Here is a 72,089-nt window from a genome sequence, read left to right on the forward strand (position 1 = left end):
CATATTCAGTCTCACGCATACTCATCCACTTAACTAACTCTCACCTTCACTCACTCACTCTCACACACTCACTTACCCTAACTGACTTTTAAACTCCAACCTAAAAAATTCACAATGAAGCCAGACTAGTCAAGTAGAGCATGGCATGCCCTTTTCCAATGAGCCCTGGATTGCATTAACCTTCAGCAAACCGGAGGTATGACCCTGAAAACACCACGCTTCTCAAGACTTTCTTTTTTGTTAGTGTCATATTCTCATGACCAGTAGCAGTAAAATCAACTAGTTGACTATTTTGTGTAACCCCTAACTCACACTCCAACACACACACACACATACTCACTGTTTAGCAGGCTAAATCCACAAGGAGTGCTGATGCTTTGCTTTGCTTTAATAACATGTGTCATTGTTAGTTAAAACAATGTTTTTTTTATGCAAGGAACAGACCAGGTCATTCAAGGCTGGATGATTAGTCTTGAGGGTCATGTCATTTGTGAGGGCATCCTACCTGCATTCTTGACTGGGCTTGCAACTTTGTTTGCAATGTACTACGTGTTCAACTTGCAGTACCAGGAGGAGGCATCTTGTACTTTGGAGTTCATTCAGAGGTAAGACATTTTGTGTCTTATATCTGTATTTGTGCGTGCTTCATTTCCCAAATCACTCTGAAAGTCACCAACCAATTATTATTTTTATACTGTTGTCTCTCCAGGCGCTTTGTTGGATAAATCCAGAGAGGGGTTCAAAGACTAGCCGGGGCAAGGTGGTCTCAAAGAGGACCGGTAGACTTGTGAACAAGAAATCTTTCACAGTAAATCCTCGTGTCTCCACACTCCTAAAGAATCTCATGGACTTTCAGTGGGACTTCATTTAGGCAAGCAATTTTTCACACTCGCACTAATGCATTCACTAGTAGTGTGTGCAGATAGAGGAAATTTTACCAGTTTTGGGCTGTTTAATTTAATTTTGTTTTGTTTTTAAATTTATTTTATTATTAGCACATTTAATTTTTTAAAGGAACATTTTAGTTTAATTTTACTGGCCTCTCCCAGAAAAATAAGTCCTTTAATCATTGTTTTTTTTTTTTTTTTGAGTTTGAAAATGAGACGGGATCGATTGCCAGATTATTCAGACAATTCACTGAATTGAGTTTGAATTCACAGAATTTGTTCTGAGGTTGTGATTGTTATCATTTTGTTTAATAAATAATATACTTGAACATTTTTATGCTGGACTTATTTTTGGTCAGTTTAGTTTATTTTTTAGAAATCTAATTTGTATGTCAGTGAAGTAATTTCACAGATTACTTACTTAAATTGGACAGCTGTCATGGGGAAAATTTTTATTTATTCAGAATACAGTATACAGACACTAAAATGACAGTCAATTTCATGGTATGTTAATACAATGGTAAAAATCTGTAATTCAGAATATAGTATAGAAACTGTAAAATTACAGTAAAGAGCTGGAAACCCTGCTGCCAGTATTTTACTGTATTTACTGAAATTCACGGTATTTTAATGTATTTTATACAACAGTAAGAAACTGTAATTTAAAATACAGTACAGAAGCTGTAAAAATTACAGTATAGAGCTGGAAACACAGCTGCCAGTATTTTACCGTATTTACAGAAATTCACGGTATTTTAATGTATTTTCATACAACAGTAAGAAACTGTAATTTAAAATACAGTACAGAAGCTGTAAAAATTACAGTAAATAGCTGGAAACCCTGCTGCCAGTATTTTACTGTAATATTACGGGTAAATTTTTTACAGTGTGTATAGTGGTGGATGGAAGCAGACATTTGGCCTGAAGTTTTAGGTAAAACTGGGCTAGACATCTCAAGAACAGAGGTTCATCAATGATTTCTGGGCAGACCTCTTCAGTACTTTCCTCAAAATGAGGAGGAGCACCTATCTGCATATCAGACTGTTCTGCAACAAAGGGGCAGTCAGGGTTTACAATGGAGTTAACAAGGTTTTGTTCCCCATGATCTTTGTGCTTCCTAGATATGTGAGAAGTAAAGGTAGACACAACTGCAAACTTTCTGTTACACTGTTGAAATGGACAAGACACTTCTTTTCCCTCCCTAATGTGCGTTTTCAAATGAGCAAAAAAGCTCTTCAAATTTTCACACCTGATATCACATAAATCAACATGACAAGTCAAGTCTAATATGGCAAATAGCCTAGATGTAATTCCAGAGTTTCGTTTATGTCGATATGTGTGAGTTTTAAATGCTGAAAATTTTTGGAAGGTTCTTTTACAATCTGAAAAACCACACTTAAAGGCTATATTGGCTACATGCCTGTGAATTCGCATGTGCCGAACATGTGCAACAACCGTTCTAGCTTCATGTCCACAAACCTGGCAAATCATTTTAAAATTCGGATGTCATGCATCCAAATAAAAACTCCAAGAATGCTTTAGAAGTAGAAGACATGAATAATTACTACATTAATATTAGTTTGTGTCACTATTAGCAGCAATTAATTATGTGGGCTAACATTTAAGACCAACCTGTTCTACTTGTGCAATTAAAAAAAAATTCTTTCAATGATTAATGACTCCCACAAGGCCAAACAAAAGCAATTTATCAAAGTGAGCAACCCTTCTGGTTGCACTTGCACTATCAAGCTACTAGGGAGCAAATAAAAATTCTCGCAATATGGTAAAAATTACCTTCATAATAATAAACCACAGGGGAATAAATACAAAGGCAGCTTCAAATGATAGTTAAGCAATTAATGAAAAAAAAAATTGTACTAACTAAGTTAACATATAGGCTAACATGTTGATTTAGGTTACTAAATAAATATTAGCTGTAGCGAACCAGACAGCTCTCACATTCAATGCTAGCTAAAACTTAATGGTGTAGAGTTAGACATCTAATCTGTTAATCAATCTGAAAGTCCACAGAACAAAACACCACTTTGTTTGACTGAGGCAGCTTACCTTGTTAATGATACACCCGGGAAGAGTAATCCTCAGGGCTTTTTTACAACGGCAGCATCTGAATGTGGGCGGAGCTGAAGGCGGCTTTGAGAAAATACTGTTCTGTACCGTAAAATGATTTACTTCTTTTTAGCATACGGTAATACTGTAAATAACTATTTCCTTTTCACAGTATTACCGTATTTTACAAAAAACAGCATTTTACTGTTGTAATTTAGCTGTTTTTTTACAGTATTAACATATTTTACAAAAAACAGCATTTTACTGTTGTAATTTAGCTGTTTTTTTACAGGAATTTTTTACAGTGCAAACAATTGTTGAACATCTGCAAGAAATACATGATATAAGCCAGTCACATTTACTTTTCAAACTGAAAGAGAGGCTGGCTACACTTGGGGTTCATGAAGCAGACATAAGTGCCGTTATTGATGTATTAAAAAATGAAGATCTCTTTCGAAGATGCAATTCTCACACCCTGAAAACTAACCAGAGAAGGAAAACAGTTTTCAAAAATAATTTCAATTACATTGAACCAATTCCAATTTGTCTGGGGCAGAATAAGGCAGGCAAAGAATGTTTTGCACAGTATGTTCCAATTAAAGAAACGATCAAGTCTCTATTTCAGATTGACTCAATTAGGGAACATCATAAACAAGTGTCCACATCATTCCAAGCTAAAGATATCCTTCAGGATGTTTGGGATGGAAAACACTTGTCAGAAAATGTGTTGTTTCATGCAGAGAATTCATTTGGATTGATCCTATATCAGGATGCCTTAGAAGTAGCCAACCCTCTGGGATCTGGGAAGAAGAAACACAAAATACTTTGTGTGTATGCTACTCTTGCAGATATTGCACCACATCATAGATCAAGCATTGACCAACTGCAGCTTGTTCTACTTTGCAGAGAGCAGGATTTCAAGCATTTTGGTCAAGAGAAAGTCTTGGGTCCCTTGATAAAAGGTCTTAAAGATCTAGAGATGGGTGGCATTGCTTTTCCTGATGGACAGGTTTGCAAGGGAATATTGTGTTCCATTGTTGGGGACAATCCAGGTGCACATAATATAGGAGGATTCATAGAAAATTTTAGTAAGAGTGAATACTTCTGTAGGTATTGTACCATTGACAGAGCAACTTTTCAAGCAGATCCCCTTTTCAAAGGCGTTAAGCGAACAGTGCAGTTACATAGAGACCACCTCCAGTCTCTGAGTGATAATGCAGCTTTGAGTTCCAGTGGTGGTGTCAAATTTGATTCTGTGTTTAATCAACTAAGCTATTTTCATGTCTGTCAGCCAGGGTTACCTCCATGTCTTGGTCACGACCTTTTTGAAGGGGTTGTATCTTCTGATTTGTCATTATACATTCGTTATCTTGTAACAGTGGACAAGCAATTCACATATAGGGAACTGAATCAACGGATAAATCAATTCAAGTACTTGGGTAATGATGGTAACAACAAACCCAGTGAGGTTAGTGCAGGGGGAGAAAAGCTATCTGGCCATGCTGCACAAAACTGGTGTTTACTCAGGATGCTGCCAGTCTTAATCAGAGACAAAATCAGTAATCCAAGTGAGAGTGAAATATGGAGGCTGATTTTGCAGCTAAGAGAGATTGTTGAGCTCATATGTGCACCAGCTATTTTTACTGGTCAAGTAGCCTATTTAGGAGTTCTAATGGAGGAATATCTGTATTCTCGAAGGCAAGCCTTTCCTACTCAACCACTAAAACCCAAGCATCATTACCTTAGTCATTATCCTGAGCTGATCATTCACTTTGGGCCTCTCATACGTCTATGGACTCTAAGATTTGAGAGCAAACATACATATTTTAAGCAATGTGCCAGAAAATTGCACAACTTTAAAAATCTTTGTGGAACCCTAGCAGAGAGACATCAGCTGTTGCAGGCATTTCTTTATGCTGGAAATTTTTTTCCAGCAGATGTTGCTGTGGTCAAAAGCGCAGAGTTTTTTTTAGGTGACTATAATGATGAGATTAGACAAGCAGTTTCGCATCTCAACTTTGAGTCTCTCAACACTGAGATAGCACATGAAGTTACAGTGAAGGGCACAAAATACAAAAAGAACATGTACATCTTGATTGGTGAACAAGAAGACCTTGTAGTGGGAAAAATTAAAGTAATTCTCGTTCATGAGGGTTTAGAAATACATTTTATTACAGAGGAGCGTCAGGCTGTGCGTCTTCCTGACATGGGTGCTTATAGTCTTAAACCATTAGGGAAAATGTGCTGTGTTAACCACAAGAATCTGCTAGATTACTACCCCTTGCCTGAGTACATGGTGTGGGGCATGCCATTACTAATTCTTCACCATACCTTTCTGTCCTTGTACAAAGATGTCCCTCTTGATTGAAGACATAAAGGCCATCATTCTCAAGGCTTTGCCCAATATTTCTGAAGAAACTTGTGGACAGCTGATCTCTATACTTCAGAATTGTGGAGTAGAAAATAAAGACGACCTACGATATGTACAACAAGAAGATATTTGTGAAGTCTTGCCAGTAATTCAACTCAGGAAACTACTAGAGGCCTTCAAATTGGGTAATGTAGACCTTAATATATCATAAGGGTGGATCAGTGGTTTTCAGTTCTGTTCTAGACTACACTGACTACAAAGATGGTTCCTGAATTGTTCTGTAATAAAATGAATGGTTCTATGTAGAACATTTCATGCTTAAATTGTTGTTTGCATTACAAAATGGTTCTTCATATTGATGGGGAATGTGTTTTATGTAGTTCCACCTTTTGAAAATGGCTCCGAATATAGCACCAAACAGTTATCATCTATGCACTGGCTTGCACATTTTGGAGATTCCTCTGCTTGAACCACAAATTATTTAACTAATTACCATATTAACATGCTGTTTGACTTTAAATGGGTGTGATCAAGCAAGCAAAAATACTTTTAACTATTAAATACTATAAAAACTACTTCAACCACGATTGACAACCACATAATTTATGTCTTTTTGCTTATTGTTTATCTAATGACATATTTGTAGTAAAGAAAATTTTAATTAAATGTAAATTAAACTTCTACCTTTATTTATTTTGTTGCCTTTCAGAGGCAGAGACCCTCACTTTGAATATGGAAGTAATATCAAGCCATTCACCACTCTCCAGCCCAACAGCATGTTCTAATCCATCACTGCATTCAGATTCTTTTCTTTCGCATGGATATGAAGAGTCAAGCTCACCCTCCACATCACTGTCTTCAGAAACAGACAGCAGAAGCCCAAATACCAGACCATTACACATTGCAAAGACATGGCCTGAAAGATTTCAAGTCCCATGGGAGAAAATGCCGCCAGAAATACAAACAGCAATTTCCTCTGGTAAGAGACCTAAACCTCCAGAACGCCGTCAGATGGTCAGAATTCTTGTAAGTGAGATGCGCAAGTTTGAGTTGTGCCCTACACGAGCACAGTGTCTCACTGTCTGTAGAAACATTATTAGGCAGTATCCTAATAGTTTTGCAGACATGTTTCCTGATGGTTCAGTAATGGCTGGAGGTTATACATCACTGCTTATACAAGTCAAGACACGTATTGAGAATCTGAACCGTGAGAGTAACATACGCCATAGAGCCTCAGCATCAAACACTGGAGGTAAGATGAGGCCGACTGACACTTATGGTTGTGTGAGATTTCAGCCTCAATTCCCGCCTGAAGAAACAGAGGAAACAGTGGAGGCAAAACGTCAAAGATTACAGGAGATTTATAGTCAGGAGGGAATGGGTGGAGTAGAGAAATCTGAAGTAAAAAATCTAATGGAGACTACATTCTGTCTTCTGCGTCAGCATCTAAATACAGCACCACCACCTTCAGTCCAAGACTTGAGAAGCCAGTGGCCTTACCTCTTTAATCAGAAGTCAATCTTCTGCCATTTTCAGATGCTCACTGAGATTAATGTGTTGCGAGCTTTGGAGATTTCCATGGCAGAATGTGGAGGACCGATTACAGAATACTTTAAATCAAAATCTAAAGATGCAAATGTAAAAGCTGTCCTCTCGAAAACTGAAGATGTCGAGGAACCAATCCGTGTTGTACAGCTACTTATGACACACTTTCAAGAGAATACCAGTGGGCTCATTTTTCATGCAGATGTGAGTTTACTTTTTGTTTTCTTTTGTTAGAATTTGTGTTTAATCTCGGTGTTATACTTAGGATATGAATCTTTTCATTTTCTTCAGACCAGTGCCACTGCAGCAGATGTTGAGAGGACTCTAACACTCCCTGCAAGTCCTCGTCTGATACTTCTTGGTATGTATATCTGTGTATGACTTTTGCATATTACTTTTATTCAGCAAAGCAATGTTATCAATACTTTAGTCAAATTAAGTAATTGGAGAAAAATTATATTTTTAATGCAAAATACTTCGTCAAGTAACTTTTGCACAGTCAGACTCACTCAGAGTCACAATCTCTCACTTAACTTACTCTCACTTGCACTCACACACACTCATTCTCACTCATATTCAGTCTCACGCATACTCATCCACTTAACTAACTCTCACCTTCACTCACTCACTCTCACACACTCACTTACCCTAACTGACTTTTAAACTCCAACCTAAAAAATTCACAATGAAGCCAGACTAGTCAAGTAGAGCATGGCATGCCCTTTTCCAATGAGCCCTGGATTGCATTAACCTTCAGCAAACCGGAGGTATGACCCTGAAAACACCACGCTTCTCAAGACTTTCTTTTTTGTTAGTGTCATATTCTCATGACCAGTAGCAGTAAAATCAACTAGTTGACTATTTTGTGTAACCCCTAACTCACACTCCAACACACACACACACATACTCACTGTTTAGCAGGCTAAATCCACAAGGAGTGCTGATGCTTTGCTTTGCTTTAATAACATGTGTCATTGTTAGTTAAAACAATGTTTTTTTTATGCAAGGAACAGACCAGGTCATTCAAGGCTGGATGATTAGTCTTGAGGGTCATGTCATTTGTGAGGGCATCCTACCTGCATTCTTGACTGGGCTTGCAACTTTGTTTGCAATGTACTACGTGTTCAACTTGCAGTACCAGGAGGAGGCATCTTGTACTTTGGAGTTCATTCAGAGGTAAGACATTTTGTGTCTTATATCTGTATTTGTGCGTGCTTCATTTCCCAAATCACTCTGAAAGTCACCAACCAATTATTATTTTTATACTGTTGTCTCTCCAGGCGCTTTGTTGGGATAAATCCAGAGAGGGGTTCAAAGACTAGCCGGGGCAAGGTGGTCTCAAAGAGGACCGGTAGACTTGTGAACAAGAAATCTTTCACAGTAAATCCTCGTGTCTCCACACTCCTAAAGAATCTCATGGACTTTCAGTGGGACTTCATTTAGGCAAGCAATTTTTCACACTCGCACTAATGCATTCACTAGTAGTGTGTGCAGATAGAGGAAATTTTACCAGTTTTGGGCTGTTTAATTTAATTTTGTTTTGTTTTTAAATTTATTTTATTATTAGCACATTTAATTTTTTAAAGGAACATTTTAGTTTAATTTTACTGGCCTCTCCCAGAAAAATAAGTCCTTTAATCATTGTTTTTTTTTTTTTTTTGAGTTTGAAAATGAGACGGGATCGATTGCCAGATTATTCAGACAATTCACTGAATTGAGTTTGAATTCACAGAATTTGTTCTGAGGTTGTGATTGTTATCATTTTGTTTAATAAATAATATACTTGAACATTTTTATGCTGGACTTATTTTTGGTCAGTTTAGTTTATTTTTTAGAAATCTAATTTGTATGTCAGTGAAGTAATTTCACAGATTACTTACTTAAATTGGACAGCTGTCATGGGGAAAATTTTTATTTATTCAGAATACAGTATACAGACACTAAAATGACAGTCAATTTCATGGTATGTTAATACAATGGTAAAAATCTGTAATTCAGAATATAGTATAGAAACTGTAAAATTACAGTAAAGAGCTGGAAACCCTGCTGCCAGTATTTTACTGTATTTACTGAAATTCACGGTATTTTAATGTATTTTATACAACAGTAAGAAACTGTAATTTAAAATACAGTACAGAAGCTGTAAAAATTACAGTATAGAGCTGGAAACACAGCTGCCAGTATTTTACCGTATTTACAGAAATTCACGGTATTTTAATGTATTTTCATACAACAGTAAGAAACTGTAATTTAAAATACAGTACAGAAGCTGTAAAAATTACAGTAAATAGCTGGAAACCCTGCTGCCAGTATTTTACTGTAATATTACGGGTAAATTTTTTACAGTGTGTATAGTGGTGGATGGAAGCAGACATTTGGCCTGAAGTTTTAGGTAAAACTGGGCTAGACATCTCAAGAACAGAGGTTCATCAATGATTTCTGGGCAGACCTCTTCAGTACTTTCCTCAAAATGAGGAGGAGCACCTATCTGCATATCAGACTGTTCTGCAACAAAGGGGCAGTCAGGGTTTACAATGGAGTTAACAAGGTTTTGTTCCCCATGATCTTTGTGCTTCCTAGATATGTGAGAAGTAAAGGTAGACACAACTGCAAACTTTCTGTTACACTGTTGAAATGGACAAGACACTTCTTTTCCCTCCCTAATGTGCGTTTTCAAATGAGCAAAAAAGCTCTTCAAATTTTCACACCTGATATCACATAAATCAACATGACAAGTCAAGTCTAATATGGCAAATAGCCTAGATGTAATTCCAGAGTTTCGTTTATGTCGATATGTGTGAGTTTTAAATGCTGAAAATTTTTGGAAGGTTCTTTTACAATCTGAAAAACCACACTTAAAGGCTATATTGGCTACATGCCTGTGAATTCGCATGTGCCGAACATGTGCAACAACCGTTCTAGCTTCATGTCCACAAACCTGGCAAATCATTTTAAAATTCGGATGTCATGCATCCAAATAAAAACTCCAAGAATGCTTTAGAAGTAGAAGACATGAATAATTACTACATTAATATTAGTTTGTGTCACTATTAGCAGCAATTAATTATGTGGGCTAACATTTAAGACCAACCTGTTCTACTTGTGCAATTAAAAAAAAATTCTTTCAATGATTAATGACTCCCACAAGGCCAAACAAAAGCAATTTATCAAAGTGAGCAACCCTTCTGGTTGCACTTGCACTATCAAGCTACTAGGGAGCAAATAAAAATTCTCGCAATATGGTAAAAATTACCTTCATAATAATAAACCACAGGGGAATAAATACAAAGGCAGCTTCAAATGATAGTTAAGCAATTAATGAAAAAAAAAATTGTACTAAGTTAACATATAGGCTAACATGTTGATTTAGGTTACTAAATAAATATTAGCTGTAGCGAACCAGACAGCTCTCACATTCAATGCTAGCTAAAACTTAATGGTGTAGAGTTAGACATCTAATCTGTTAATCAATCTGAAAGTCCACAGAACAAAACACCACTTTGTTTGACTGAGGCAGCTTACCTTGTTAATGATACACCCGGGAAGAGTAATCCTCAGGGCTTTTTTACAACGGCAGCATCTGAATGTGGGCGGAGCTGAAGGCGGCTTTGAGAAAATACTGTTCTGTACCGTAAAATGATTTACTTCTTTTTAGCATACGGTAATACTGTAAATAACTATTTCCTTTTCACAGTATTACCGTATTTTACAAAAAACAGCATTTTACTGTTGTAATTTAGCTGTTTTTTTACAGTATTAACATATTTTACAAAAAACAGCATTTTACTGTTGTAATTTAGCTGTTTTTTTACAGGAATTTTTTACAGTGCAAACAATTGTTGAACATCTGCAAGAAATACATGATATAAGCCAGTCACATTTACTTTTCAAACTGAAAGAGAGGCTGGCTACACTTGGGGTTCATGAAGCAGACATAAGTGCCGTTATTGATGTATTAAAAAATGAAGATCTCTTTCGAAGATGCAATTCTCACACCCTGAAAACTAACCAGAGAAGGAAAACAGTTTTCAAAAATAATTTCAATTACATTGAACCAATTCCAATTTGTCTGGGGCAGAATAAGGCAGGCAAAGAATGTTTTGCACAGTATGTTCCAATTAAAGAAACGATCAAGTCTCTATTTCAGATTGACTCAATTAGGGAACATCATAAACAAGTGTCCACATCATTCCAAGCTAAAGATATCCTTCAGGATGTTTGGGATGGAAAACACTTGTCAGAAAATGTGTTGTTTCATGCAGAGAATTCATTTGGATTGATCCTATATCAGGATGCCTTAGAAGTAGCCAACCCTCTGGGATCTGGGAAGAAGAAACACAAAATACTTTGTGTGTATGCTACTCTTGCAGATATTGCACCACATCATAGATCAAGCATTGACCAACTGCAGCTTGTTCTACTTTGCAGAGAGCAGGATTTCAAGCATTTTGGTCAAGAGAAAGTCTTGGGTCCCTTGATAAAAGGTCTTAAAGATCTAGAGATGGGTGGCATTGCTTTTCCTGATGGACAGGTTTGCAAGGGAATATTGTGTTCCATTGTTGGGGACAATCCAGGTGCACATAATATAGGAGGATTCATAGAAAATTTTAGTAAGAGTGAATACTTCTGTAGGTATTGTACCATTGACAGAGCAACTTTTCAAGCAGATCCCCTTTTCAAAGGCGTTAAGCGAACAGTGCAGTTACATAGAGACCACCTCCAGTCTCTGAGTGATAATGCAGCTTTGAGTTCCAGTGGTGGTGTCAAATTTGATTCTGTGTTTAATCAACTAAGCTATTTTCATGTCTGTCAGCCAGGGTTACCTCCATGTCTTGGTCACGACCTTTTTGAAGGGGTTGTATCTTCTGATTTGTCATTATACATTCGTTATCTTGTAACAGTGGACAAGCAATTCACATATAGGGAACTGAATCAACGGATAAATCAATTCAAGTACTTGGGTAATGATGGTAACAACAAACCCAGTGAGGTTAGTGCAGGGGGAGAAAAGCTATCTGGCCATGCTGCACAAAACTGGTGTTTACTCAGGATGCTGCCAGTCTTAATCAGAGACAAAATCAGTAATCCAAGTGAGAGTGAAATATGGAGGCTGATTTTGCAGCTAAGAGAGATTGTTGAGCTCATATGTGCACCAGCTATTTTTACTGGTCAAGTAGCCTATTTAGGAGTTCTAATGGAGGAATATCTGTATTCTCGAAGGCAAGCCTTTCCTACTCAACCACTAAAACCCAAGCATCATTACCTTAGTCATTATCCTGAGCTGATCATTCACTTTGGGCCTCTCATACGTCTATGGACTCTAAGATTTGAGAGCAAACATACATATTTTAAGCAATGTGCCAGAAAATTGCACAACTTTAAAAATCTTTGTGGAACCCTAGCAGAGAGACATCAGCTGTTGCAGGCATTTCTTTATGCTGGAAATTTTTTTCCAGCAGATGTTGCTGTGGTCAAAAGCGCAGAGTTTTTTTTAGGTGACTATAATGATGAGATTAGACAAGCAGTTTCGCATCTCAACTTTGAGTCTCTCAACACTGAGATAGCACATGAAGTTACAGTGAAGGGCACAAAATACAAAAAGAACATGTACATCTTGATTGGTGAACAAGAAGACCTTGTAGTGGGAAAAATTAAAGTAATTCTCGTTCATGAGGGTTTAGAAATACATTTTATTACAGAGGAGCGTCAGGCTGTGCGTCTTCCTGACATGGGTGCTTATAGTCTTAAACCATTAGGGAAAATGTGCTGTGTTAACCACAAGAATCTGCTAGATTACTACCCCTTGCCTGAGTACATGGTGTGGGGCATGCCATTACTAATTCTTCACCATACCTTTCTGTCCTTGTACAAAGATGTCCCTCTTGATTGAAGACATAAAGGCCATCATTCTCAAGGCTTTGCCCAATATTTCTGAAGAAACTTGTGGACAGCTGATCTCTATACTTCAGAATTGTGGAGTAGAAAATAAAGACGACCTACGATATGTACAACAAGAAGATATTTGTGAAGTCTTGCCAGTAATTCAACTCAGGAAACTACTAGAGGCCTTCAAATTGGGTAATGTAGACCTTAATATATCATAAGGGTGGATCAGTGGTTTTCAGTTCTGTTCTAGACTACACTGACTACAAAGATGGTTCCTGAATTGTTCTGTAATAAAATGAATGGTTCTATGTAGAACATTTCATGCTTAAATTGTTGTTTGCATTACAAAATGGTTCTTCATATTGATGGGGAATGTGTTTTATGTAGTTCCACCTTTTGAAAATGGCTCCGAATATAGCACCAAACAGTTATCATCTATGCACTGGCTTGCACATTTTGGAGATTCCTCTGCTTGAACCACAAATTATTTAACTAATTACCATATTAACATGCTGTTTGACTTTAAATGGGTGTGATCAAGCAAGCAAAAATACTTTTAACTATTAAATACTATAAAAACTACTTCAACCACGATTGACAACCACATAATTTATGTCTTTTTGCTTATTGTTTATCTAATGACATATTTGTAGTAAAGAAAATTTTAATTAAATGTAAATTAAACTTCTACCTTTATTTATTTTGTTGCCTTTCAGAGGCAGAGACCCTCACTTTGAATATGGAAGTAATATCAAGCCATTCACCACTCTCCAGCCCAACAGCATGTTCTAATCCATCACTGCATTCAGATTCTTTTCTTTCGCATGGATATGAAGAGTCAAGCTCACCCTCCACATCACTGTCTTCAGAAACAGACAGCAGAAGCCCAAATACCAGACCATTACACATTGCAAAGACATGGCCTGAAAGATTTCAAGTCCCATGGGAGAAAATGCCGCCAGAAATACAAACAGCAATTTCCTCTGGTAAGAGACCTAAACCTCCAGAACGCCGTCAGATGGTCAGAATTCTTGTAAGTGAGATGCGCAAGTTTGAGTTGTGCCCTACACGAGCACAGTGTCTCACTGTCTGTAGAAACATTATTAGGCAGTATCCTAATAGTTTTGCAGACATGTTTCCTGATGGTTCAGTAATGGCTGGAGGTTATACATCACTGCTTATACAAGTCAAGACACGTATTGAGAATCTGAACCGTGAGAGTAACATACGCCATAGAGCCTCAGCATCAAACACTGGAGGTAAGATGAGGCCGACTGACACTTATGGTTGTGTGAGATTTCAGCCTCAATTCCCGCCTGAAGAAACAGAGGAAACAGTGGAGGCAAAACGTCAAAGATTACAGGAGATTTATAGTCAGGAGGGAATGGGTGGAGTAGAGAAATCTGAAGTAAAAAATCTAATGGAGACTACATTCTGTCTTCTGCGTCAGCATCTAAATACAGCACCACCACCTTCAGTCCAAGACTTGAGAAGCCAGTGGCCTTACCTCTTTAATCAGAAGTCAATCTTCTGCCATTTTCAGATGCTCACTGAGATTAATGTGTTGCGAGCTTTGGAGATTTCCATGGCAGAATGTGGAGGACCGATTACAGAATACTTTAAATCAAAATCTAAAGATGCAAATGTAAAAGCTGTCCTCTCGAAAACTGAAGATGTCGAGGAACCAATCCGTGTTGTACAGCTACTTATGACACACTTTCAAGAGAATACCAGTGGGCTCATTTTTCATGCAGATGTGAGTTTACTTTTTGTTTTCTTTTGTTAGAATTTGTGTTTAATCTCGGTGTTATACTTAGGATATGAATCTTTTCATTTTCTTCAGACCAGTGCCACTGCAGCAGATGTTGAGAGGACTCTAACACTCCCTGCAAGTCCTCGTCTGATACTTCTTGGTATGTATATCTGTGTATGACTTTTGCATATTACTTTTATTCAGCAAAGCAATGTTATCAATACTTTAGTCAAATTAAGTAATTGGAGAAAAATTATATTTTTAATGCAAAATACTTCGTCAAGTAACTTTTGCACAGTCAGACTCACTCAGAGTCACAATCTCTCACTTAACTTACTCTCACTTGCACTCACACACACTCATTCTCACTCATATTCAGTCTCACGCATACTCATCCACTTAACTAACTCTCACCTTCACTCACTCACTCTCACACACTCACTTACCCTAACTGACTTTTAAACTCCAACCTAAAAAATTCACAATGAAGCCAGACTAGTCAAGTAGAGCATGGCATGCCCTTTTCCAATGAGCCCTGGATTGCATTAACCTTCAGCAAACCGGAGGTATGACCCTGAAAACACCACGCTTCTCAAGACTTTCTTTTTTGTTAGTGTCATATTCTCATGACCAGTAGCAGTAAAATCAACTAGTTGACTATTTTGTGTAACCCCTAACTCACACTCCAACACACACACACACATACTCACTGTTTAGCAGGCTAAATCCACAAGGAGTGCTGATGCTTTGCTTTGCTTTAATAACATGTGTCATTGTTAGTTAAAACAATGTTTTTTTTATGCAAGGAACAGACCAGGTCATTCAAGGCTGGATGATTAGTCTTGAGGGTCATGTCATTTGTGAGGGCATCCTACCTGCATTCTTGACTGGGCTTGCAACTTTGTTTGCAATGTACTACGTGTTCAACTTGCAGTACCAGGAGGAGGCATCTTGTACTTTGGAGTTCATTCAGAGGTAAGACATTTTGTGTCTTATATCTGTATTTGTGCGTGCTTCATTTCCCAAATCACTCTGAAAGTCACCAACCAATTATTATTTTTATACTGTTGTCTCTCCAGGCGCTTTGTTGGGATAAATCCAGAGAGGGGTTCAAAGACTAGCCGGGGCAAGGTGGTCTCAAAGAGGACCGGTAGACTTGTGAACAAGAAATCTTTCACAGTAAATCCTCGTGTCTCCACACTCCTAAAGAATCTCATGGACTTTCAGTGGGACTTCATTTAGGCAAGCAATTTTTCACACTCGCACTAATGCATTCACTAGTAGTGTGTGCAGATAGAGGAAATTTTACCAGTTTTGGGCTGTTTAATTTAATTTTGTTTTGTTTTTAAATTTATTTTATTATTAGCACATTTAATTTTTTAAAGGAACATTTTAGTTTAATTTTACTGGCCTCTCCCAGAAAAATAAGTCCTTTAATCATTGTTTTTTTTTTTTTTTTGAGTTTGAAAATGAGACGGGATCGATTGCCAGATTATTCAGACAATTCACTGAATTGAGTTTGAATTCACAGAATTTGTTCTGAGGTTGTGATTGTTATCATTTTGTTTAATAAATAATATACTTGAACATTTTTATGCTGGACTTATTTTTGGTCAGTTTAGTTTATTTTTTAGAAATCTAATTTGTATGTCAGTGAAGTAATTTCACAGATTACTTACTTAAATTGGACAGCTGTCATGGGGAAAATTTTTATTTATTCAGAATACAGTATACAGACACTAAAATGACAGTCAATTTCATGGTATGTTAATACAATGGTAAAAATCTGTAATTCAGAATATAGTATAGAAACTGTAAAATTACAGTAAAGAGCTGGAAACCCTGCTGCCAGTATTTTACTGTATTTACTGAAATTCACGGTATTTTAATGTATTTTATACAACAGTAAGAAACTGTAATTTAAAATACAGTACAGAAGCTGTAAAAATTACAGTATAGAGCTGGAAACACAGCTGCCAGTATTTTACCGTATTTACAGAAATTCACGGTATTTTAATGTATTTTCATACAACAGTAAGAAACTGTAATTTAAAATACAGTACAGAAGCTGTAAAAATTACAGTAAATAGCTGGAAACCCTGCTGCCAGTATTTTACTGTAATATTACGGGTAAATTTTTTACAGTGTGTATAGTGGTGGATGGAAGCAGACATTTGGCCTGAAGTTTTAGGTAAAACTGGGCTAGACATCTCAAGAACAGAGGTTCATCAATGATTTCTGGGCAGACCTCTTCAGTACTTTCCTCAAAATGAGGAGGAGCACCTATCTGCATATCAGACTGTTCTGCAACAAAGGGGCAGTCAGGGTTTACAATGGAGTTAACAAGGTTTTGTTCCCCATGATCTTTGTGCTTCCTAGATATGTGAGAAGTAAAGGTAGACACAACTGCAAACTTTCTGTTACACTGTTGAAATGGACAAGACACTTCTTTTCCCTCCCTAATGTGCGTTTTCAAATGAGCAAAAAAGCTCTTCAAATTTTCACACCTGATATCACATAAATCAACATGACAAGTCAAGTCTAATATGGCAAATAGCCTAGATGTAATTCCAGAGTTTCGTTTATGTCGATATGTGTGAGTTTTAAATGCTGAAAATTTTTGGAAGGTTCTTTTACAATCTGAAAAACCACACTTAAAGGCTATATTGGCTACATGCCTGTGAATTCGCATGTGCCGAACATGTGCAACAACCGTTCTAGCTTCATGTCCACAAACCTGGCAAATCATTTTAAAATTCGGATGTCATGCATCCAAATAAAAACTCCAAGAATGCTTTAGAAGTAGAAGACATGAATAATTACTACATTAATATTAGTTTGTGTCACTATTAGCAGCAATTAATTATGTGGGCTAACATTTAAGACCAACCTGTTCTACTTGTGCAATTAAAAAAAAATTCTTTCAATGATTAATGACTCCCACAAGGCCAAACAAAAGCAATTTATCAAAGTGAGCAACCCTTCTGGTTGCACTTGCACTATCAAGCTACTAGGGAGCAAATAAAAATTCTCGCAATATGGTAAAAATTACCTTCATAATAATAAACCACAGGGGAATAAATACAAAGGCAGCTTCAAATGATAGTTAAGCAATTAATGAAAAAAAAATTGTACTAAGTTAACATATAGGCTAACATGTTGATTTAGGTTACTAAATAAATATTAGCTGTAGCGAACCAGACAGCTCTCACATTCAATGCTAGCTAAAACTTAATGGTGTAGAGTTAGACATCTAATCTGTTAATCAATCTGAAAGTCCACAGAACAAAACACCACTTTGTTTGACTGAGGCAGCTTACCTTGTTAATGATACACCCGGGAAGAGTAATCCTCAGGGCTTTTTTACAACGGCAGCATCTGAATGTGGGCGGAGCTGAAGGCGGCTTTGAGAAAATACTGTTCTGTACCGTAAAATGATTTACTTCTTTTTAGCATACGGTAATACTGTAAATAACTATTTCCTTTTCACAGTATTACCGTATTTTACAAAAAACAGCATTTTACTGTTGTAATTTAGCTGTTTTTTTACAGTATTAACATATTTTACAAAAAACAGCATTTTACTGTTGTAATTTAGCTGTTTTTTTACAGGAATTTTTTACAGTGCAAACAATTGTTGAACATCTGCAAGAAATACATGATATAAGCCAGTCACATTTACTTTTCAAACTGAAAGAGAGGCTGGCTACACTTGGGGTTCATGAAGCAGACATAAGTGCCGTTATTGATGTATTAAAAAATGAAGATCTCTTTCGAAGATGCAATTCTCACACCCTGAAAACTAACCAGAGAAGGAAAACAGTTTTCAAAAATAATTTCAATTACATTGAACCAATTCCAATTTGTCTGGGGCAGAATAAGGCAGGCAAAGAATGTTTTGCACAGTATGTTCCAATTAAAGAAACGATCAAGTCTCTATTTCAGATTGACTCAATTAGGGAACATCATAAACAAGTGTCCACATCATTCCAAGCTAAAGATATCCTTCAGGATGTTTGGGATGGAAAACACTTGTCAGAAAATGTGTTGTTTCATGCAGAGAATTCATTTGGATTGATCCTATATCAGGATGCCTTAGAAGTAGCCAACCCTCTGGGATCTGGGAAGAAGAAACACAAAATACTTTGTGTGTATGCTACTCTTGCAGATATTGCACCACATCATAGATCAAGCATTGACCAACTGCAGCTTGTTCTACTTTGCAGAGAGCAGGATTTCAAGCATTTTGGTCAAGAGAAAGTCTTGGGTCCCTTGATAAAAGGTCTTAAAGATCTAGAGATGGGTGGCATTGCTTTTCCTGATGGACAGGTTTGCAAGGGAATATTGTGTTCCATTGTTGGGGACAATCCAGGTGCACATAATATAGGAGGATTCATAGAAAATTTTAGTAAGAGTGAATACTTCTGTAGGTATTGTACCATTGACAGAGCAACTTTTCAAGCAGATCCCCTTTTCAAAGGCGTTAAGCGAACAGTGCAGTTACATAGAGACCACCTCCAGTCTCTGAGTGATAATGCAGCTTTGAGTTCCAGTGGTGGTGTCAAATTTGATTCTGTGTTTAATCAACTAAGCTATTTTCATGTCTGTCAGCCAGGGTTACCTCCATGTCTTGGTCACGACCTTTTTGAAGGGGTTGTATCTTCTGATTTGTCATTATACATTCGTTATCTTGTAACAGTGGACAAGCAATTCACATATAGGGAACTGAATCAACGGATAAATCAATTCAAGTACTTGGGTAATGATGGTAACAACAAACCCAGTGAGGTTAGTGCAGGGGGAGAAAAGCTATCTGGCCATGCTGCACAAAACTGGTGTTTACTCAGGATGCTGCCAGTCTTAATCAGAGACAAAATCAGTAATCCAAGTGAGAGTGAAATATGGAGGCTGATTTTGCAGCTAAGAGAGATTGTTGAGCTCATATGTGCACCAGCTATTTTTACTGGTCAAGTAGCCTATTTAGGAGTTCTAATGGAGGAATATCTGTATTCTCGAAGGCAAGCCTTTCCTACTCAACCACTAAAACCCAAGCATCATTACCTTAGTCATTATCCTGAGCTGATCATTCACTTTGGGCCTCTCATACGTCTATGGACTCTAAGATTTGAGAGCAAACATACATATTTTAAGCAATGTGCCAGAAAATTGCACAACTTTAAAAATCTTTGTGGAACCCTAGCAGAGAGACATCAGCTGTTGCAGGCATTTCTTTATGCTGGAAATTTTTTTCCAGCAGATGTTGCTGTGGTCAAAAGCGCAGAGTTTTTTTTAGGTGACTATAATGATGAGATTAGACAAGCAGTTTCGCATCTCAACTTTGAGTCTCTCAACACTGAGATAGCACATGAAGTTACAGTGAAGGGCACAAAATACAAAAAGAACATGTACATCTTGATTGGTGAACAAGAAGACCTTGTAGTGGGAAAAATTAAAGTAATTCTCGTTCATGAGGGTTTAGAAATACATTTTATTACAGAGGAGCGTCAGGCTGTGCGTCTTCCTGACATGGGTGCTTATAGTCTTAAACCATTAGGGAAAATGTGCTGTGTTAACCACAAGAATCTGCTAGATTACTACCCCTTGCCTGAGTACATGGTGTGGGGCATGCCATTACTAATTCTTCACCATACCTTTCTGTCCTTGTACAAAGATGTCCCTCTTGATTGAAGACATAAAGGCCATCATTCTCAAGGCTTTGCCCAATATTTCTGAAGAAACTTGTGGACAGCTGATCTCTATACTTCAGAATTGTGGAGTAGAAAATAAAGACGACCTACGATATGTACAATAAGAAGATATTTGTGAAGTCTTGCCAGTAATTCAACTCAGGAAACTACTAGAGGCCTTCAAATTGGGTAATGTAGACCTTAATATATCATAAGGGTGGATCAGTGGTTTTCAGTTCTGTTCTAGACTACACTGACTACAAAGATGGTTCCTGAATTGTTCTGTAATAAAATGAATGGTTCTATGTAGAACATTTCATGCTTAAATTGTTGTTTGCATTACAAAATGGTTCTTCATATTGATGGGGAATGTGTTTTATGTAGTTCCACCTTTTGAAAATGGCTCCGAATATAGCACCAAACAGTTATCATCTATGCACTGGCTTGCACATTTTGGAGATTCCTCTGCTTGAACCACAAATTATTTAACTAATTACCATATTAACATGCTGTTTGACTTTAAATGGGTGTGATCAAGCAAGCAAAAATACTTTTAACTATTAAATACTATAAAAACTACTTCAACCACGATTGACAACCACATAATTTATGTCTTTTTGCTTATTGTTTATCTAATGACATATTTGTAGTAAAGAAAATTTTAATTAAATGTAAATTAAACTTCTACCTTTATTTATTTTGTTGCCTTTCAGAGGCAGAGACCCTCACTTTGAATATGGAAGTAATATCAAGCCATTCACCACTCTCCAGCCCAACAGCATGTTCTAATCCATCACTGCATTCAGATTCTTTTCTTTCGCATGGATATGAAGAGTCAAGCTCACCCTCCACATCACTGTCTTCAGAAACAGACAGCAGAAGCCCAAATACCAGACCATTACACATTGCAAAGACATGGCCTGAAAGATTTCAAGTCCCATGGGAGAAAATGCCGCCAGAAATACAAACAGCAATTTCCTCTGGTAAGAGACCTAAACCTCCAGAACGCCGTCAGATGGTCAGAATTCTTGTAAGTGAGATGCGCAAGTTTGAGTTGTGCCCTACACGAGCACAGTGTCTCACTGTCTGTAGAAACATTATTAGGCAGTATCCTAATAGTTTTGCAGACATGTTTCCTGATGGTTCAGTAATGGCTGGAGGTTATACATCACTGCTTATACAAGTCAAGACACGTATTGAGAATCTGAACCGTGAGAGTAACATACGCCATAGAGCCTCAGCATCAAACACTGGAGGTAAGATGAGGCCGACTGACACTTATGGTTGTGTGAGATTTCAGCCTCAATTCCCGCCTGAAGAAACAGAGGAAACAGTGGAGGCAAAACGTCAAAGATTACAGGAGATTTATAGTCAGGAGGGAATGGGTGGAGTAGAGAAATCTGAAGTAAAAAATCTAATGGAGACTACATTCTGTCTTCTGCGTCAGCATCTAAATACAGCACCACCACCTTCAGTCCAAGACTTGAGAAGCCAGTGGCCTTACCTCTTTAATCAGAAGTCAATCTTCTGCCATTTTCAGATGCTCACTGAGATTAATGTGTTGCGAGCTTTGGAGATTTCCATGGCAGAATGTGGAGGACCGATTACAGAATACTTTAAATCAAAATCTAAAGATGCAAATGTAAAAGCTGTCCTCTCGAAAACTGAAGATGTCGAGGAACCAATCCGTGTTGTACAGCTACTTATGACACACTTTCAAGAGAATACCAGTGGGCTCATTTTTCATGCAGATGTGAGTTTACTTTTTGTTTTCTTTTGTTAGAATTTGTGTTTAATCTCGGTGTTATACTTAGGATATGAATCTTTTCATTTTCTTCAGACCAGTGCCACTGCAGCAGATGTTGAGAGGACTCTAACACTCCCTGCAAGTCCTCGTCTGATACTTCTTGGTATGTATATCTGTGTATGACTTTTGCATATTACTTTTATTCAGCAAAGCAATGTTATCAATACTTTAGTCAAATTAAGTAATTGGAGAAAAATTATATTTTTAATGCAAAATACTTCGTCAAGTAACTTTTGCACAGTCAGACTCACTCAGAGTCACAATCTCTCACTTAACTTACGCTCACTTGCACTCACACACACTCATTCTCACTCATATTCAGTCTCACGCATACTCATCCACTTAACTAACTCTCACCTTCACTCACTCACTCTCACACACTCACTTACCCTAACTGACTTTTAAACTCCAACCTAAAAAATTCACAATGAAGCCAGACTAGTCAAGTAGAGCATGGCATGCCCTTTTCCAATGAGCCCTGGATTGCATTAACCTTCAGCAAACCGGAGGTATGACCCTGAAAACACCACGCTTCTCAAGACTTTCTTTTTTGTTAGTGTCATATTCTCATGACCAGTAGCAGTAAAATCAACTAGTTGACTATTTTGTGTAACCCCTAACTCACACTCCAACACACACACACACATACTCACTGTTTAGCAGGCTAAATCCACAAGGAGTGCTGATGCTTTGCTTTGCTTTAATAACATGTGTCATTGTTAGTTAAAACAATGTTTTTTTTATGCAAGGAACAGACCAGGTCATTCAAGGCTGGATGATTAGTCTTGAGGGTCATGTCATTTGTGAGGGCATCCTACCTGCATTCTTGACTGGGCTTGCAACTTTGTTTGCAATGTACTACGTGTTCAACTTGCAGTACCAGGAGGAGGCATCTTGTACTTTGGAGTTCATTCAGAGGTAAGACATTTTGTGTCTTATATCTGTATTTGTGCGTGCTTCATTTCCCAAATCACTCTGAAAGTCACCAACCAATTATTATTTTTATACTGTTGTCTCTCCAGGCGCTTTGTTGGGATAAATCCAGAGAGGGGTTCAAAGACTAGCCGGGGCAAGGTGGTCTCAAAGAGGACCGGTAGACTTGTGAACAAGAAATCTTTCACAGTAAATCCTCGTGTCTCCACACTCCTAAAGAATCTCATGGACTTTCAGTGGGACTTCATTTAGGCAAGCAATTTTTCACACTCGCACTAATGCATTCACTAGTAGTGTGTGCAGATAGAGGAAATTTTACCAGTTTTGGGCTGTTTAATTTAATTTTGTTTTGTTTTTAAATTTATTTTATTATTAGCACATTTAATTTTTTAAAGGAACATTTTAGTTTAATTTTACTGGCCTCTCCCAGAAAAATAAGTCCTTTAATCATTGTTTTTTTTTTTTTTTTGAGTTTGAAAATGAGACGGGATCGATTGCCAGATTATTCAGACAATTCACTGAATTGAGTTTGAATTCACAGAATTTGTTCTGAGGTTGTGATTGTTATCATTTTGTTTAATAAATAATATACTTGAACATTTTTATGCTGGACTTATTTTTGGTCAGTTTAGTTTATTTTTTAGAAATCTAATTTGTATGTCAGTGAAGTAATTTCACAGATTACTTACTTAAATTGGACAGCTGTCATGGGGAAAATTTTTATTTATTCAGAATACAGTATACAGACACTAAAATGACAGTCAATTTCATGGTATGTTAATACAATGGTAAAAATCTGTAATTCAGAATATAGTATAGAAACTGTAAAATTACAGTAAAGAGCTGGAAACCCTGCTGCCAGTATTTTACTGTATTTACTGAAATTCACGGTATTTTAATGTATTTTATACAACAGTAAGAAACTGTAATTTAAAATACAGTACAGAAGCTGTAAAAATTACAGTATAGAGCTGGAAACACAGCTGCCAGTATTTTACCGTATTTACAGAAATTCACGGTATTTTAATGTATTTTCATACAACAGTAAGAAACTGTAATTTAAAATACAGTACAGAAGCTGTAAAAATTACAGTAAATAGCTGGAAACCCTGCTGCCAGTATTTTACTGTAATATTACGGGTAAATTTTTTACAGTGTGTATAGTGGTGGATGGAAGCAGACATTTGGCCTGAAGTTTTAGGTAAAACTGGGCTAGACATCTCAAGAACAGAGGTTCATCAATGATTTCTGGGCAGACCTCTTCAGTACTTTCCTCAAAATGAGGAGGAGCACCTATCTGCATATCAGACTGTTCTGCAACAAAGGGGCAGTCAGGGTTTACAATGGAGTTAACAAGGTTTTGTTCCCCATGATCTTTGTGCTTCCTAGATATGTGAGAAGTAAAGGTAGACACAACTGCAAACTTTCTGTTACACTGTTGAAATGGACAAGACACTTCTTTTCCCTCCCTAATGTGCGTTTTCAAATGAGCAAAAAAGCTCTTCAAATTTTCACACCTGATATCACATAAATCAACATGACAAGTCAAGTCTAATATGGCAAATAGCCTAGATGTAATTCCAGAGTTTCGTTTATGTCGATATGTGTGAGTTTTAAATGCTGAAAATTTTTGGAAGGTTCTTTTACAATCTGAAAAACCACACTTAAAGGCTATATTGGCTACATGCCTGTGAATTCGCATGTGCCGAACATGTGCAACAACCGTTCTAGCTTCATGTCCACAAACCTGGCAAATCATTTTAAAATTCGGATGTCATGCATCCAAATAAAAACTCCAAGAATGCTTTAGAAGTAGAAGACATGAATAATTACTACATTAATATTAGTTTGTGTCACTATTAGCAGCAATTAATTATGTGGGCTAACATTTAAGACCAACCTGTTCTACTTGTGCAATTAAAAAAAAATTCTTTCAATGATTAATGACTCCCACAAGGCCAAACAAAAGCAATTTATCAAAGTGAGCAACCCTTCTGGTTGCACTTGCACTATCAAGCTACTAGGGAGCAAATAAAAATTCTCGCAATATGGTAAAAATTACCTTCATAATAATAAACCACAGGGGAATAAATACAAAGGCAGCTTCAAATGATAGTTAAGCAATTAATGAAAAAAAAATTGTACTAACTAAGTTAACATATAGGCTAACATGTTGATTTAGGTTACTAAATAAATATTAGCTGTAGCGAACCAGACAGCTCTCACATTCAATGCTAGCTAAAACTTAATGGTGTAGAGTTAGACATCTAATCTGTTAATCAATCTGAAAGTCCACAGAACAAAACACCACTTTGTTTGACTGAGGCAGCTTACCTTGTTAATGATACACCCGGGAAGAGTAATCCTCAGGGCTTTTTTACAACGGCAGCATCTGAATGTGGGCGGAGCTGAAGGCGGCTTTGAGAAAATACTGTTCTGTACCGTAAAATGATTTACTTCTTTTTAGCATACGGTAATACTGTAAATAACTATTTCCTTTTCACAGTATTACCGTATTTTACAAAAAACAGCATTTTACTGTTGTAATTTAGCTGTTTTTTTACAGTATTAACATATTTTACAAAAAACAGCATTTTACTGTTGTAATTTAGCTGTTTTTTTACAGGAATTTTTTACAGTGCAAACAATTGTTGAACATCTGCAAGAAATACATGATATAAGCCAGTCACATTTACTTTTCAAACTGAAAGAGAGGCTGGCTACACTTGGGGTTCATGAAGCAGACATAAGTGCCGTTATTGATGTATTAAAAAATGAAGATCTCTTTCGAAGATGCAATTCTCACACCCTGAAAACTAACCAGAGAAGGAAAACAGTTTTCAAAAATAATTTCAATTACATTGAACCAATTCCAATTTGTCTGGGGCAGAATAAGGCAGGCAAAGAATGTTTTGCACAGTATGTTCCAATTAAAGAAACGATCAAGTCTCTATTTCAGATTGACTCAATTAGGGAACATCATAAACAAGTGTCCACATCATTCCAAGCTAAAGATATCCTTCAGGATGTTTGGGATGGAAAACACTTGTCAGAAAATGTGTTGTTTCATGCAGAGAATTCATTTGGATTGATCCTATATCAGGATGCCTTAGAAGTAGCCAACCCTCTGGGATCTGGGAAGAAGAAACACAAAATACTTTGTGTGTATGCTACTCTTGCAGATATTGCACCACATCATAGATCAAGCATTGACCAACTGCAGCTTGTTCTACTTTGCAGAGAGCAGGATTTCAAGCATTTTGGTCAAGAGAAAGTCTTGGGTCCCTTGATAAAAGGTCTTAAAGATCTAGAGATGGGTGGCATTGCTTTTCCTGATGGACAGGTTTGCAAGGGAATATTGTGTTCCATTGTTGGGGACAATCCAGGTGCACATAATATAGGAGGATTCATAGAAAATTTTAGTAAGAGTGAATACTTCTGTAGGTATTGTACCATTGACAGAGCAACTTTTCAAGCAGATCCCCTTTTCAAAGGCGTTAAGCGAACAGTGCAGTTACATAGAGACCACCTCCAGTCTCTGAGTGATAATGCAGCTTTGAGTTCCAGTGGTGGTGTCAAATTTGATTCTGTGTTTAATCAACTAAGCTATTTTCATGTCTGTCAGCCAGGGTTACCTCCATGTCTTGGTCACGACCTTTTTGAAGGGGTTGTATCTTCTGATTTGTCATTATACATTCGTTATCTTGTAACAGTGGACAAGCAATTCACATATAGGGAACTGAATCAACGGATAAATCAATTCAAGTACTTGGGTAATGATGGTAACAACAAACCCAGTGAGGTTAGTGCAGGGGGAGAAAAGCTATCTGGCCATGCTGCACAAAACTGGTGTTTACTCAGGATGCTGCCAGTCTTAATCAGAGACAAAATCAGTAATCCAAGTGAGAGTGAAATATGGAGGCTGATTTTGCAGCTAAGAGAGATTGTTGAGCTCATATGTGCACCAGCTATTTTTACTGGTCAAGTAGCCTATTTAGGAGTTCTAATGGAGGAATATCTGTATTCTCGAAGGCAAGCCTTTCCTACTCAACCACTAAAACCCAAGCATCATTACCTTAGTCATTATCCTGAGCTGATCATTCACTTTGGGCCTCTCATACGTCTATGGACTCTAAGATTTGAGAGCAAACATACATATTTTAAGCAATGTGCCAGAAAATTGCACAACTTTAAAAATCTTTGTGGAACCCTAGCAGAGAGACATCAGCTGTTGCAGGCATTTCTTTATGCTGGAAATTTTTTTCCAGCAGATGTTGCTGTGGTCAAAAGCGCAGAGTTTTTTTTAGGTGACTATAATGATGAGATTAGACAAGCAGTTTCGCATCTCAACTTTGAGTCTCTCAACACTGAGATAGCACATGAAGTTACAGTGAAGGGCACAAAATACAAAAAGAACATGTACATCTTGATTGGTGAACAAGAAGACCTTGTAGTGGGAAAAATTAAAGTAATTCTCGTTCATGAGGGTTTAGAAATACATTTTATTACAGAGGAGCGTCAGGCTGTGCGTCTTCCTGACATGGGTGCTTATAGTCTTAAACCATTAGGGAAAATGTGCTGTGTTAACCACAAGAATCTGCTAGATTACTACCCCTTGCCTGAGTACATGGTGTGGGGCATGCCATTACTAATTCTTCACCATACCTTTCTGTCCTTGTACAAAGATGTCCCTCTTGATTGAAGACATAAAGGCCATCATTCTCAAGGCTTTGCCCAATATTTCTGAAGAAACTTGTGGACAGCTGATCTCTATACTTCAGAATTGTGGAGTAGAAAATAAAGACGACCTACGATATGTACAACAAGAAGATATTTGTGAAGTCTTGCCAGTAATTCAACTCAGGAAACTACTAGAGGCCTTCAAATTGGGTAATGTAGACCTTAATATATCATAAGGGTGGATCAGTGGTTTTCAGTTCTGTTCTAGACTACACTGACTACAAAGATGGTTCCTGAATTGTTCTGTAATAAAATGAATGGTTCTATGTAGAACATTTCATGCTTAAATTGTTGTTTGCATTACAAAATGGTTCTTCATATTGATGGGGAATGTGTTTTATGTAGTTCCACCTTTTGAAAATGGCTCCGAATATAGCACCAAACAGTTATCATCTATGCACTGGCTTGCACATTTTGGAGATTCCTCTGCTTGAACCACAAATTATTTAACTAATTACCATATTAACATGCTGTTTGACTTTAAATGGGTGTGATCAAGCAAGCAAAAATACTTTTAACTATTAAATACTATAAAAACTACTTCAACCACGATTGACAACCACATAATTTATGTCTTTTTGCTTATTGTTTATCTAATGACATATTTGTAGTAAAGAAAATTTTAATTAAATGTAAATTAAACTTCTACCTTTATTTATTTTGTTGCCTTTCAGAGGCAGAGACCCTCACTTTGAATATGGAAGTAATATCAAGCCATTCACCACTCTCCAGCCCAACAGCATGTTCTAATCCATCACTGCATTCAGATTCTTTTCTTTCGCATGGATATGAAGAGTCAAGCTCACCCTCCACATCACTGTCTTCAGAAACAGACAGCAGAAGCCCAAATACCAGACCATTACACATTGCAAAGACATGGCCTGAAAGATTTCAAGTCCCATGGGAGAAAATGCCGCCAGAAATACAAACAGCAATTTCCTCTGGTAAGAGACCTAAACCTCCAGAACGCCGTCAGATGGTCAGAATTCTTGTAAGTGAGATGCGCAAGTTTGAGTTGTGCCCTACACGAGCACAGTGTCTCACTGTCTGTAGAAACATTATTAGGCAGTATCCTAATAGTTTTGCAGACATGTTTCCTGATGGTTCAGTAATGGCTGGAGGTTATACATCACTGCTTATACAAGTCAAGACACGTATTGAGAATCTGAACCGTGAGAGTAACATACGCCATAGAGCCTCAGCATCAAACACTGGAGGTAAGATGAGGCCGACTGACACTTATGGTTGTGTGAGATTTCAGCCTCAATTCCCGCCTGAAGAAACAGAGGAAACAGTGGAGGCAAAACGTCAAAGATTACAGGAGATTTATAGTCAGGAGGGAATGGGTGGAGTAGAGAAATCTGAAGTAAAAAATCTAATGGAGACTACATTCTGTCTTCTGCGTCAGCATCTAAATACAGCACCACCACCTTCAGTCCAAGACTTGAGAAGCCAGTGGCCTTACCTCTTTAATCAGAAGTCAATCTTCTGCCATTTTCAGATGCTCACTGAGATTAATGTGTTGCGAGCTTTGGAGATTTCCATGGCAGAATGTGGAGGACCGATTACAGAATACTTTAAATCAAAATCTAAAGATGCAAATGTAAAAGCTGTCCTCTCGAAAACTGAAGATGTCGAGGAACCAATCCGTGTTGTACAGCTACTTATGACACACTTTCAAGAGAATACCAGTGGGCTCATTTTTCATGCAGATGTGAGTTTACTTTTTGTTTTCTTTTGTTAGAATTTGTGTTTAATCTCGGTGTTATACTTAGGATATGAATCTTTTCATTTTCTTCAGACCAGTGCCACTGCAGCAGATGTTGAGAGGACTCTAACACTCCCTGCAAGTCCTCGTCTGATACTTCTTGGTATGTATATCTGTGTATGACTTTTGCATATTACTTTTATTCAGCAAAGCAATGTTATCAATACTTTAGTCAAATTAAGTAATTGGAGAAAAATTATATTTTTAATGCAAAATACTTCGTCAAGTAACTTTTGCACAGTCAGACTCACTCAGAGTCACAATCTCTCACTTAACTTACTCTCACTTGCACTCACACACACTCATTCTCACTCATATTCAGTCTCACGCATACTCATCCACTTAACTAACTCTCACCTTCACTCACTCACTCTCACACACTCACTTACCCTAACTGACTTTTAAACTCCAACCTAAAAAATTCACAATGAAGCCAGACTAGTCAAGTAGAGCATGGCATGCCCTTTTCCAATGAGCCCTGGATTGCATTAACCTTCAGCAAACCGGAGGTATGACCCTGAAAACACCACGCTTCTCAAGACTTTCTTTTTTGTTAGTGTCATATTCTCATGACCAGTAGCAGTAAAATCAACTAGTTGACTATTTTGTGTAACCCCTAACTCACACTCCAACACACACACACACATACTCACTGTTTAGCAGGCTAAATCCACAAGGAGTGCTGATGCTTTGCTTTGCTTTAATAACATGTGTCATTGTTAGTTAAAACAATGTTTTTTTTATGCAAGGAACAGACCAGGTCATTCAAGGCTGGATGATTAGTCTTGAGGGTCATGTCATTTGTGAGGGCATCCTACCTGCATTCTTGACTGGGCTTGCAACTTTGTTTGCAATGTACTACGTGTTCAACTTGCAGTACCAGGAGGAGGCATCTTGTACTTTGGAGTTCATTCAGAGGTAAGACATTTTGTGTCTTATATCTGTATTTGTGCGTGCTTCATTTCCCAAATCACTCTGAAAGTCACCAACCAATTATTATTTTTATACTGTTGTCTCTCCAGGCGCTTTGTTGGGATAAATCCAGAGAGGGGTTCAAAGACTAGCCGGGGCAAGGTGGTCTCAAAGAGGACCGGTAGACTTGTGAACAAGAAATCTTTCACAGTAAATCCTCGTGTCTCCACACTCCTAAAGAATCTCATGGACTTTCAGTGGGACTTCATTTAGGCAAGCAATTTTTCACACTCGCACTAATGCATTCACTAGTAGTGTGTGCAGATAGAGGAAATTTTACCAGTTTTGGGCTGTTTAATTTAATTTTGTTTTGTTTTTAAATTTATTTTATTATTAGCACATTTAATTTTTTAAAGGAACATTTTAGTTTAATTTTACTGGCCTCTCCCAGAAAAATAAGTCCTTTAATCATTGTTTTTTTTTTTTTTTTGAGTTTGAAAATGAGACGGGATCGATTGCCAGATTATTCAGACAATTCACTGAATTGAGTTTGAATTCACAGAATTTGTTCTGAGGTTGTGATTGTTATCATTTTGTTTAATAAATAATATACTTGAACATTTTTATGCTGGACTTATTTTTGGTCAGTTTAGTTTATTTTTTAGAAATCTAATTTGTATGTCAGTGAAGTAATTTCACAGATTACTTACTTAAATTGGACAGCTGTCATGGGGAAAATTTTTATTTATTCAGAATACAGTATACAGACACTAAAATGACAGTCAATTTCATGGTATGTTAATACAATGGTAAAAATCTGTAATTCAGAATATAGTATAGAAACTGTAAAATTACAGTAAAGAGCTGGAAACCCTGCTGCCAGTATTTTACTGTATTTACTGAAATTCACGGTATTTTAATGTATTTTATACAACAGTAAGAAACTGTAATTTAAAATACAGTACAGAAGCTGTAAAAATTACAGTATAGAGCTGGAAACACAGCTGCCAGTATTTTACCGTATTTACAGAAATTCACGGTATTTTAATGTATTTTCATACAACAGTAAGAAACTGTAATTTAAAATACAGTACAGAAGCTGTAAAAATTACAGTAAATAGCTGGAAACCCTGCTGCCAGTATTTTACTGTAATATTACGGGTAAATTTTTTACAGTGTGTATAGTGGTGGATGGAAGCAGACATTTGGCCTGAAGTTTTAGGTAAAACTGGGCTAGACATCTCAAGAACAGAGGTTCATCAATGATTTCTGGGCAGACCTCTTCAGTACTTTCCTCAAAATGAGGAGGAGCACCTATCTGCATATCAGACTGTTCTGCAACAAAGGGGCAGTCAGGGTTTACAATGGAGTTAACAAGGTTTTGTTCCCCATGATCTTTGTGCTTCCTAGATATGTGAGAAGTAAAGGTAGACACAACTGCAAACTTTCTGTTACACTGTTGAAATGGACAAGACACTTCTTTTCCCTCCCTAATGTGCGTTTTCAAATGAGCAAAAAAGCTCTTCAAATTTTCACACCTGATATCACATAAATCAACATGACAAGTCAAGTCTAATATGGCAAATAGCCTAGATGTAATTCCAGAGTTTCGTTTATGTCGATATGTGTGAGTTTTAAATGCTGAAAATTTTTGGAAGGTTCTTTTACAATCTGAAAAACCACACTTAAAGGCTATATTGGCTACATGCCTGTGAATTCGCATGTGCCGAACATGTGCAACAACCGTTCTAGCTTCATGTCCACAAACCTGGCAAATCATTTTAAAATTCGGATGTCATGCATCCAAATAAAAACTCCAAGAATGCTTTAGAAGTAGAAGACATGAATAATTACTACATTAATATTAGTTTGTGTCACTATTAGCAGCAATTAATTATGTGGGCTAACATTTAAGACCAACCTGTTCTACTTGTGCAATTAAAAAAAAATTCTTTCAATGATTAATGACTCCCACAAGGCCAAACAAAAGCAATTTATCAAAGTGAGCAACCCTTCTGGTTGCACTTGCACTATCAAGCTACTAGGGAGCAAATAAAAATTCTCGCAATATGGTAAAAATTACCTTCATAATAATAAACCACAGGGGAATAAATACAAAGGCAGCTTCAAATGATAGTTAAGCAATTAATGAAAAAAAAATTGTACTAAGTTAACATATAGGCTAACATGTTGATTTAGGTTACTAAATAAATATTAGCTGTAGCGAACCAGACAGCTCTCACATTCAATGCTAGCTAAAACTTAATGGTGTAGAGTTAGACATCTAATCTGTTAATCAATCTGAAAGTCCACAGAACAAAACACCACTTTGTTTGACTGAGGCAGCTTACCTTGTTAATGATACACCCGGGAAGAGTAATCCTCAGGGCTTTTTTACAACGGCAGCATCTGAATGTGGGCGGAGCTGAAGGCGGCTTTGAGAAAATACTGTTCTGTACCGTAAAATGATTTACTTCTTTTTAGCATACGGTAATACTGTAAATAACTATTTCCTTTTCACAGTATTACCGTATTTTACAAAAAACAGCATTTTACTGTTGTAATTTAGCTGTTTTTTTACAGTATTAACATATTTTACAAAAAACAGCATTTTACTGTTGTAATTTAGCTGTTTTTTTACAGGAATTTTTTACAGTGTATGATGAGTCCGAGAGGAAGTATGTACAGAATGAAGAGGATGGGACCCAGAACTGAGCCTTGAGGGACACCGTGTACGACAGGGATGGTGTGGGATTTGTGTTGGTTGATGGTGATGTATTGGAATCTGTCAGACAGGTAGGATTTGAACCAGGCGAGGGCGGTGTTGGTGATGCCGATCGATTCGAGTCGATTCAGAAGGATAGAGTGTTTTACTGTGTCAAAAGCAGCACTGAGGTCAAGGAGGAGGAGGATGGTGAGAGAGCCAGAGTCAGAGGAAAGCAGAAGGTCATTTATAACTTTCAGTAGGGCCGTTTCGGTGCTATGGTGGGTGCGGAAACCGGACTGGAATGTTTCGTACAGGTTATTTGAGAGAAGGTGGATCTTGAGTTGGTTTGCAACGGCTCTTTCCAGTAGTTTTGACAGAAAGGTGAGGTTTGAGATGGGTCTGTAATTATTGAGGTCCTCCGGGTCAATGCCGGGTTTTTTAAGAAGAGGAGTGATGGCTGCAAGTTTGAGAGGTGAAGGTACTGTGCCAGAGGTGAGGGAGGAGTTTATGATATCTGTGATTAATGGAGCAAGGGGAGTGAAGCAGTCTTTGACGAGTTGAGATGGCATAGGGTCCAGGGGAGAAGTAGAAGATTTCATAGTGGAGAGTATTTTGGATAGGTCAGCAGAGGTTATGGGTGAAAAAGTAGATAGCTGAGTGTCAGGTGGAGAAAAGGAAAATGTGGGTTCCGGTTGTAGGGTAGTGGAGGGTGCAAGCAGGTGGTGGATGGTTTCTGTTTTTGAATTGAAAAATGCCAAGAGCAAGTCACATTTCTCAGGGGTGAATGATGATGGAGTGTTGTCGTGGGGTTTTAGGAGTTTATTTATGGTAGAAAACAGGGAACGTGGATTTGAGGAACCTGAGTGAATAATGGCAGAATAATAATTTGAGCGGGCTTTATTTAGGGCTATTTTGTAATGTTGCATGTGATCTTTGTAAGCGAGGGTGTGGACTGCGAGACCAGTTTTCTTGCATAATCGTTCTAGCTGTCGGAGATGTTTCTTGAGTTTATGGAGTGCCGGGTTGAACCAGGGTGCTGAATGGGAAAAGGTGACTGTTTTTGTTTTCAAAGGGGCCAGTGTGTTGAGGGATGTAGACAGAATATTGTTGTAAGTGTTTACGAGGTCAGTGGGGGTTGGGTTTTCAGGGAGAGTGGAGCAGGATAGACTGTTAGATATGCAGGTGGAAAGAGTCACTGGGCAGATGGATTTAAGGTTGCGAAAAGTGATTTTGCGGTTTTGTTTTGGGTCAGGGGTGGGGATGTCAATGTCAAATATAATGGCTAAGTGGTCAGATATGGTGAGGTCAACGCTGGACATGTTATGGATGTGAAGGCCAGTGGAGCAGACCAGATCCAAGATGTGTCCACGATTGTGGGTTTGGAAATTTGTGTGTTGGGTGAAGCTGGAGCAGGTTAGGAAATCCAGAAAGTCCATTGCATGTTTACAGTCTGGGGAGTCAATGTGCAGGTTGAAGTCACCAAGAAGCAAGATAGATGATGAAATAGAGAAAAGTGCGGTGGTGAAATCTGAAAGGTCAGATAAAAAGGATGGGTTGGGTTTAGGGGGTCGGTAAATAATAGCAGTGATAAGAGGTTTAGGTCCAGGGAGTTTAAAAACCAGATGTTCAAATGATGGGGCTGAGGGGAGGGACAGTGCACGGGGTTTTAGGTTTTGATTAAAAATGGCAGCAATGCCACCCCCCCTGCCCTCGGTACGTGGGTTGTCTAAATAGGAGTATCCTGCTGGGGTGGTTTGATTTAGTGAATAATAGTCCAGTGGTTTTTGCCATGTTTCGTTTAGGCAGAGCAGGTCGAGTTTGTTGTCAGTAATAAATTCATTTAGGATGAGGCTTTTATTGTTGAGGGATCGTGTGTTGAAAAGGGCGATTTTCAGGTGCTTTTGTTTAAAAGCGGTTGAGGGAGTGGTTTGGATAGTCAGGAGGTTGAAAAAGTTCACAGAGGACGTGTTCTGATGACGCGTGCTGTTGTGATGACGCAGGGAGGAAGCACTTGAGCCATATATGTAATGCTGCAGGCCGGAGCCCCGGTAGGCGTGGGTAAAGGGCGGAGCATGTGTCAATCATTTTCGAATGCAGCCAATCAGATACTAGACTTTCGTTGTCAATCAATTTTTATTAAGCCAATTATCAGCCAGAGTTAGCTGTCAATCATTTTTTACTGCAGCCAATCATCTTAACAGATCTGCCAAAAGAAGGCGGAAACTGCACGGAGAAGCTCTTTAAACAGAAGTATATGCCATTCTTGCACAAAAGTAGCTGAATAAAAACATTAGAAGAGCTTTAGACATTTTTAAATCTAAGTTTAAAATACTTCTCACTTATTTTTCTGGAACGGCTTTAATGTTTTTTTTCTCCCTTTATTGCACGTATTGCATCATTTACATCATATATATATGTGGCGAGTGTGAATTGTTAGCGGAGGGGAGGTGTAAATGGACACAAATTAAGTATTATATCGCGATCGATCGCCTTGTATAAGCGCCTCCGCCGAGCAGAGCGTTGAGGAGCGATTTCGATTGGAGGATCGTGCTCTATCTTTTATTATTAATTTTTTTGCTGATGCTGGTCCAGCGTGTCGCGTGCCACTGATTATGCCTCGCCGTGCCAACGGTGACCCGCGTGCCATAGGTTGCCGACCCCTGCTGTAGAGCCTTATCCCTATGTGACGTCAGCGTTTTCCTAAACATGCGTTTTCCCCGTCCACACGAAAACGCCGAGACCGGAGTTTTCAAAAGTCTCCACCTTGGAAGGCGTTTTCAAAAACCTCCGTTTTCGTGTGGACGGGAGGCTAAAAACCTCCGGCGTCGTGTGGACGTAGATATTTTTGAAAACGGAGACAAAAACCTCAGTTTTTAAAAACCTCCGGCGTCGTGTGGACGTAGATATTTTTGAAAACGCTGATCGTGTGGACGTAGATATTTTTGAAAACTGAGACAAAACCCTCCGTTTTTAAAAACCTCCGGCGTCGTGTGGACGGGGCCTAAGATTTGTACGCTAAATGGCTGAGTATCTGACATGGCTGCAACAGATGTCTTCCCCCAACACCCCTGGCCTTATTTAGCTGAAATGTTTGAGTTCCTCGAAAAGAAAAATTATTCGTATTCCTCCTCTGCATTCCGAAGAACACATCGCTGTCATCATTTATAAACTCGCTGTCAAACTTGAAAAAACACATCGAAGTAAGTTCGCCATTAGATGAGTACTACCAACAGGGTGGTTTATATACCCCGGTTAATGATATCACATTGAAGTACACTACATTTAACAGATGCTTTTATCCAAAGCAGTGTGCTAGTACCCGAATTGCAATCTGTGGAGATGCTAAGCGCCAGTTTAACACAGGAGACTCCCACATCAAACATTAAAGCCGGGGACACATACACGCGAATTTGGCCAAGCGAAGCGAACTTTGCAATTTATTCCTATGAGGGAGGCGAAGGCAAGTAAATATGAGCGAAGCAAAATTATAAAAATTATTATTAAAATTATTATTATCAGGGTTGGGGGGCGGGGCGGCGGCATGTGTGTAAAATGTTGGCGGGGGTGGTGGCGAGTGTAAATTGTTGGACACAAATTAAGTATTATATCGCGATCGATCGCCAGTGGTTGGCGCCACAGCGAACTAGTAACTCATTGAATCATAGATGTAGATCAGAGGTAAATAAACTAGATTTTTTTTCAGTGTGAGAAATCGGATGTATGTGAAGTGAAGTGCGAGTGAAAACGGTCTCTGGTAAAGACACGTCAATGCGTGTGTCTCACGCTCATTGCGTGAGAGTTGGCAACTCTGATTATTATTATATTAATTATTCGGCCAAGTTTAATATTATGAGTTCAGTAGCTTCTAGCTTCCCTGTCCCGCCATGTGGTGGACAACGTAGAACCTCAGAAAAAGTCCCCCAAGCTAGGACTGAAGTGGCCGGTTCGAAATTATTGTTCTGTTTGGTGGTGAATTATGTTTTCATATTAAACGGTTTGTCCACTTGTCTACCTTTCTAGTGTGAATTATTAATATGGATAAAGTTTGGAGATGAATGTTGTAAGGATAATATAGGCTAGTTTTGTGTATTTTGTGTTTGCTAGGCAAATGTAAGGCACTGTTTCCTGTTCACCTTTTGATCGAGTAGGCCTAGGGGTTTTGATGTGACGCTAAGAAAAAAAAGGTTTTTACTTTTAATACTTAAGTATTTTTGAAGGCAGATACTTTTGTACTTCTACTCAAGTAAAAAATTGAGGTGAATACTTTTACTTTTACTTGAGTAATATTCAATGCAAGGTAACTGTACTTTTACTCAAGTACATAATTGGTGTACTTCGTCCACCACTGACCCTGAGTTAGGGAATCCCCTTGTCTCTGTAGTTCAGTCTTTGCTCCAGAGTCTAAGCACAGCTATTACTGAGTCCCTTATGGAATCTAACCATGTTATTTAAAATTGTCAAGCCAAATTGGAGCCTTGCACAGGGACGGCAACGAGTTAGACAGACTGAACATAGCTGGCCCTTTTTTTATGTAGACGCGACATCGAGAAGCAGCAAAGAGAACTGCTACGAGCGAGAGATTAAAAAATTGAAATTGTGCAGATACTCTGCTAATTGAGAAATACACGGAGGTGCAATTGTTCTAATCGCAGGTTTAGGACAGATTGTACAGTCAAATAAGGATTGGTAAGTTTCAAAACATTTTAAAAGATAAAATCGTACAGCGGTAAATCTATAGCGAGCAGGTTGGGGCAGAGGCGGATGCAGCCGGCAGTTTTTGGACGAAGTGTAATTGGGGTGGGAAAGCACGAACGATAGTTGTTGACCGGGGGGGTTGGCGAACGAAAGTTGTTCGGGGGGTGGGCGGGGTGTATGTATCATTTAATGACTCGTGCGCTAGGCGACATCCTGCAGCAATTATAGTTTATTTTCATTAATATTCATACGGAAAACTGTATTCTGAGCTTGTGATTAGGCAGGCCCAGTTGCCAATCAGGCCCGCCTGTAGATCCGCCCCTGGGTTGGGGTAACTGTAGATATATATATCTATATATATAATGTACTAGGCTGTATAACGAGTTAAGAGATCAAATGTGTATAGTTATAAAATTTTGTTTGTCATTTTCTTACATTATTGATTTTGAAAATGGGTTGATCTGGTGGTTTAGCGTGACATTGTGTATAATGGAGCTGCCGTTTTAAATGTGTAAAATATATGCGCAACGGCAATTGTGGATTGTACTTTGGGATCATAATGTATGGAACATATGTACAATTTTGAGATGTTTCTGACATGATGCTGTTTAAAACAGGTCAGGTTTTTTGTTGACCCTTTTCTTGGCTACGCACATGGACATTCGTCACTACATGAGGGCCAAGATGGCGAGCCACTCACGAGTTCTCAAAGGATCTTCAGAGTGAATCGACAGCGAGCGCAGTGCAGTTTGAGTAAGAACTGTTTTGAGATCGGATCGCTACGGTAGGAAGGACTTTGATTGGTCGAGTTGCTGTAAGGCGGAGCCGGTGAACTCAGGGAAGATTTAATTTTTCTTCATTATATTGAGGACTGCCGTATTACAACTGTGAGCCAGTGTCAAAGCGCTGTGAGACGTAAAGTAACCGCCAATGTGTTATTATTCTGTGTTTTGAAAGAAAAACTTGTTACATTCTGTTTTTTTTCTCTCTTTTGGTATAATTTGGGTAATCCATAAGACAATATTGAGGTATTACATTGTTATAAAAAGAACATTAATTAGCATTAGAATCCAAAATGCTTTAAATATATCCATTATAAAACAATTAGCTTATTGACCATTAGGAATTAATAATTAGGAATTAATAATTAGGAATTAATAAGTCAATAATAATCTAAAAATACTATTATTACTATACAATACTATAATTGGTAAATATAAAAATATATATATTAGTGAAAATAAAATAATTAGACATCAAATCTAGGAGGATTTCAAGGTAAAAGATTTTATTTTATTTTTTTTAGAAAAAGGGATTCGAGTTTTAATTGGCTAAATTCTTGCAAGCCTTATTGTCTTGTTTAAAACCCAACTTGTTAATGGTCTTTTGATATTTGGAGTCTACTTCTGTTGTAATACCAGTGAGCATAAAACTACTCCTAGAACCTAGAACTGGTCCATAACCCTTCTGGAGTGTAATCTTATTACCTACTGAGGTCAGATAGGAGGGACACACGGGTTACACACACATACTTACATTGATGTTCACAGAGCAATCTTACAGTGCCAGAGTAATGTAACCTGTGCATCAGCTTACTTCAAAACAAACTTTGGAAGTCAAAGGACCTTGTTGGATCTGTCAAGCTCTCTCTGAGATGGAGCATAGTTCCACTGACACAACATCAGCGGTTCTCAAACTTTTTAGTCAAAGTACCACCAATTGTCAAACTAAAACCTCCACGTACCACCTGTATGCTGTATTCTTTATTGTGGATTTGCGCTGTTTCAGATCTTTTAGTTTCTGAATTTCAGGACTTGTCATAATTCTGTTTTAATAAAAAAAATGTTTTGTGTAAAAAAAAAAAACTCAAAGCATCTTTTATTTTCCGATCTCATCTGGCGTACCACCGCGGGGTGCTCTGCGTACCACCAGTGGTACGCATACCACAGTTTGAGAACCACTGTATTAGAGAATGTTACAGGTAAGCATGAACTGCCTGCAGGCATGCAAAATCTGCTTGCTTATGGCCATCAGCTAAGAAACAGGGCACCCCCCAAGAATGTAGCTGCAGGAACGCAGAACTTCTATCACAACATAGGGAAAATCGACATACCACAGTGCCGAGGTGGTCACACGTGTAAATCCGAAGGGCACAATTGTAGCAGTTTTACAATGCTTAACTACTATGATTCTAGGCAATGTCACAGCCAAATGCTCAGCCATACACAACAATAGGACAATTGTTTTTCCAGGTAATGTGTGTCTAGAGACTTTGGCAAGCTACATGTGGGCATGCGGACGACATGCATACCACCGTCTTCCAAAGAAGTGACACGGGTGCTGTTATCCGGTGATGATAGCGCCACCTTTCATTCAATGTTAGGAAAATAAACAGAATGCATTTAAGGCACCCTGCAGAGACATAGGCGATAATGTTTGGGTCACACACAGATGCCTGGGTAATACCAAGATTGTCATCTTTGGGACCCGTGGACAGGCCTGCAGATAGGAACAGGGCTGTCACTTGCTTTCCCAACAGGGGTAGCAGAATTAGTTAGCAAGTTTTTCACAACAAAATCTCCAGTATTATAGAGCACATGAACCTGGCTGTCTCTGCCCCACATGAGACAGGGTCAGGTCCCTGGGTGATATGGCAGAGTATTTGTAACTGGGGGAACTTGGCTGGTCACACTTCGCTTGATCTTGTAATTTGTTTGCATGCCTTGTCTCCTGACTCTTCTGAGAGTCGGTGCAGCAGCATGAGCTTTCAGTTCTCTGTACAGGATTAAGGAGCTCCAGTTGGTGACCAATGCGACGGAGGACTACGATGAAGATCTGCTGGACCGGACGATGATGGGCATGGATTGTGATTAATTCATGTTTCAACATTTGGATGATACTGTATTATAAATCAACAGGAGTTTTCATGTACCCTCTGTAATGATGTTATGACTGGACCCCGAATTGGCGTGGTCTGTGTTTGATGTAATTTGTCTATAAAAGAAAAAAAGGAAGGAGTGTCGGGGCAAAATTTATATTTGGTCTTTCTGTAATCATATTCATCAGTATTCATATATGTATTGACCACTATTAGTAATAAGTGGAAAGGAAATCACTTTATTAAGGTATATTAAACATATGTCAGGCCTAGGACACGTTGATCAGTGTATACTCTGCAGGCCTGTAGTCTCACTCTCTCTTTACTCGTTCTCTCTACTCTTTCTAGTAGTACTCCTTGTGAGTTGAAGGCAGACAGTCCTGATGGTCTTGGGCCTGTAGGTAAGAGCATCTGGTGTCAGAATGGTAGTATATCTGGTACACCTAGCGAACTGGAGGAACTAGGTAGCCATGGCCCGAGGACCCTGGTAGGGGTCCTCATGTGAGCCTTTAGGTCATGGAAGTATGATGTAATCATGTAGCAAGATAGTATAAAACTATGGTCTGTGAGAGGGGGGGCAGCTCTCTCTTGCAGATGCTCTTGAGTGTGTGTAACAGAGATCTCTGGATTGATCCATCTTTCTATTTTTCCATCTTTTGTCTTTAATAAACTTTGTATTTTACTTTGATACCATACCCAACTGCAGTTGACTGTTCTTGCTCACCATTTAGGTTCAAATTTCCACGACAACATTCCATTCCAACATTGGCAAATGAAGCTTTAGCAAAGGTGCTACTGAGGGAAATGAGGTTACCCCAGAGATTGTCAACTGACAATACACTAAGGACTGAAAGAGTTAAACAAACACTTACAGTCATGGCCAAAAGTTTTGAGAATGACACAAATATTATATTTTCACTAGTGGTGGGACTTTAACGCGTTAATTTCGATTAATTAATTACAGGCAAATTAACGAACTAAAAAAATTAACGCATTTTAACGCATGAGACACTTTTTGCACTTTTGTTTCTCAGTGCACGAGTTCCAGGCATACAGATTATATGGACGCACAATAAGATGAGCATGATGGAGATGACTGAAGAGGCTACGCTGGTGGATGGGAAATTTTAATATAAGAAACTTCCAGATGGAAGTACAAAATAGTGTTATTTGCACTTTATGTAGGAAGGAGTTCGCTTATCACAGGAGCACTTCCACCCTTCGTTACCACCTCAACGCAAAACATGTTGGGGCTAACGCACAGGTCAGTAATGATAACTTAACTGATAAATGTATTCCTAGTACGAGCAAACAGTGTCGCCAGTCAACACTCGACCACATGTCGGGGTTCAAATTAAGAAACAAAATGTCAAAGTCCACGTCAGACAAATTGGCCAATTCAGTGGCGAGATGGTTTGTTGTGGACTGTAGACCGCTATCTGTGGTCGAAGGCTTAAGTAAGACGCGGCGAGTTTAAACGCCTCCGCCGCTCGCGTAGGTTCGCGCGAGGTGTGCGGAGTCGCGCGCTACGGTCACTCGTGAAAGTGACCGTACAAGTGGCTTTACAAGAAGCGCTGCAAATTGCATCAGCTGATGCAAGTTACGAACTGCTGTCCAGAAAGAAAATGTCGAAGAAAAAAAATCCAGCAACTGTATGATGAGGAAAGGGAAGTAAAACAGGTTATTGTTAAGAGTGCCACAAATGTGGCTCTGACTGGGGATCACTGGACCTCTGTTAGCAACAAGAATTATCTTGGTGTGACAGCTCATATTATAGATGATCAAATCAAATATATTTGTATAGCGCTTTTCACAACACATGTTGTCACAAAGCGCTTTACAGGATTTACAAGGTTAACAATACTATGAGTCCAAAACCCTAATGAGCAAGCCAAAGGCGACAGTGGCAAGGAAAAACTCCCTAGATGGTGGGGAATAGGAAGAAACCTTGGGAGGACCAAGACTCAAAAGGGAACCCATCCTCCATTGGGCGGCCCGTTAACACACAAATTACACAAAAACAAATTATACAGACGAATACACAAGTTACAAACAAATCACACAATCAGGCTATGTATAAGGTAACTAGAATGAAAGTTCTGGGTGTTGATATTGTCAATGTAGCCTAAATGTCTTATGATGAACGCCAGGTTTTCATTCCGTGTCGGAGCAATGATACTGGTATTGTAGGCTCCAACTGCAGTGTTACTCCCCAAGTGGACCTCGGAGAAGAAAGATATGTGATGTGGTAAATATGTAACAGATTATTCAAAGGCCAAACTAAACAGATAAGTCTTTAGTCGAGTTTTAAACATTGAGACTGTGTCTGAGTCCCAAATAAAGGCAGGAAGATTATTCCACAGTTGTGGAGCTTTGAAAGAAAAGGCTCTTCCACCTGCTGTGATCTTTTTGATCCTAGGAACAGTTAATAACCCTGCATCCTGTGGTATGGTACATCCATAGCGGAGCCCGTGATCCGTCTCACCTGAGGGTCGTTTGTTTGTCTATATATGTCTTGTCTTTGTACCAGTTGACCGCTGGTCATTATATCCTTAATTCGGATCTTTTGCACGGGTTTTGGTTTGCACACTTTCTATTAAACCATCCTTTTTCCCTGAGACTTGGCGTGATTGCTTCCTTTTAGTTGCTCACCCCTGCCCGTCACAGAATGACCAGCCACCCTTCGGAAGCCGCCAGTCTCTTTTACTTTCTCCTTCGTTCGTGGTCATGTCTCGTGGTAAGTGTTTGTCTGCGTGGTGTTTTGTGTGGAGAGCTCCGCCGTGCTTTTGTGTTTTGTGTGTGTGTGTGTGTGTGGCACGGCGAGGACCAGGGCAGTCTGCCCTGGGAAAGCTGTTCATGTCTGTTATTCGTTGCGAGAGTTCCGCCGTGCATTTGTTTGTGTGTGGCACGGCGAGGACCAGGGTGTCTGCCTGGGAAAACTCTCATGTTTATGTTATAAGTGTGTACGGGTAGCGGACCATAGGATCAGTGAGCGTGCTCGTTTGTTATATGTTCAATGTTTCATGTGTGTGACGTGGTCGCCGTTCGTCACTGTTGCCTCGCTCCACGTGTGTCTTGTGTTTAATGTGGGGAGCGACTGCGACTCTGAGCGGCGCGTCACTATTGTGTTTGTATATGTAGAGCATGCATGTTTTTGGTCCCGTTCGTTTACCGTCTGTGCACTACTTTCTGTTTGTCTAGTATTTGCGTGTTCGTTGTGTCCTAGCGTGTTCGTGAAATGTCGGTGTTATATGTAATTCCACGCTTGCTCCTCCCCTTAAATGTGTGTTTGGGGGGGGACCGGTTGTGGTCCCGTGCCACTGGGTATGGCACGGAGGGCGTTGGTGTGGCGCGTTTGTGTTGTATGTCGGTGTGTGGTTGGGTGTGTGTGTGTGTGTGTGTGTGTGTGTGTGTGTGTGTGTGCGCTGTTTCTGTGCAGGTGCTTCTCCCTGGCGGTGTCGTGGTGTTCCTGGAACTTGTGGGGGTCTCCACCTTGGCAGGAGCCCCCTTGTGTTGTGGGGTGACCGGAGCCCGGTCATGAAGAGCCCCTCCCTAGAAGGCTGGGGCCCCCTGATGTTTGGGGACCATGGGGCTCTGGTCTGAGAAACTCCTGCTGGAGATGGAGATCCTCCCTCCTGCCCGGGGTGACCAGGAGGCCCTTGGGGCTGCTCCCTAGCCCGCGTCGGGGGTGCTCTGGGCCTCGGTCTCTGGCGCTCCTGGGTTGGGTGGAGGAGTCCATCTTGCGATGAGAGGCCCCGGGAGGGGTTGGCTCCCCAGGAGGCTGGGGTGACCCCTAGCAGAAGGCAGGGGTCAGCTCTGAGAGGAGGTAGATCCAGGAGGTGAAGTAGCCACGCCTCGGGGAGGTAACCTGCACACACGCACACACTAAGGACGATAAAGGAGCCGTAGCTCCTCGTCCGCACACCATTGGGGCTCTCTGGCTAAACGCCGGTTAGGGCGTGAGGGCCCTGTGACCGACCGGGGCGTGGTTTTGTGTTGTTAACGGCCCGGTCGGTACAGGGTCCCGCCCGGGGAGGTGAGCTGAGTAATGTTTTATGTTTTGTGTTTCATCTCTCGGACTGCAGGAGATGTGTCCCTGCCTGTCCCTGCCTTCCTGCCCCTTCGTGTTTTGTGTGCAGCCGCTGTGTGCCACACACCCAGTGGAGGGGAGTGCGACTTGGTGGGGGGGGTCTGTCACGGTGAGGCGGCCCCCTACCGGCCGCCTCTGTCCACAGCGGCTGTTGTTGTTGTTGTTGTGTGATGTCATGTGCGTCCCTCAGGTGGGCGGAGCCCGTGATCTGTCTCACCTGAGGGTCGTTTGTTTGCCTATATATGTCTTGTCTTTGTACCAGTTGACCGCTGGTCATTATATCCTTAATTCGGATCTTTTGCACGGGTTTTGGTTTGCACACTTTCTATTAAACCATCCTTTTTCCCTGAGACTTGGCGTGATTGCTTCCTTTTAGTTGCTCACAACTGCCCGTCACATCTAGCCCATGTCTCTGTTAAACAGAGTGCATTTAGTCTGTTAACTGAGATTATTTCGTTTACTATCACAGCTTTTGATGCAAGCGATCTAATGTTTAGAAGTCCTAGCCTTAGCTTAATATTGCTGCTCACTTCATGTTGATTATTTAATTTAATTTTAATTAGATTATTAAAACATATCTCCCTGTTATTCCTATATCTGACACGGTTAACAGACACAGACTCAATGGTTTGGTAGGTAGGGAAGCAAGTTCTACTTAGCGAATGCCGTTGGAAACCGTTTTTTTTTTTTCATTTTTGGGTGATGTTGTCCTTAACCGTCTGTCTGTCTGTCGTCAGTTGTATGTATATGATGAATGGAAGATCCAGTCATTTGCTTTGAGCATGCAGAAGACCACTTCTAGGCACTATGGAGATGCCTGTGTAGAGGACTTTATGGCTGTGGCAGAGGCCTGGGAAATTAAAGAAAAAGTCTACCATCTTAAATGGTATTAAAAAACATCTTCTGATTTACTTCAATTCTTATTCTTCCAATATTCTGAGCAAAGCTCCCAAAATTAAAAATTTTTGTCAGAATTTCCAGTGTTCTGAAAACTGTTTGCTCTGTTTTCTGCACTCATCTATTGGTCTATGTAGTAGACTGGAAAAAATAAACAAGATGTTGAAGTTTATGATTATGTTCATTAGGAGTGTATTCAACTAAGTATTTTCATAGTCGAATCTGATTCATCAGCTTTTCCCTTTAGTCGAACTTTTCCCTTTTTCCCTAATTCTTCTTCCGGCTTTCAAGAGAGGCGGTCGCACTTTTTCTCTGCTCCTGCACTCCCTCCCTTCTGCCCTGCTCAGCTTCTTTGTCTCGTCTTAATTTCCTGACGTTCTTCGAACTTTAGCAAAGAAAATGGATTTGATCAGGTGGCCTCTCAACGCAATTGGCATTATTTTTTCCATGAGGAGTCATGGTGCAGGAGAACCCACATGTCTGGACGGACCGTCCTCATCTGGATATGTGTTTGGCTCAGGGGGGGCGTGGCATAGTTTGTGTCTTGCGCCTCTCTCCCTGGAAGATGCTGAGGATGTGTTCTTATTTGGAACTTTGATCACTGGGGTTCTGCTGATTGGATTAGGCGTTGCCCTGGTGTATCGGGAAATTAAAAGAGTGGGGTCAGTTATTGAACGCACATGAAAATTTGATTGATGCAGTGGGTAGAGCTGTTGGAACTGTTGGAACTATTGGAACACAGACTGTGACTGTTAAAAAGCTGGATTTGATCATGGATGGAATCAATGCTCTACGCATGAAATTGGATCTGTTGGGAGACCGCTGCCTTAAAGAGGAGTTTGTGTGCTCAAATTCCCAAGGACGAGCTCCTTGCTAAATTCCTCATTCTTCTTATCTGCATTGGCGCCCAAACAAATCTCTCCCGGAAGGTCGTCGTCTTGGTTACCTGCTCCTACCCCCACACAGAGACTGTCAGAGATGGCTCTCGCCTTTCACCGCGAACTTTGACACAAAAACTCTGTGCCAGGCCTCAAACTGTCAGACAGGCACTGTGCAAAATGTCAAAAATATTTTAAATAAAATATGCCTGCCTGAAAATATTAAAAAATTGCCACACAACAGCAAAAAAATACAAGGAAAGGTTCAAGTAATGGCGTTTAAAAGCAAACAACAAAAAATGTTTATAGGCCTACGCGATGAGACGCACCGCGATGAGACGACACGACTGAAACGACAAACGTTTTTTTTTTTTGCCTTACGCGTTTTAAATGGTATGCCATGTTGGTTGTTGTCGTGCGAAATTAAAGACTTTGATGGCATAACTTGCATGTGACGCCGGGTGCAGCGTGAAGGACGAGACAGGAATCCTTAGCTGTAGCAACCAATGTCACTGCTTTATTTAACAAGTATTGCGCAAGACAGCGCATGTGGGACACGGAACATACACACGTAACGTGCAGACTCAGACAACGACGAGCACAGGACACTGCGCGAGCGCACATTAAATAGACAAACCACATTAGCCCCACGTGATTACGAGACAGGTCACAGGTGAGACAGATTATCACGCTACATAACCCTAACCACGGATATCCACAGACGCAGACAAAGCACGTGGACAACGTATACACACGCCCAAAAGGGAGGGGCCGGGGTCCTCACCGTGACATTGCACTTTACTTTGATTCATCTTTATGTTTTTCAAAATACTTTTGAAATTTTTTAGTAGCCATTATAATCTCGGCAGATGCTACGCGTATTCTGTAGCGTGTTCAGCTCCACTCGTTTGGATTGTGCAACAGCACAATTAATTAATTTATTTATTAATGTGTAGTAAGGAAGATGCCTATTGTTAATGCGCAAACATCATTTTAAAATATTTATTAATAGAAATTAGGATGATTTTATTTGACAAAAGGCTATATATAACGAAAACAAAGACATTTCATGTAACAACTAATGCTTAGCTGCATCCTTGGGCACCCCCATGCAGTTAGAATGGTACATTCGACTATGATGTTCATAGTCGACTAGGGGGTATAGTCGACTATAGTAGAATCAGCGACTATTGCAGGTCACCCCTAATGTTCATTGATTCATTCATCATTCAAACTTAAATTAATATTTCTCATGTTAAATATTGAAATGCGATTAAAAAGCGATTAATTTCGATTAATTACTTACAAAGCTTGTAATTAATTTGATAAATTTTTTAAATCGCGTCCCACCTGTGACGCGCGGGCTGGGCGAAGGATGAGACATGGAATCCCTCTTTTGCAACTGACGTCACTTTTAATAAACACGTAATTTGCGCAATAGCGCACGATAAACATATAGACGTTCAACGTGCAGACTTAGACAACGACGAGCACAGGACACTGCGCGAGCGCACATTAAATAGACAAACCACATTAGCCCCACGTGATTACGATACAAGCCACAGGTGAGACGTATTATCACAGGACATAACCACAACCATGGAGTTCCACAGACACAGACAATACACGTGGACAACGTAAACACACGCCCAAAGGGGAGGGGCCGGGGTCCTCAATGTGACACCACCCCTAATTTTCACATGATCTGCTGCACTCTGGTTTTTATGTGTGTTTGTCAGATGTTTTTATCACATACAGAAATATATTTGCAATCATATTATGAGTAACAAAAGCTTTTATTGACAGTTAGAATGAGTTAATGCAGCAAGTCAATATTTGCAGTGTTGACCCTTCTTCAGGACCAAATCCTGACTGAATGCAGTCCATTCTTATACAATCAATGCTTGCATTTTGTCAGAATGATCTGGGGAGTTTCCAGGCCATGGACCCAAAATCTCTGTTTTGTTCCCTGAGCCATTTATTTATCACCTTTGCTTTATGGCAAGGTGCTCCATCATGCTGGAAAAGGCATTGTTGATCACCAAACTGCTCTTGGATGGTTGGGAGAAGTTGCTCTCGGAGGACATTCTGGTACTATTCTTTATTCATGGCTGTGTTTTTAGGCAAGACTGTGAGAGAGCCGATACCCTTGGCTGAGAAGCAACCCCATACATGAATGGTTTCAGGATGCTTTACAGTTGGCATGAGACAAGACTGGTGGTAGCGATCACCTCGTCTTCTCCGAACAAGCTGTTTTCCAGATGTCCAAAATCAGAAAGGGGATTCATCAGAGAAAACGACTTTACCCCAGTCCTCAGCAGTCCACTCCCTGCACCTTTTGCAGAATATCAGTCTGTCTCTGATGTTTTTTTCTGGAGAGAAGTGGCTTCTTTGCTGCCTTCCCTGAGACCAGGCCTTGCTCCAAGAGTCTCCACCTCACAGTGCGTGCAGATGCACTCACACCTGCCTGCTGCCATTCCTGAGCAAGCTCAACAATCACTGAAACGATGTTAGCTGGTCCTTTTAAGGCAGGGCTGCAATGAAGTTGAAATGTGTTTTGGGGAATAAATTTCATTTTCTAGGCAAATATTGACTTTGCAATTAATTGCTGTTAAGCTGATCACTCTTTATAACATTCTGGAGTATATGCAAATTGCCATTATAAAAATTGAAGCAGTAGACTGTAAAAATGTATATTTGTATCATTCTCAAACTTTTGGCCATGACTGTAGGAATAGACATGAGAAAACACTGAAGCTACTACCCTGCCAGCGCAGGAGCAGTAGAGAGAGCCAATTGCACAATAAAAGGAGGGCTTTTAAACCTGACTCAGGATGAAATGCCTGCCTCTAGTATTGTGGCAGAGCCGCACTCGCCCTCAGGCATGCACAGGCTTATCAGCCTTTGAGACAGTGTTTGGACAGCCTCCAAACACAGGGATGGGAGCGCCTGAATGGGACACACACTTGGTGAATGTACCATTATTGCAGTACTGTATTACCCTGTACAAGTCTCTCTCAACTGTGTCTAAGCAGGTCAAGGCAGTGCTGCCAGAGGTTTTGGAGAATCCACTGCAGGTGCTCCAGGAGATTAGGTGCTGATCAATGATTTCCGCAGATGGAAGTCGAATCAACCCAGGTGGCTAGGACCATTCCAAGAGATGCTGACGACCAACACAGCTGTAAAGACCAGCGGGAGAGCCACGTGGACCCATCATACACTTTGCGAGAAAGCTCCAGAGCAGCCGCCGGAATCAGAATTCCCTTGCTGTTATTCCACATGCTACTCCTTTCAACCCAGAGAAAACATAAACCCGATAGCCTGAAATAAAATTACTGTCTTATTCTTCCTTTTAAATGACAGAATCAAAGGGGGAAAGTGTGATGGAAATTGTGTTATTCTGATTACAAGAAAACTGTCAACAGTGTGATTCAGTATGAAATTATGTGCTCATATGTATGTGTGTGTTGTGACCTATATTAAAGGAATGCACAGAGGTAGAAAATACTATGTTATTTGCCTTGACCCACTGACACATCAGCCATTTCTACGAGCTGTTTCTATGCTAAAACAGGAAAACTACTGTCAGGAGAGAATGCACATGCAAGGCAAAAACTGTCGAATGTGCATTCTCCTTTGTTTCTCAGTGCGCCCAAATGTACAGTAAACATGTGATAGCAATCCTGCCTGCTAAATGATATAAAAGAGAGAGAACTTCCCTCTCTCCTCAGAGTTTCTGTTCTAGACTGAACTCTCATGCTTATTTTATATTGTAATACATTTTTCTTTTAACCGGTCCTCAATTATTTCAGAAATTTCCACAACAATCACAAACGGATTCAAAACAAGTGGAAAAAAACAATTTTTAATATACAATTATTACAAAAATTACTATATACAATTGTTGAAATAAGATAATTATGAAAGCAGAAGACTGGTCATCCTTCAGGTCCTGCATCTTCACACACTGTCTTCAAGGGGGTGTCTTCAAGAGCAGGAGGTCCACAGGTTTGCCCCACTGCACAGTGACCTCTGCTAAAGCGCTGTGCTTTTCGCTTGCAGCATGTAGGTATCAGTAGAGGGTAATAGCACCATAACCCCCAGAGCACCAGAACACTGGCAAGCCCAGTGAGGAGACCTTGGTAGTTTCTCTTCAACCAACTCTCCTTCACATCTATACAGATAAGCATATATCCCCTCATCATTCATGCTTTCATGTTATTAAAATATTCAAATACTACCCCTCTCACTAGGCTTGCAGCAAAATATGTTTTTTCATGTGTATTACATTAAATCAAATTCTATTTGTAGTATCACTAGTTAACAGTTTAAATGTGTGCTCAATCTCACCTTTTTTTGGAGCCAAAGTTATGTCTTTGTTCTTTCCTACAATGACAACAGACTAATTAAGCAACCAAAAATCATGCGTGTAATAATATAATTAAACAATTAAATCTTGCTGTTTGGTATATATATGAACCAGATTGGTATATATATGAACCAGATTACCCAGAACATGACTGAGGTACAGCATATTAAAGCTTTACCTTCTACTGTGACTCTAAAGGTGGATACAATCTCATCATTCCTTATGTCCCGTATGGTGTAAACACCACTATCAGACTCTGTGAGCTCTTTCAGCTGTAGACTGGAACTCAACGATACTCTCTTCTCATACTCAGAGATACACTGAACTATGCGATCTCTGACCTCACAGAGTTTGACAGTGTGTAGACTAGCATCACCCGTCCTGTTAACAAACAGTTCCACTGGCTCTGAGACGGGCACATCCAGGATGAGAGATTCTCCAGGGGTTATGAGCCTGGAAAACTCAGGAGCTGCAATGACACACACACACACACAGGCTGAAGATTACCATCAAATGGGGATACCTCGTTATACTCATAACAGTGGAGACTTACCTTCAATCTGCAGACTCACATCACAGAGGTCTACGCTATCACACTCACAGGTGTACAAGGTCCTCTTAGTGTAATCAACATCAGTGATGGTGAGGGAGAGATCTCCCTTCAGGTACTGATCATGGGACATGTGAAATCCCTCCTTTGACTGACAGGATGACTGGTCACACTGAGCCAGAATGTCAAGTTGTTTATGGATCACAGTCCATGTGGCCAGACCAGAACACATATGATTACAGGGGAGAGTAGCAGAACTATGAAGCTCCACTTTCACTGGACCGAGAGCTGATGTAGAAAGAAGATCTGGGGAAAGAGGAGACAGACATCATTACATTACCAAAACAACTGCTACAAAATACTGATCAAAATTGCCAACTCGCACTGGCTTTAGGTAATGCATGGCTTGAATGACTTATATGCAAATTAACCAAACCTGCAGACCCACCAGACGAAGAAGAGAGAGGAGGTGGAGGATCTGGAACTCTCAAAAAGAAACGGGGTCCCTCTTCAACTTCAATTTTTTCAGAATTTTAATTTAATTTGAATTCATTTAATTAATATTTGTAATTAAAATTTTAAGAAAATCAATCAAACGTATGCAGTGGCATCTGCAGAAAATATGTAGTGGGGGGACAGATGGGGCCAGTAAACATCTTGTGGTGGCACACTAAAAAAGGCCTGATACCATTGAAGTTTTTCAGATTGCACATGTAAATACAGACATTGATGACCCTGGACTATGGTGTATGATACAATGCAAATTGTTTTATTCTTTATTGGATTATGATGTTGCTTGTTGGTTTAACAGTCCCACCAGGATTTCGCGGGCCTTTTTTGTGATTGTTGCGGGCTAAAATATTTGATGTTGCGGGTGTTTTTCAAAAAATTGCGATGGAAGTTGCGGTGTGTTTTTGCTTTTTTGTGAGTACATTGCAATAAGGAGTAAATGTTGTATGGTTTCCTCTATTTAGTAGTGCATTTTAATTATCTATTTACCTATTTATTCAGGGTTGCCAACTTTTCAAGATCGCTTGGAGTGAGATTTGAACCTGGAGGGGGTGGCGAACGTTAATTGTTGACGGGGGGCGGGGTTAGCGAACGTAAATTGTTACCGGGCGGCCAGTAAAATGGACACAAATTAAGTATATCGAGATCGATCGCCAGTGGTTGGCGCCAGAGCGAACTATGGATCAGAGATAAATTTTATCTCTGACTTTAAACTTTATCTCAGTTTAAACGTATAAACTTTATCTCAGACCCTCGCCGCTTGCGTGCGCTTCAGTGACTTCGCGGGCTACCGTTGCATTGTGGGGAATATAGTGTTTGTGCGTGCAAAACACCATCGGGCGGCTGTGGCCTGCGGGCCGGTTCTAATAGTAATTAAATATGATCCAGGGGGCCATAGATAATCAATTCGCGGGCCGGATCTGGCCTGCGGACCTTGACTTTGACATATGTGCTCTATGTGATATGAAATAGTTTGGCCAGGAATGATCCCTCTCAAGATTTTGTATGCCCCGCCCCCTGAAACACAGGTGTTGGGACAGAGAATGCACAATGATCCCTCTCACTTTCTTGAAATGATCCCTCGAAGTGCAACAGCTCGGTGGCAGAAATGGACTTTCCGTCTCTTAAAAGACTATGAAAAATCACTTGGAGTGGATGGGCTGGTGCTAGAAATGTTAAACTTGTTGGAAATACATGTATGAACCCATCGTTGTGAAACAATAAAACACTGAAAACAAAAAAAAAACAGTTTATCCCCGCTTTCATGTAGTGTACCGGGATACTGCTTTTCCCAATCTTTTTGCCATTATTTTCGACGCTCATGCTGCTTTCAGTCTGCTCCTCTTGAACGTATATACGGAAGTAAGGCAGGAGTTTGTCGACATCACATCAAGACGACATCAGTGATTGGTCAAATTTGCGGGAAAGTTGCGGTGATTGGCTGAAGTTGCAACACCGCCCTGAATTCGCAGGGTTTGCTTGAAGTTGCGTTGAAGTTGCAAATCGCAACATCGCGACTTTCTGGAGGGTCTGGTTTAATACCCACACCCACAGCCACTGCTTATCATGGGGTATATCTGCCTGCTATGTTGATTGGCGAGTACAAATAAGGGTATTTCAGTTTCTGTGTGGAGCTTTTTGGGTTGGATCCTTTCCAAAGCCAAAAACTTACCTGCTAAGGTCAGTAGCCCAACCAAGACTGATGTCAGAATACTGTATCTGTTCATGTCTGTGGACCCTCTGGGGAGAAAAACACACCACTGGGGTTAAACTGATTGAAAATAAGCCAGTTCATTTTTGCAGCAAGTATTCGTGTAGAATTTGTAAGGTGGGAACACTTTTTGAGGAACGTGCCCCAAGTGCAGTGTGCTATTCTGTACAGGGCCAGCGTTTATGTACTTGTGCTCCTGCCACAACTCAACTCCATTGTAGAGCTTTGTTGCAAACAAAGCTTTTTTTTCTTTCTCTACTTCTTGTTTACTTCTCATGTTCCATTTTCATTGGCTATTGACTGTACCCGTTGAGTTTGAGTCACTGATTCATACACTAGATTACCCACAGAGTCGAGTCACAAACATTCAAATCTTTGATGTATGGAAATCCAAAGAGTCAAATGCAGCCTCAAACTAAATGCTGTTTTTGTAAAACAGAAAAAACAGTGAATTTGGAGGTCCTACAAAACAAAATATGCCGTTATATAGCAGGATGCTGTAAAATGCACCATTAAAAATGCTATATTTTGCTTCATTCAAATGTTAGTTTAAAAGATAAAAAAGGGTTATGTGCTCTAAACCTGAGTTTTTGTACAGTGCTTTTGTGTAAAACCTTACACTTTTTCTGACAAATCACTGGGTGGAGCTCATTTCCTTATTATAAAGCAACACTTTTAATAATAGACATAATATACATCGGCCATGCGGTGGACTGGCGACCTGCCCATGGTGTACCCTGCCTTCGCCCGGAGATGCTGGGATTGGCTCCTGCCCCCCCGTGACCCCGACTAGCGGGATTGAGCGGTTCAGATAATGGATGGATGGATAATATACATCCCTCCATAAAATCCAACTAGTCCAGAATGTAGCTGCCCGAATTATCACCAGAACCCCCTCCACACACCACATCACTCCTGTTTTACAGCAGCTACACTGGTTACCCATCAAGTTCCGCTCAGATTACAAAATTCTTCTGCTTACATTTAAGGTCATCCACAATCTTTCCCCTTCATATCTGTCAGATCTACTTCAAGTCACCACTCCTTCCCGCACTCTCAGATCCTCTTCTTCCATACAGTTATATGTACCCTCTGCTTGTCTTGTCACTATGGGGAGCAGAGCTTTCAGCCGCTCTGCTCCCCGACTCTGGAACTCACTACCATATGCGCTCTGGAATACAGACTCACTCACAGAATTTAAATCCAGACTCACAACTCATCTGTTTAAAATTGCATTTTCTTTATAAAAACTTACTCTGTCTTGATTGGAATATTTTATTTAATTTAGTTTTATCTTTAATGTTTATTTCCTTTGTCTACTATCATGATTGTCTTTTATTGTACGTTGTCCTTGGGTGCTAGAAAGGCGCCATTAAATAAAATGCATTATTATAATTATTATTATTACATAGATGCCTCATTACGTGCTGGAGCGTAAACCAAGCATCACCGCCATATTTGTTGGGTCTCCTCACTCTAGGCTAGCGGCAGAACCAACTGGAGTCACACCACCACAGTTAAAGACCGCTATTCAGTCATGGTCTTGTGGTAGAGAACTGGGGCCTCAGGTACAAAGACTTGCATGGATTTCTTACTAAAAATTGGCGTACATACAAATCCAGAAAATGGCATATGCATAAAAAAATCCAGATGTATCAAACCATGTGTACGCCGGAATCCACGCACATTTCTTTTGTACATCCCAATTGAGTGCACACAAGAGAGTGGCTGACTCCTCTTGTGAAACGCCCCCCTATAAATATGCAAATTAATTTAAATTTGCCCGGCACCGGAGAAGTTTCCTCTCTGATCTATCTCAAACCATGTCTAAACAGGGAAAGAAGAGGAACTTCACCGAATGTGAAGTGGAGACGCTCCTGAATGAGGTAGAGGCGCAGAAAAACTGGAACTGGCAATGCGCGACTCCTCGCGTTTCTCTCTCCAAAACTCTCTCCAACTCAGCACAAGAGGACAGCTCTTGGAAATCTGAAATGGCTTATAAGCCACATCATGGGCCAAAAAATCATAATGGTCATGGAAAACGCGCTCTCGGCGAATTCGGCCATTAGCAATGGGGGTGCGTGTTTACGACAAACATAGCGGGAAAGCGTTTCAGCTTAACGCTAGGTAGCCGGTCGCAGGAAACCACTTCAAACTTTCTCCAAAGCGCGGCAGCTTCTCATCACCTCGGTAAGTTCTCCGGTATCCATGCATTTTTATTGGTAGTCAATGAGCACTCGGTGAATCAGCACACATGTCTGCGATTCGACTGCACTGGTAGAGTCAACGTGCATCGGGTTTATTTTGCGGGCGAATTTACGGTGCATTGACTCTAGCCTTTTTGCATCGGCAAATACCATGGTTAAATCGGGTGTTTTGTTTTCCAGTATCTATTCCTTATTCTAACGTATTTACAGAGGCAACATACTTTTTATTTTTATTGATTTTGTTTTTTGAGGCAACATAAATGCACCATCGTGTCCTCAGGTACTGACGCAAACATGCAGACGTACACAACAAAGATGGAGGGAAACGAGAGCATTAGCAACGACAAATATATTTAATGCACCAAAAAAGACACACAAATCAAACGTGTGGCAATATTTTGGGTTTTTTAAGCGAGGTGGTCAACTTGACAAGACGCACGCAATCTGCAAACAATGCCGTGGGTCTATCAAATACGTTAGTAGCACAACGAACCAGGCGACACACATGAAAAGACAGCACGGTGTGGACATCTCTGCGGCCGCTACCCCCTCGTAAGTCTAGCAGACAGTAGTGTTGCAGATCATAATTTTCACTATGTTAATACAGTACTTTAAAAAACCGTTCATCTTGTGTTTTAAACGTTTTGTATAAATATAGATGGAGAAAATAACTGAATAATTCACTTGAATAAATTAATGCTCTGTCTGAATATACTGAATTATGCATTTTTTTATATTATGTATTGGTTTTGCTCCATTGAAAAGAACCTGGGGTGAGTTTCCCGAAACGTTCTTAGCGCCAAGTACTTCTTAACCTCATACGTTTCATACGAGGTTACGAAGCGCTACGAACGTTTCGGGAAACCCACCCCAGATGCATACATCCCTTAAATTGTTAGAGAGTAAAGTAGAATTGTGCTAATGAGTTAAGAAAACTGATGGGTTAGGCCAATACATCCTCAAACCTCAACTAACTGTATCGAATGATCATTTATCAAACCGAATCCTCATATAATAAGACATATCGTTATCAAATCATTTTGAATCGCATCATATCGTGAACAGGAGTGATTTGAATCGCATCGTATCGACAAGGGGTTTCAGAATATCGCAGTTATATCGTTTCGGTGACAGTGTATCGAGATGTGTATCGAATCTACCATAGTGGTGAAGATATACATCCTTAATGAGCACGTTACGGTGGTTATTTATTTGCAGTATGGTATCAAACATTGCGTAAATAATGAGATTTATGGTCCTCGGCAGAGGATTTTTAAACCGGAGTTCCATTCTCATATTTCCGGACTTTATCAGCGACAGATGCTGCCCCCCTTCATCGTCAGGGGATAGATTGAAAGCCAGCAATGTGTAGCCTCCTACGTACTCTTGACGACCGATGGAAAGAGCTTGATCTTTAAGGTGTTTTCCCGAAGCCAGAATTAGCGAGTGATATTCGCGAACGGCGTTACCGCCTTGAAAATTCGGTTGAAAAGGCTTAGCGGGATGTTGGGTTCCATCCACATAGAGAGTGATAAACTCTGTGTCGTAGTGTTTGAAATTAAAGGGGTTTTTATTGTAGGCTCCTACTTATGCGTCGTTATCCACCATTCCTATAACTACGGTTTTTGGAAGAGGACCCAGGAACAGATTTTCTTGGGTGAAAACCCATTTTCTTTATTACTGACTTACTGATAGAATTACTACTTGTTGCATCAGGTTGTTTTGAGATAAAATCACTCGATGGACCAACTTTAATAAAACTAGCCTACAGTTACAAATAATACAATATATATTGTATGTGTTGCACAAACGTAACACATTTGTGTTTTTTTGGTTAAAACCAAATATTTAAGTAGCGACGAATCCATGTCCCCCCACTTTTTAATGGTTAAAAAACAAATATTTAAATAGCGATATTTGTGTGTGGGTGTGTGTGTGCATATATATATATACACTACCGTTCAAAAGTTTGGGGTCACTTAGAAATGTTCTTATTTTTGAAAGAAAAGCAGTTTTTTTTTTCAATTTAGCTAACATTAAAAGCATCAAAAATACACTCTATACATGATTAATGTGGTAAATGACTATTCTAGCTGTAAACGTCTGGTTTTTAATGCAATATCTACATAGATGTATGGAGACACACAATGGTACATTGTGTTTGCTAACTGTGTAAGGAGACTATTGGTTATTTAGAAAACCCTTGAAAACCCTTGTGCAAGTAGGTTAGCACAGCTGAAAACAGTTTTGCTGATTAGAGAAGCTATAAAACTGACCTTCCTTTAAGCTAGTTGAGAATCTGGAGCATTACAATTGTTGGTTCGATTAAACTCACAAAATGGCAAGAAAAATACAACTTTCAATTAAAACTCGACAGTCTATTCTTGTTCTGAGAAATGAAGGCTATTTCATGCGAGACATTGCCAAGAAACTGAAGATTTCCTACAATGGTGTGTACTACTCCCTTCAGAGGAGAGCACAGACAGGCTCTAATCAGAGTAGAAAGAGAAGTGGAAAGCCCCGCTGCACAACTGAGCAAGAAGACAAGTACATTAGAGTCTCAAGTTTGAGAAATCGACGCCTCACAGGTCCTCAACTGGCAGCTTCATTAAATAGTACCTGCAAAACGCCAGTGTCAACATCTACAGTGAAGAGGCGACTCCGGGATGCTGGCCTTCAGGGCAGAGTGGCAAAGAAAAAGCCCTATCTGAGACTGGCTAATAAAAGAAAAAGATTAATATGGGCAAAAGAACACAGACATTGGACAGAGGAAGATTGGAAAAAAGTGACAGACGAATCAAAGTTTGAGGTGTTTGGATCACGCAAACGAACATTTGTGAGACGCAGAACAACTGAAAAGATGCTGGACGAGTGCCTGACACCATCTGTCAAACATGGTGGAGGTAATGTGATGGTCTGGGGTTGCTTTGGTGCTGGTAAAGTGGGAGATTTGAACAAGGTAAAAGGGATTTTGAATAAGGAAGGCTATCACTCCATTTTGCAACACCATGCCCCATACCCTGTGGACAGCGCTTGATTGGAGCCAATTTCATCCTGCAACAGGACAATGACCCAAAGCACACCTCCAAATTATGCACAAACTATTTAGAGAAGAAGCAGGCAGCTGGTGTTTTATCGGTAATGGAGTGGCCAGCGCAGTCACTAGATCTCAACCCCATTGAGCTGTTGTGGGAGCAGCTTGACCGAATGGTACGAAAAAAGTGCCCATCAACCCAATCAAACTTGTGGGAGCGGCTTCTGGAAGCATGGGGTGAAATTTCTCCAGATTACCTCAGCAAATTAACAGCTAGAATGCCAAAGGTCTGCAATGCTGTAATTGCTGCTAAGGGAGCATTCTTTGACGAAAGCAAAGTTTCAAGTAGAAAATTATTAAAAAAAAAAAAAAAAACATTATTTCTACCTTGTCAATGTCTGGACTATATTTATATTCATTTTGCAACTCATTTGATAAATAAAAGTATGAGATTTCAGGGAAAACACAAAATTGTCTAGGTGACCCCAAACTTTTGAACGGTAGTATATATATATATATATATATATATATATATATATATATATATATATACACACACACTAGTGGGGAACCGTCAGGGCCCTCTACGCCCTCTCAGAGGGCCTAAAATATTCTTAAAACATATATATATATATATATATATATATATATATATATATATATATATATATATATATATATATATATTCGCTACTGATATATATACACACACACACACACACACACACACACACACACACACACACACACACACACACACACCAGAGCCCACATTCTCTTTTTGATAAGGTAGCAAGTGGGAGTAACAAGGGTGGGGACTACTCTCGGGAGACAAAAGCTCTCTGTGAGAACTTAGTTTAGAGCTGCATTTGATGTGCTACAGATGTGCACTTTTGCTGCTCTCCAATGATCTTTGTAAGGCTGGTCTGGGACATGTTGCTTTATCGGGAAACTAGTGGATGATACGATCCCTAGAGTGTCCGTCAAAACCTTCCCCAACCTGAAGTCGTGGGTGGATAAAACCACCTCTTATCAGGTAGGGGATAGGGTGTGGGTCTCCACCGGAGACGGGCGCCTGGGCAGGAGAGGTAAACTGGGGGAGAAATATGCTGGCCTGTAGGTCATATTGAGGCGCATAAACCCAGTCACCTATCGCATCGGTCTGCCCGAAGACAGACGTGTGTCACGTGCGTTTCATGTGTCCGCTCTCAAGCCATACAGAGAGGGTGCCTTGGAGGATGCCTCAACGTCTCGGCCGCCCTCGCCGCTGCAGTTGTCGGACGGACCCGCGTACCTCGTGGAGAGGTTAATAGACTCGCGACGCAGAAGAGGTGGTCTACAGTATCTGGTGGACTGGGTTGGATACGGACCGGAGGAGCGTTCGTGGATACCGGCCTCTCAAGTGGTAGGCCCCTCCCTTATTGCCGACTTCCACAGGGAGCATCCTGACCGGCCAGCTCCACGGCGACAGGGAAGACCACATGGGAGACGACGGGAGGGGTCCTTGGGGGAGGGCTCTGTCACGGTGAGGGGGCCGGGTCGCCACAGGAGGGCGCGCATCCCGGTCAGCAGCCGATCCCAGCACACACCCCCGAGCACGCAACCACTCCCACCATCACAATCACCAGTATACTGAATCACCTGTTTCTTGTTACGTTGCTCTTTTTAAGCCCGCAGGTCGTCTGGTCCAGTGCTGCACATTACCGCTACAAGAGCGTCTCTGGATCCGGCAAGTATTTCACTTGCGTTCCTTCCCTGTGTGTGCGCTGCGAGCGTTATTTTGCATCACTTTCAGTGTGTGCGCTAAGAGCATTACGTGTTTGGTTGCCATGGAGAATAAACTCCCTTCTGTTCAACCCGCGTCTCCGGCTGCCTCTGACCTGACGCCATCGGTGTCACAATATAACATATCACGCTTTATAACACTATAAATCACATACAATATATAAACTAGATAAGAAATAGTTGTAAGAATGAATGAAAACTATTATTATTAACTTTAAACTGTTATGAGACTGTGATGTGCAGGGATTATGAACGAAAAAGGAAGCGATCATGCCAAGTCTCAGGGGAAAAGGAGGGTTTCATGAATAACGTGGGCTAACCAAAGACCTGTGATGTGATCTGAGTTAAGGATATAATGACCAGCAGTCAACTGGTACAAAGACAAGACATATATAGATGGACAAACGACCATCAGGTGGGGGCCTGCTAATATAGGGTGACCATATTTTTATTTGGGAAAACCAGGACACTTTGTGTGTAAGTTGTTGAGCGGGGGGTGGCAAACATAAGTTGTTGAGTGGGGGGGTGGGGGTGGCGAACGTAAGTTCGAACGTAAGTAACACTACGCTTTAAAATTAATTCTCCCGTCTCTCGTTGAGTACGATGAGGCTCAGGGATTCCGTGTCATGCATTGCCGTGCTGAGGGTCCTAGTGCCTGTAGAATTAATGGCCCGATGAAGGTAATTTAAAAACCAGGACATTTCCTCACTTTAAAAAAAAACCGGGACGCCGTACGTGACATACGGACATGTCCCGGGAAATACGGACGTTTGGTCACCCTAGCTAATAGGTCCCTGAGGGACAAACACAACGCAACAATAACAGGACAACTGCGGCTGTGGACGGGGCCGACTGGCAGGGGGGGTGGTATCATGACAGAGACTTAATTTTTGTCTTAAGTTTTTGGCTAGTAATTAAATGAGTTACAATTAAATAACTCACTAATTGTGTAGTCGTTTTAACAGATACTTCCTTACTTTTACCTAAGAAACAGTTATTGTAATATGTGTAATATGTAAGTAATACACGTTTAAATACCGTCTATTGCAACCTGTGGTTTCTCTGTGGAGGGTTGGATGGCTGGCACCATTAGGGAGAATCTTGTCTGTTCTCACGTGGGCTTGTAATGAGCGCCTCGCGTGGTCATGGGACATGGCCGGTTTAAACTCCGGATCAGTTACGAAACGCTGCGCTTCAAGCTATAAACATCAGTATCGAGTGTCCCAGCACTAACTACTATTACGAATTAACTATAAGTTACGAAATAACTAATATCTAATGGCCCATTTCCACTAGGGCCTGCTTGGTGCGGTACGGTTCAATTCGCTATGGTTTGTGAGTGTTTCCATTAGGGATGCACCGAAATGAAAATTCTTAGCCGAAACCGAAAACCGAAAATGAGGAAACCAAGGCCGAAAGCCGAAAACCGAAACACCGAAATACATTATGCCAATTATTAGTAACATTGGATTTATGGCTAACCTCACTAAAATCAAGGCATTACTATTCAAAGAATAAATCAACTACAAAATTTGATTTGAAAATATTTATTTAGCACTGACATTACAGTAATGCATATTATAAAGTAAAATTAGTGGTGGGCCGTTAACGGCGATACCGCTGACAACGGCCGACCACTAATTAAATTTAACTCGCTTGCAGACCGTTTTTATCTGAGAGGATAAATATATGTATTTTATACGAGTTAAATTTAATTATAACTGACTGGCCTGAAAGATAAATATAAATTCTCTCATAAAAACGTGACGTGAGTTGCAACAACATTAAACAGCTCAGGTAAACACACTTCTGAGAAATGTCGTCTGCTCGGCAAAACATAACGGGGCTCAATGTGCTCTATTAGCCTACGAAATCCCTACGACAGAGAACGGCTGATCGTCTAAGGCAACGAGTTCCATAATTTTTGGTGTAATGTCCTTTGCCTTGGCGCCATCACTGGAAAACTTTTTTGCTAGCTTTATCCAAATAAGCTCGTGCAGGTAGCGATTTTTGCTTGCGTCATCACAGCACATTGTTTCGGCCGTGTTGTTTCGGTGATGAAAGTATTTCGGCCGAAAACCGAAAATGCAAATTTAAGCCATTTCGGCCGAAAATTTTCGGTGGCCGAATTTTCGGTGCATCCCTAGTTTCCATTAGTACCAGGTCCCAGTTTGCCGGTACTTTCGGGTACTTTTTTCGTACCCACTCACTCGAGGTTCTAACCGTTCCAAAGCGGTACAGTTATGTGACGTGGAAAAACAGCATGACACTGATTGGCCAGGGAGTGTCGTCACAGGTTGCGACAGGAGAGCGACTCCTCCGCTATGGACTCCTCAGCCATTTTTAAAACCCAAGGAGAGAAGTCTGTTCCCTGGTCAAACGCCGAGGTACAAACCTTTCTGTTAATAATCAGCGATCAAAAAATCCAGGGCGATCTGGACGGGGCCACTAGAAATGTAAAGGTTTTTAGCGAAGTTTCCGCGCTAATGGCCACTCATGGCAACCAGCGGCGCCGGTCGGTCCAAGCTAAAAAAGCTTAAAAGCGATTACCGGGCGGTGAAGGACCATAACGGACGCAGCGGAGCAAACCACAAAGACTGGAAATTGTTCCAGCAAATGGATGCCATATACGGTCACCGGCCAGCCAGTAACGAAAGAGAAAACGTGCTGGACACGACAATGTCGGTGCTGGAGGCCATGGAGAATGGTGAGTGTATTGTGATTTCACAGTTTTACTAGACTCGTAAAAGATGTAATATGAACGTAATATGAACGCATCTATTGTAAACGCAGGAATTTAGAGCTGTGTTTGTAGTTAATGTTACCACCACAGTCACTACTGTACAATAGCTAGCTCTTAGCCTTGCTAGTTGCTAGTTAGCTGTAGCCATAAACAAAGCATGAGCAGCGATGACGTGCTACACATTTTGTGCAGTTACGCTATGTTGCTTTCACGGGAATGCTTGTGTTTAATATTTGTTATTTTTTACGTTCAAGATTCCCCTTCCACTGACGAGGCGAGCGCCTCTTTGGAACCTCCCGCCTCCCCCGCATCATCCGAGCAGCGTGAGGCGCACATCCAGCTGCTGCTCCGTGATTGTCGCGAGGCCCGGGAACAAGAAGCCGAGCTGAGGAGAGCGGAGTTGGCGGAAAATGTTTCCTTCAACCGGGCTTTCCTCGGGGTGCTTGGCGAACTTGTGGACACCATGCGAGACAGACGCCAGTAAAAGCACACAAAATGTTGCTTGTAGTACTATAAATATTTATTTCATATAAAGCTATACGTTATTTTTAGGTAATTTGCTTTTTGCACTTTTTTAACTATAACTATATTATTTACATATTTTGTACTTCAAACTTTATTATGAAATATAGATATTTAATTTCATTTGATTGTATGACCATAGGCGGAGCCAAAGCAGGGGCCGGGGTGGCACTGGACCCCCCTGAATTCTGATTGGCCACCCCAAGTGCCCCCCCAGATGACTGACATGTCACCGCATCGCACATCTTGTTGAGAGCCTGTTGCGTTTTGTAATCGGTAATAATACTCAATGCTCAATTTCATTTAGCACATGCAAGCAGCAGGCACGACAGAGAAATTTTTTCAAACAAACGTGTTGTGCGGAATTCCGACTCCCCTCGTTTGCACACGCATAAAGACGCTACAGATGATATTCGGGAGGTACAGTGATTATAACTTAGTTCATTGAGCACACTAGTTTTGTCCTAACTAGATATTTAGACATAATACTGCTGTAATACTGCGATGTCGTGATCCGAGGTGAACTTCGGTATAGCCAGTGTGTATTTTATTTAAAATAATTAACACCTTTGAGCCAATGTGGCTTTGGACATAGATAATGCAGTTTGCTGTGATGGATAATTAAAACCTAGCTCTTATTTATGCATAGAAACATAAATCGATAATATAATCTGTAGCGTCTTTATGCGGATAAACGAGGGTTGTCGGAATGCCCCACAACACCGGCTGAAAGCAAAAAGTGTCGTGAAATGCTACAGGCACCGTTCAGAAACTGATCAGGGGTGAGTTTCCCAAAACGTTCTTAGCGCTAAGTAGGCTACTTCGTAACCCCGTACATTTCATACGAGGTTACGAAGTACTAGCGCTAAGAACGTTTTGGGAAACTCACCCCAGTTCAGTTAAATGTGTTCAGTTCAGTAGATATATGCGGCTTTTAGCCCGGTGCAGCTTATAAAACATTTTCCTTTTTTTTTTTAACTCTGTAGGTGTGGGTAATAGAATGAATTATATTATAAATAAATAGTAAAAAAAAGACACTTTTCTAGGAAAAATAATATTATACTACACATTACATCTACAGTGGTTTCTTTGCCCCGACTTAGGTTTGTGTGACCGTGTCAGTGATGTAAGTTACTGAAATGTACTCGTGCAATTAATTATTTCAAAAACAGTCACTCACTGATCGAGGGAATGCTGAAAGCAGCTTTCCTATTTGGTATATTTGGATTGTAAGATATGCCAGAAGTAGCACATCTGTGTTTTTACTTTTACATGTTGTACATTTTGCACATTGTTAAAAAACTGCAAATTTCATACACAAATCTGATCTCCTGCGTGCTTAAGATGTACTTGATATGAAAAGTATAACATTTACAGATTTTGATTGCAATTGAATGCTTTTCTTAAATATACATTGTCATAGTCTATGGACCCCCTAAAATAGCTTTGGCCACCCTCTGGCCACCCCAAGGATAAAAGTCTAGCTCCGCCACTGTGTATGACTGATGCTTTTTATGCAGGGTGTGTTCAGCCTGTTTGAGCAATACCAAATTATTATCAATAATTAGAGCAACCACATACAATAATGAAGATAAAGATAAATAAGACACAATAATGATATGTGTTAAGGGGCATCGACCGGTGTTGTGGTCGCATACAAATGATGTCACGACACTACAACCTGCGCGCCAACAGCGACTCCACCCACATTGTGGTGGTCCAACATTGTAATGGAAACACAACGCGACCGTACAGTTCCGTTGCGAATCGATCCGTATCGAACCGTGCCGCGCCAAGCAGGCCCTAGTGGAAATGCGCCATAATACGATACAGACAGTGAATTACATAGGGCAGCGGTTCTCAAACTTTTTAGTCAAAGTACCACCAAAAAAACCATGCTTTGGGGGGGGTCGTCGAACGTAAGTTGTTACTGTGCGTTCACACCGAAAGCGACGAGAGCGACACGGCGACAGGAAGTCATTCATCTTCAATGAGAGTGATCGACACCCAGTGATGCGGCGTGGCGCGACGCGAAGTGAGCGATTCGAGCGACACGAACAAGTTGAGCTTGGCTCAACTTTATGGAAATGAGCAGTGACGCGCGGCGGTGACTACCAATCTGAAAGTATGTTTGCACCCTCCTCCGAAACCGCACCTCTGACTTTGGTTCCTACTGATTATTTGTTCCGATTGCAAAATGGAGGAGAGATTAATAGTGGCTGTCTCTGGATGTCCCGCACTTTACGATGTTTATTTTTGGAGGGAATACTGTTCATTTGTTAAAAAACATCTGCAATAAATTAGCGTATACCCTATTATTGGTTATGATTTTTTTAATTCCTGTTTGATATTTGGGACTGGGGTAAAAAGTAAAAAAATACATAAACATTTTAGGTTTATATACTATATGTGTTTTATACGCACACTATGTTTTATACACGCACTCCTTTATAATCGTGTGTCCTGTAATCAGGGCCGGCCCTTCCATTAGGCGATATAGGCAAATGGACAGCGCCGGCTGTCCAGGGGGGCGCTCGAGTGCATGCGGGTTTTTTTGTTTTTTTTTTTTTTTAACAAATGAACAATTAATAAATGTGAAAACAAGCAAAGTCCACATAATCATAATTTCATTGTTTAATAATATTAGTCAAATTAATTATTCTTATAATAACAACACACGACACCTATCACCCGCGCACCATCCCGACCTCCCCCGCGCACCTCGTTACTGTTTCTCTGTACACCACAGAGTGAGTGACATCTCCCTGTAAAGACCTCAAAAAGGCAGAAGTCCTCTGGTGCCCAGGGTAGAAAAATGAGAAACATGGAGGAGGAAAGGCGGCAAAAAACAGGTAATATAATGGTAATATGTGATGAATTAACACTATACCATTGGCGAAGCGTCAGGGACTTCAACGCCTTCTCTGAAGGTTAATTGATCTTAAAAAGGATGCTTTATCTATTATATGTAATATATGTTAATAACGCTTCACCAATAATTTGTATTTTTCCTATAAATCGGCTTTCAAATCCACTTTTCGTACTTGTGCTTGAAAAAAACCTCAGCGGTGAAATAAAAAATCAACCAATCAGAATATTTCACACCGTTTTTTCTAGGTAAAAGAGAGAAAGGCCCTTTTACATTGAGAGCTTTTATTATAGATTGGCAGTTTTATCAACCAATCATATTATCGAATTAGAATCGTGGGGGCGTGCTGCAATGGTCTCTCATTTTTATTTGAAACAAATCCAAAATGTTGCCAATCTGTAGCTGTTGTGTTTTTCTTTGAAACCAGCTCGCTTGACTCACAACTAACACTCAATCGTCATTGTGGCTTTTTCCCCTCTGTATGATCTGTCATCATACTGCCCAATCCTAGTAGGTGCAATGATTAGCTTAGCTTAAAATAAATATATACTGTTCATTGCGGATGCACTTTTGAAATAATAATGTTGCAGTAGGCAAATTGCCCTGATTTGCACTGGTGGTAGTTGTTGTTTTTAATTTATTTTTTTTATTTATTATTAATATTTAAAAGTTGTTCTCTGCACTACGTTATGTAAAATAGTTTTTAAATATTTTTTGTGCAACACCTTTATATTTATTGCTTGTTATATGGTAATATTTAAGTCATTTGCTTTTTATTTGTTTCTTTAATAGTGACACAATCAACCCGATGATTGATGATACAGGGGGCACCAACCAAAATCTCGCCTAGGGCACCACATTGGTCAGGGCCGGCTCTGCCTGTAATCAATAGATTAAAATAAATACTGCGTCCTGCTTTAAAAACGTGATTTGCATATCTGTCACGTGCTGCATGCCGGCGTGATGTTGGACACGCCCCCACGCGACGCGATGCTGGCGACTCGGCGACGGAGAGCGATTTTATCCCTTTCGGTGTGAACGCACAGTTACGGGGGGGACGACGACACGAATTAAGTATATCGCGATCTATCGATCGCCGGTGGTTGGCGCCAGAGCGAACTAGTAACTCATTTAATCATAGATGTAGATCAGAGGTAAATAAACTAGATTTTTTTTCGGCGTGAGAAATCGGATGTGTGGCGTGAGAGCGTGTGAAGACGGTCAAATGCGTGTGTCTCACGCTCAATGCGTGAGAGTTGGCAACCCTGCTCATTACACACATATGTTATAATGTAGTTCTCCTGTAGTTCGTGTTGGTAGTGGTTTACAGAACAAAAAGTCTTTGCGCGACATGCCCTCATATCGCACGTAAACGATCAAGTTTGCTAAATCTGCGACATCTATGGATTCATCTAACTGCAGTGAGAAGCATTTACTCATTTTAATTCTCTCGGTCAATGTTTGTCTGATGTTGTGCGCCATTTCATCAATTCTGCGAGTGACTGTGTTGTTTGAAAGAGGCACCAGGTCGAGCTGTTTAGCGACATTTTCTCCGCACATAATACGAGTCATCCCTTTTGCCAATGGTAAACAAAAGTTCCTCACCAATTGTGTGGGGCTTACCTATGGAGCTATTATAGTGTCACCAGAACCTGAACCTGAAATCATTATTACTTGAAAAACCAGTCTGTAAAATCCTCGCAGGTATGCAAAAATTCGAGTTAAAATTCAGGTTCAGGTCGAAATTCAGGTTCGGGTCGCAATTCAGGTTCGGGTCGAAATTCAGGTTCGGGTCGTAATTCAGGTTCGGGTCGAAATTCAGGTTTGGGTTGAAATGCGGTTCATCCGGGATACGTAGGATGAGCAAACAAACTCAGAGCTAATCGAACTGCATCTGGCCAATCACAAAACATATCAGAGGTCATTGGGAGGCGCGTCTTTCTGCTAAATTTCCTGTAAGAGTGCGGTCCCTGTTTGGCGTGTAAGTAGCATGTAAGCAGCACGAAAGTGACCACTGTGCCACCCAGAAATGGCACCTTGTGGCATCTGCCACATAATCGTGGCACTTATTGTGGCCAGTGCTGCCTGACTGTGGTCTCTGTTGTCCAGAAACGCCGCCTGCCTCTGCTGACAGACATCTAAAGACTCTTGGGTGACTGCGTATCGGCCACTCGCTTAAAATCATCCCGACGATGATTGTAAATGACAGCCTTATATTTATTTATTTGTTTATTTGTTTATTATTGAATATTTGCTTATTCTGCTACCTCCTGTTATCGCTGAACTAAACTTTCGGCACGAGACTTTCAGCGCGAGCTCTTCAGCGCGAGTTCTTCTGTGCACGTTCGATGTACGTTGCTCCAGAGTTTGAAAAAACACAAGAATAAACGAATTACTTGTTTGTTATATCCTTGTTGACACTTGTGGAAGATATTTTACTGTAGTTTGCTTCATTTTTTTTGTGTTGTTGTATGTCAAATGTAAAACAAAGTTCAAACTTAGCGCCCTTGGAAGCAGAAGGAGGTAGGAAGAAAAATTGTATTAATCCAAAAGAGTGATTTATTTAATTTAAAACGAAGGGAGATGTGATTGTTGTTTTGTTTTCAGTAAGAGCTGCGGCTCATAACAAAGTTGAGTTCATGTGCAAGTTTGCTAGGAGTGACGCATTTAAAGTTTGGACCCTGTTCTACACATTATCTGTGAGGTATGGTGCTAGGGCATTTGTGTTTATTTTTTATTTTTTGCCACATTTTGTAGTTTTCACGGTGTCAAATGTCGGTGGCGAAAAGGAGGAGAGAATAAAGATACACCAGTCGAAGCTCCGAGCATTGTTTGTGTGATTAATCCAAGTGGTCCGCTACACGGATGACTAAAGCGAACATACCAGAGAACGAGTTCAGATAAACACGAAAACACTCAAACTTACCCATGCACAGTGGCGTGCACAATTAGACCTCAGGTGGTGCTAAAGCACCACCAACTCTGCCCTTTTTCAACGAAAGTGCCCTTTTGAAACTTCGTTTTTTATTATTATTATTATCATTTTACTGAGGTCGGTTTGAAATGATCTTTTGAAAACCTGAGCGATTAAAAACAATGCCCTGAAATGAGACCCCACCTCGCACACACCCGACCTCTCTCTTCCTTTAACACCAGATGCGCTGCAGCAGCAGTTCAGTTCAGCGAGTGGAAGGAAGCGTCTTCAGCACAGCACACACGGTCACAGATAGACTTCTTCTCCCGTGCCCCACCAGCCAGGTCACATACACATCAAGTAAAATCGTACCGTTTGCCCTCTAAGCCCAACGTGAAATCATTTTGTTGTGCAGTAAAATGTCTCATACAGCACCAAACTACTAAGCATTTTTAGCCGATGGTCACCTGATAAACTAGTCGCACTAGCCCAAATCAATGATAGATAACGTGAGGACGACCACATACAAATAATTAAGGTAGAGTTTGCAAATCTATGTGTTAAGCTGAACGTTTTCTGTTGTATAGGTTTTGTTAGGCAACATAAATTAACACATTCGTTTGTGAAAGAAGAAACGGGAAGTTCCCCATTACCTGTGAAAAATGTCCATCTGCATTTGTGTAATGACAACAGTCAGTAGCCTATAACTTCTCATACTTTTTGGTCTTTTTACTGTCTTAATTGTAGGCCTATATTGATTTACTAATTGCAAAATATATGCGGCAATGCCTGCAGACAGTGGAGGGTAAACAGAAGTTAACTGAAGGACAATGACTATAGTTAATATTGCATATGGATTTTATCAGTTGGCGGCGGTGTGACTTTTTCCATTGAAAACTCACGTTTAGAGAATGTTACTAATAAAAGTCAAATTTCATTCAACATGCGCTTGTAGTTTTTTTATAAAGAATTGTTCCACGTGCGCTAAAAAGTGACCCCCCCCCCCCTTCCCCCCAGCACTTGCCCCCCAAAATGTCTGTTGCCCATTGCCCATGCACACACCACATACTCTCATACAGAACACATACTCTTTAACGATAATGTCGAATTTAGATTAGTGGTAGACAATGAGTGGCAGTAACCGCTCGGTGGTTGATGGCTGATGCTGCGGTGTTACGTGAACTGTGGATTTTGGGGAGGTTGTTTTCTCTTTCGGTTAATTTTGATTTAACAGGTGGATTGCCTCGGTACGGGTGGATTCTGTCGGCCAATCGAAGATCGTGATTTGGATGAGGGGGAGGATATTCGGCTTCATAATCTGCATGACGGAGTTGCTGGAAGTTGCCGGGAGGCGACGCGAGCATTTACTGCCTTTACGGTTGTGTGTGTGACTTTTGAGAAACTGTAACTCATGATTCTCATGTGAGAGGTGAGGGTTTGTGCGATAGCTTTTGTCATGAATTGTCATGAATAGCGTTGTGAAAATCGCCACCATGGAGTAAGAACGTAGTAGCATGTGCACACTTATATAGACACCCATGCAGGGATGTTTTATAAGAAATACCAGTATAGAGGCGAGCACCGTGTATGTATATTTGTTTGAGATTATCGTCGTAGATATATTTTCTTTATTTATGTTAGTAAGGTGTGAGTCTTGCTTTGTTAACTTAGTGTAGTATATTTTGTTTCTTTTCTTTGGTGCCGTCTACTGCTCCTTTCCTTGGTTGGTTTATGGTTAATCGTGTATTTTTGTACGTACGTGTCTGTTCAGTGTTTTGCTGCGTAGAAAAGGCTCTTCTACCCATTACCACTCTGCAGTAAAGAGTTCTTACGTATCCGTCTGGTTTTCACGTTCTTCTTTAATTTCATCTTGTCCACTATGCATATGCTACTACCCCACACCCCAAACCTAGACCCATGACATCGTGGGGTCGTAACAGACTAACAATAGAAACCAATACAAAGCGAAATATACTACAAATTGCACAAATACTAAATGCGATGCCATTCGCTCGCAGAGGTTTAAATGACACTGATGGCGTGTAGGAACATTCACTGATAACCATACATCTATAATAATAAACCCTTTAAATTTAGTGCTGTCGTTAACAGTCTACCACTGTAGATTCACGTACCCTCCTATAATCTTAATTCGACGTTATCGCTAAACAGTATTCTGAACTAGTAATATAGAGCTGTCTCGCTGGATGTCGGCTAGTATTTCACTCAACATAATTTTTAAACAAAAGTTATGAACCATCTTCATTTCAACAAATGGCGATTCGGAGCTCGTCTGGATGATTTTAAGCGAGTGGCCGATACGCAGTCACCCAAGACTCTTTAGATGTCTGTCAGCAGAGGCAGGCGGCTTTCT

At 40.1% G+C, this 72,089-nt stretch overlaps 3 protein-coding genes across 12 annotated transcripts in view; 2 read left to right on the forward strand and 1 right to left on the reverse strand.

The window, feature by feature from the left end:
• The first annotated feature begins 734 nt into the window (after positions 1–734).
• Positions 735–16,096, forward strand: LOC143509908 (uncharacterized). Of its 7 annotated transcripts, none has more exons than XM_076998784.1 (7): positions 735–871; positions 5,306–5,510; positions 6,035–7,074; positions 7,162–7,231; positions 7,878–8,046; positions 8,151–8,313; positions 12,744–12,878. In XM_076998784.1, exons 2-6 carry the CDS (start codon positions 5,306–5,308, stop codon positions 8,311–8,313), a joined length of 1,647 nt encoding a protein of 548 aa, XP_076854899.1. In that variant the 5' UTR covers positions 735–871; the 3' UTR covers positions 12,744–12,878. The 7 variants fall into 7 exon arrangements, with proteins under 7 accessions (XP_076854899.1, XP_076854896.1, XP_076854900.1 ...); XM_076998778.1 differs by lacking the exons at positions 735–871; positions 7,162–7,231; positions 7,878–8,046; positions 8,151–8,313 and adding exons at positions 13,473–14,512; positions 14,600–14,669; positions 15,316–15,484; positions 15,589–16,096 and having other exon boundaries at positions 5,373–5,510; positions 6,035–6,304; positions 12,744–12,948; XM_076998779.1 differs by lacking the exons at positions 735–871; positions 7,162–7,231; positions 7,878–8,046; positions 8,151–8,313 and adding exons at positions 13,473–14,512; positions 14,600–14,669; positions 15,322–15,484; positions 15,589–16,096 and having other exon boundaries at positions 5,373–5,510; positions 6,035–6,304; positions 12,744–12,948.
• LOC143509909 (uncharacterized) lies at positions 13,660–30,974 on the forward strand. 4 transcript variants are annotated; one of them, XM_076998788.1, is made up of 8 exons: positions 13,660–13,742; positions 20,181–20,385; positions 20,910–21,179; positions 27,622–27,826; positions 28,351–29,390; positions 29,478–29,547; positions 30,200–30,362; positions 30,467–30,974. In XM_076998788.1, exons 3-8 carry the CDS (start codon positions 21,018–21,020, stop codon positions 30,627–30,629), a joined length of 1,803 nt encoding a protein of 600 aa, XP_076854903.1. In that variant the 5' UTR covers positions 13,660–13,742; positions 20,181–20,385; positions 20,910–21,017; the 3' UTR covers positions 30,630–30,974. The 4 variants fall into 4 exon arrangements, with proteins under 4 accessions (XP_076854903.1, XP_076854901.1, XP_076854902.1 ...); XM_076998786.1 differs by having other exon boundaries at positions 13,662–13,742; positions 30,194–30,362; XM_076998787.1 differs by lacking the exons at positions 13,660–13,742; positions 20,181–20,385 and having other exon boundaries at positions 20,890–21,179; positions 30,194–30,362.
• Positions 30,975–50,350: 19,376 nt separating this feature from the next.
• Positions 50,351–72,089, reverse strand: part of LOC143509912 (uncharacterized) — a 23,014-nt gene continuing 1,275 nt past the window's right edge. Inside the window, exons 2-6 of the mRNA XM_076998794.1 lie at positions 53,603–53,670; positions 51,424–51,726; positions 51,049–51,339; positions 50,852–50,887; positions 50,351–50,675 (exon numbers count right to left, since the gene is read on the reverse strand). Of these exons, the coding sequence (XP_076854909.1) occupies positions 50,440–50,675; positions 50,852–50,887; positions 51,049–51,339; positions 51,424–51,726; positions 53,603–53,657 (921 nt within the window). The 5' untranslated portion in view covers positions 53,658–53,670 and the 3' untranslated portion in view covers positions 50,351–50,439. The remainder of the gene's footprint in view (positions 50,676–50,851; positions 50,888–51,048; positions 51,340–51,423; positions 51,727–53,602; positions 53,671–72,089) is intronic.

This window comes from Brachyhypopomus gauderio, chromosome 3 (genome assembly GCF_052324685.1).
Source record: "Brachyhypopomus gauderio isolate BG-103 chromosome 3, BGAUD_0.2, whole genome shotgun sequence".
NCBI classification, from domain to species: Eukaryota; Metazoa; Chordata; class Actinopteri; order Gymnotiformes; family Hypopomidae; genus Brachyhypopomus; species Brachyhypopomus gauderio.

Coding starts and splice junctions, on each gene's coding strand:
- LOC143509908 (XM_076998778.1), top strand. CDS start 6,143: ATGGATATGAAGAGTCAAGCTCACCCTCCACATCACTGTCTTCAGAAA. Junction 6,305..12,743: donor ACAAACAGCAATTTCCTCTG/GTAAGAGACCTA, acceptor CCTTGTACAAAG/ATGTCCCTCTTGATTGAAGA. Junction 15,485..15,588: donor ACTTTGGAGTTCATTCAGAG/GTAAGACATTTT, acceptor TTGTCTCTCCAG/GCGCTTTGTTGGGATAAATC.
- LOC143509909 (XM_076998786.1), top strand. CDS start 21,018: ATGGATATGAAGAGTCAAGCTCACCCTCCACATCACTGTCTTCAGAAA. Junction 21,180..27,621: donor ACAAACAGCAATTTCCTCTG/GTAAGAGACCTA, acceptor CCTTGTACAAAG/ATGTCCCTCTTGATTGAAGA. Junction 29,548..30,193: donor TCCTCGTCTGATACTTCTTG/GTATGTATATCT, acceptor TTTTTATGCAAG/GAACAGACCAGGTCATTCAA.